This window comes from Diuraphis noxia, unplaced genomic scaffold (genome assembly GCF_037042655.1).
Source record: "Diuraphis noxia isolate RWA-SAM2 unplaced genomic scaffold, SU_Dnox_SAM2 contig0001, whole genome shotgun sequence".
NCBI lineage: Eukaryota > Metazoa > Arthropoda > Insecta > Hemiptera > Aphididae > Diuraphis > Diuraphis noxia.
In genome coordinates this window covers 10,194,050-10,266,138 of record NW_028301711.1, presented here as the reverse complement: position 1 = coordinate 10,266,138, position 72,089 = coordinate 10,194,050, and the positions used below count along the sequence as shown (strand labels likewise).

General features: G+C 29.5%; 2 protein-coding genes and 1 pseudogene across 2 annotated transcripts; 2 read left to right on the top strand and 1 right to left on the bottom strand.

The window, feature by feature from the left end:
- Positions 1–27,565: 27,565 nt before the first annotated feature.
- On the bottom strand, positions 27,566–28,361 carry LOC149059562 (uncharacterized). Its single transcript, XM_089217679.1, has 3 exons — positions 27,971–28,361; positions 27,758–27,901; positions 27,566–27,668 (listed from the first exon to the last, which is right to left on the bottom strand). Exons 1-3 carry the CDS (start codon positions 28,086–28,088, stop codon positions 27,574–27,576), a joined length of 357 nt encoding a protein of 118 aa, XP_089073805.1. The 5' UTR covers positions 28,089–28,361; the 3' UTR covers positions 27,566–27,573.
- Positions 28,362–30,735: 2,374 nt separating this feature from the next.
- On the top strand, positions 30,736–32,321 carry LOC149059561 (uncharacterized). The gene is made up of 2 exons (XM_089224881.1): positions 30,736–32,227; positions 32,311–32,321. The coding sequence occupies exons 1-2, from the start codon at positions 30,736–30,738 to the stop codon at positions 32,319–32,321; spliced, it is 1,503 nt and encodes a 500-aa protein (XP_089081007.1).
- Positions 32,322–34,798: 2,477 nt separating this feature from the next.
- On the top strand, positions 34,799–49,571 carry LOC149059560 (uncharacterized; annotated as a pseudogene).
- Positions 49,572–72,089: the final 22,518 nt, after the last annotated feature.

Sequence of the window (72,089 nt, the reverse complement as noted above, 5' to 3'; positions counted from 1 at the left end):
GTGAATTCGCTAATTAATGGTCTACGTGACTGTGGGAAGTGCGTTGGTCAGCGAATTCATCGTGCGAGGATCCGTACGGTTCCCACGGACGGTTAGGTGTCAGTAGTTGGAGTACGGACTCGAGTTAGACAGAACCTCTATAGTGTAGACAGAAAATTTTAGTTATAAGTTAAATCGTGTTTGAGTAGAAATAATAAATTAGTGTATGTGTAGTAATTAAACTAATGTTTTTATTTATAAATCATTATTTCCTATAATACGGCGTTAGCACACATCTAGGCCGGTGCCGGTGTGGTCGTAGTTGTGAATTGGTGGTTGGTGGTTGTCGTAGACCACAGATATACACGAGATAATACTAGATAGACGTCTCGAATACACCACCGCAAAATAATCTGAAACGCAACGCCATATTATGCAAAGATAACAACTCGATAAACGTTATCAATATTAGACTATTATCAACTCAGATATTAATATATTTTATACTTTTGGGCTACTTTTCACTTACTTAACTTACTTGTCTATGTTTTTAGCCTTTAGACACGTTAATAAACGTTTACGTATAACGGGTATAAAATATTATTAAAAAACTTATAAAATAGTGGATAATAAAAAACAGGTAGGTACTTATATAACATTATTATTAATAAAAAACGGATAAAATTGTACAGTTAACAGTTAGGAAAAATACGTAGAGTAGGTATACAAAATATTGTATCAAAAAATTGATTATAAAAAAGAATAGTTTTCGTTAATTTTTGGCGTTTACTCACAGGGTTCAATATGTCTGATGAAAACTGTTTGCCATAAGAATGTAAGCAAACACTTAAAAATTTTTTTACAAGCAAAGTTATTAAAACTAATTTATGTGGTCTTTCAAAAATGTCAACATTTTCACAACTTAAATCTTTAAATATAGAATGGTCCAAAACAAATTTGTTAACAACATGACTAATAATTTTTTTGTCTAAATTTTTGATATTAATACTTGAAAGATAGTTTGTATGATATATGAAACTAGTTTCAGATTCTTTAATTATTCTATACACACAATTAGATGTTACAACCAAACCACCTTGATTTTTTAGGAGGACAAACTGTTTGTGCCCGAGTGGTAATCTATAATTATGTTCACTTCTATTTTATATAAGTGATGATATGCAGGAATTGCAATCTATGATATAACCTTTTTAACAATGTACCCTTTAATTTAATACAAAATATTTTCTTTTGCTTCAATCATTGTTTTGTTTGAGCTACTTAGTAATGTCGTTCTATTTACAATGTCTTCATCGATTTTATCTTCGTTTTCATCAAAATCATTTAAATTTTCATCTTTTCTGTTCCATTTAAACTCCAACAAATCTCCAAACACATCATTATCAAATGTATTACAATTCCCATTCGTTCTGCAAGTAATAGAATTTTTCATTAATATTTTTTTCAGTGCCGTTTTGAACTGTAATGTATTTGGATTATTGTTCGAACCAAATTTCTGTCTGAATCTTGTGAAAAGTATTCCAATATGATCCTGGGAAAACTTATATGTTAAAACATATTTAAAATGAGGTGTTTCATGAAATAAAGCTTTTGCAATTGACAAAATAGATTTAGTAGCAATCGCAAAACCGATAGCAAAAGATTTTTTATTTTTTGTGTGTACAAATTGCAAATTCTTGGATTGGTTTTGAATTTTTAGACTGAATAAATATTGTACAATTGGATTTAAAACCGATTCTAAAAAGTGTATAGGACTAGTGGGGGGACTAAAGTAGACCACTCCATGTCCACACTGTCAGCGGGGTTTGCGTTCAGTCCTCCCAGCAGTTCTGCCTCCTCTTCCGCTGAAATTTCCATATCGACGGGTTGTGGAGGCAGCGGCTGTTGGTTGTTCCGTGGTCCCGGCTGTTCCAGTAGGTATTGCTACCTCCGGTGCCGCGGCCACAGTGAGGAGCGGGCTCGCGTTCCCCTTCTGTTGTGGGACCGGTATCAGTTCTGGTGGGTCGGTAATGGGGTAGTGGGTGGTGCTTGTTTTTCCAGGTGGTGCTGTTGGGAGGACTGTTGTTTAGCGCGGTGGTCCCGCATCCGCTGCTGGTTCCGGCGTTGATGGGCATTCTGCAGGGCCGGAGCGGATGTTGAAGTTGTGGCGGCGGCATTTGGCGTCCATGTGGCCGTTGTTGGCCTGGTGTTTTTCGACCTTGGTGCCGGTACCGGCGACTGTATCAGTGGCCTAATCGGTCTTGTCGTGGTCGCCGGTCGTGCCGTACCTACCGGTCGGGATGCCTATCTGGGGCTCTGCGACCTGTTCAAGTGGATCGCTGTCATGGGATCGCTGCTCGCCGCCCTTTGGAAGACGGCCGTGCGGTCTTCCCAGCCTCGCGTGTAGATGGCCCACAACACCGGATCGCGCTGCAGCTGTGCCTTCGTCATTCGCCGTGACCATCCCGTCATCAAAGTACGATGTTATCAGGACAACACCGGAACACGCCCAAGATATCAGCGACTGATAACACGCGCGCGCACACACACATGCGTATACAAACACGTCAAACCCCTCGGACCACGGAACGAGGTGCCCCACGACACGCTGAGGTCATTGTAAAAAGCGAAGTGAACACCAGACTAAATAATTAAGCTATAAAGGCATTGTCACACGTCTCTTCTTGGAAAAAAGTCTCTGTTATTAAGAAAGGATGTGAATCGACCAGAATAACCAATTATGCCAGGAGACTCAAACTCTGCCTTGTGCCAGATTTCACCACCACGTACTACCACCTACTCCTACGGATACGAGCATATATAAAGGAGACCACGACAAGAGCTCGTCAGACGGTTAGGGACATTTAAGACGCTTAGAGGCAGGTCGTAGAACCACTCATTGTCATTTAAAACAATATTTCAGAGTAAGGTCGTAACACCGCTCACCAACACCTTAATAGCATATAAACTGTATTTTTGTATCAAGTTCTAATAAATCGTGAAAATAAAGACATTATTACATTTTATACATAAGTATTTCATCTCTACGTTGATGTATGAATCGACGTTCAGCCGGGACGTAACAACCCGAACAGCTAATCTGCACTGCTCACACAGTTAAATTGCTACTAGTGATGTCGCTTAGATTACTGACTTATATTATAATAAAATTGCGAAGTCTGTGTTTGGTAAATCAAATGCATTTTGGAATATTCTTAGGAGAAGTTCGGTTGCTTCGGACAAAATATATGAGATTTGTAATTCAAAGTTTCCTGTACCAATTACCCGTTGGAATTCAACGTATTTTGCAGTAAAATAAAGTGGTCGCCTGTACAGAAAAATTATTAGTCGCATTTGAAGAATTAAAATTAAATAAATTGAAACACTCAGAGTGGACATTTCTAGATGAATATTGTATGATTATGGAGCCTTTAGCGATCTCTCTTCTCCTATTTCAAGGGGAAAAAAATTGTTTTTTAGGATATGTTGCCCCCACTATTAATTCTCTGAGGCTTACATTAATTCAATCAACTCGTTTGGTTTATTGCAAACCATTGGTTTTTTCAATTATTCATAGTCTTGAGGAACGATTTAAATATATTTTTGATTTAACGCTTACTAAAAGTAAGCCATTTATTTTGTCAGCCATCAGTCACCCAAAATTTAAGCTATCCTGGGTGCCAGTCAGATATTTAGCTGTTTGCAAAAAATTATTTATTATTGAATGTAACATACTATATTCAATTTAAAATAGAACTGATGAAAATGGCTCTGATAATAATGAGAACAGTGACCATGAATTTTATCAAATCCTTAGTGGAGATGATAATTCACTTGAAAATCAATTTTCTTTTAAAAAGTCAATTAATACTCCTAAAAATACAAATCTTGCAAATGTTCAAGCACTTTCATATTTAGATACAAAAAAAAAAAAGAATTAGAAATTTTAAATAACCTATAAATTCTTAAAAAAGTTTTTTTTAAATATAATACTTCATTACCAACATCTGCCCCTGTTGAGAGGTTATTTAGTAGTGGTTCACAAATTTTAATTCCCAGGAGAAATCTTCTTAGTGATGACACTTTTGAAATGTTATTATGCAGCAGGTGCTTTGGTAAATAATTTAAACTAAGATTAAAAAATATTATTTAACAATAAATTAGGTAAGTACGAAAGCTTATAATTTTTTTTATTATGTTTATTATTACAAAATTGTATACTTATTTTTGTTATTATTCATTGTTATTTTTGTAATTTAAGCAGAAAAAAATATTCTATGGTTGTCTTTGAATTTAATTTTGAAAAAAAAAAACGTATTAGACATTTTGATATACATGTACATATTATTATTATTATATATCATTTTTTTTTCATTTTTTAATTAAGTATCAAGTATCATTATATTATATAGTAGTAGGTATAACTAGTATATTAAGAATACTGATTAATCCGGGGTTGGTAAGTTGAGTCCCGGAAAAAATAAGGTAGTAGGTAATTTGAGTCCCAGGGAAAAACAATTTATATGCATTTAAAATTTAAAAATATGCACTATACAATTTTTATTTGTGATTTGTGGACATTCATTGACTGCATATATATGATTTTGAATATAGAAACATGCATTTTTATATATTATATAATTATTTTTTATGCAATAAAAATGCATGTTGCTATTTTCAAAATCATATAGGTGACATGCAGTCATTCCACAAATCACAAATAAAAATTTTAAATGCATATTAATCGTTTTTCCCTGGGACTCAAATTACCTACTACTTTATTTTTTCCGGGACTCAACTTACCTACTACTAATTTTTCTCCGGGACTCAATTTACCGTTTTCAAAACGTACCAAACTTATCTCGGACACAATTTACCTAGCCCCGATTAATCGTATAATCGTATACAAAATTATTACAATAAAGACATTTATATTATTGGTTATTATTGAGCCTTCATAGATATTTAATTATTACGAATATAAAATATTGGTACCTACTTCAAACCAACAAATACATTTTTTTTAGATATCTATTTTTATCTAGTTAAAATGTATTCACCTTTTATATTCATCTAGATATTAAAATTTTTTTTTATCTTTTATCTTAATCTAGATAAATTCATTCATATTATCTTTCATCTTTATCTAGATAAATAGTGGAAGTATTTGATCCCAAGGTAAATAGTGTTCAATTGACTTTTTTGTTGCATTATAAAACCTAAAGCACCTCTGATTTCTGGTTCTTCAAATCTAAATGAGGAATAGGGATAATGGTTGTTGCTTGTTAACTAAAATGTATATATTTTAATGTTAATAAAATAAATTAAATGTTCATGTATATATTGTAGTAATCATACAAATTCAATGCAAGGGGTAAATTATGAAGTATAGGTAAGGTAAATTATGTTAGTGTTGGTTTTTTTGTCAGTCAAGCAATTTTATACCAAGTATCTGGAAATGATTAAAATATACAGTTTGGTTATTTTATATTCATAAACATTGATGTAAATAGTAATTAATTATTATTACAAAATAGTAATTAATAGTAATTAACTCATGTTTCAACAAAGGGTAGGTTAGGCTTTTCTTTTTCTTATTTTTGCCTACATAATAGGTATGTAATATATTAGTGTTACGTTTTAATGTGTATTTGTGTACACAATTTTTTTTTAGATACACAGACACAGAGCTCCTTGACCACTCATTGAAGTTTAAAATTTATACGTTTGAACACAATTTTAAAAATGGAAGGTATGTTCATACATAGTTTTAGATTCTGTACATTACGTTTTGAACGTTTGAATGTTTTTTTACTTATCTTAAGAAATACATTTTTTTTAAGTATACATTTTCAATTTCAGAGTTAAATGAATTTATAGTCATGGCATCTAGAGTCACCACTGCTATCCAAGAAGAATGTAGGTGGAGTATACATAATTCCAAGACATTGATAGATTTATATGGTAAATATAGGGAAAAAGTTGGAACAATGAAAATTAGAAGTTTAAAACAAATGTGGGCAATAATTTCCGACGAAATGAGTCAAACATATAAAATGAAAATTAATCCGAATAACTGTGAAAATCGATGGCGCGTTTTGGAAAGAAATTATAAAAAGTATGTCGAAAACAAAAATAGTACAGGACGAGGAAAGAGATATTTTGAATTCAGCGAAGAAATGGACCAGATATTTGCACATAAAAAAAATGTCCACCCTGAAATTTTACTATCCTCTGAGGAGGTTCATGATGTTCTTAATTTTTCCGAACAAGATGTTTGTCCAACTCAAGGACCTTCTGTTCCATCAACCTCAAAAAAGGACACAAATGAAAACATTATTATTTATCAAGAAGAAGTTACTAAAAAAAAAAATTTAAGAAAGAAAATTAGCACAATTGAAAAAATTAGACAAGATAGATTAAATTACCAACAAAAAAGATTAGAAATAGAAAATGAAAAATTACAACTACTTAAAAATAGGAATGAGCTCATTAAGGAAAGGAATGTGATATTGCAATCACAATGTTGTTGCAAAAAAAACAATACTTCATATGACTACTCAATTGTTGGATGCGATAAGACTGCAGTAATGGAAAGCGATGATCACGATATTATTCTTCAGATGTAATCAAAGCATACATTAAAAAGTTGTACAGTGTGTGAATATTTTTATGAAAAAGTTAAGATTTAATTTTGTTATGTTTTAAAATTTAAATCTATTGTACTATACATAAGTAAACACACAACTTTTAACTTACCAACCTCCTCCACTAATTATGGTTTAAAAAATAAAATAAAATATAATATAATAGATAGGTATGTATATTGTATATAAATATATTTACATAACTAAACGTAACTTAAATTTAAACTCTTAACTACTATAATTAAATAAAAGTGCATCTACTATTCTGTCCCTAATCCTTTTGGCATCTTGGTCTTCCTCAATATCCTCTTCCTCCAAAATGCCTTGGTTTTGTGGTACAGCTTGTATTTGTGCGTTTGATGCAGAGAAATCTTCTAAAATTTCTTCGAGGAATTCATCATCAATGGCAATGTTGTGTAACACACAACACGCTCGCATAAAATGAACAATTTTAGTGATGTTTCTGAATTTTATGTGATAAAACTGTCTAAATTTTTGCTTCAAAATTCCAAAGCAGTGTTCAATGCGATATCTGTTTTTGCTCAACTTTAAATTATAATTAAATTGCTTCCTTGTTAACTGCTCTCGGTCCTTGAATGGGGTCATCAATCGCGTTTGTAATGGATACCCACTTTCACCGAGCAAGAAATATGGACCACATTTTTCTTCCAAAGTATTGCAGACTGGTGAATTCCTGAATACCCTGCTATCGTGTACGGATCCAGGATAACCGGCAAAAAAATCAATGATTTTGCGGTTATGGTCACAGACAACCTGCATCTGTATTGAATAATATCCCTTTCTATTTATGCATGAATCTGGATCATTATCAGGTTTATCTCAGAGCATTAGCTCTGAATGAAATCTCTGATTCTCGTTTTTCTTCATCGTTAGGCCATTTGATTATTTGTGGTGAATAGTTGCTCAAAAAGTATGTATTCCGTTCAATAATTCTATGCAGAGAACTTAGTGTAATATTGAAACGGTCTGCAACATCACGGAAGCTTGCAGTTTGGTGCCCAACAAACCACATAAATATAAGAACCTAAAATCAATAAATGGTAAAGTGGTAGATGCATTGTGTGAACTGTTAATATTATATTAAATGCTAGCTAATACCATTGAGTATATCTTTGGTCCCAGGTAAAAAGGGCTTAAGTCAATTTTTCACAAAAATGTTTTTTTCCGTAGATTTAATCTTCCTAACCTAACCGTTCTTATCAAGCCAATTTTGATTAACTGTAACAAAACTTGTCTCTGGCACTTTATACAAGTAATTGAGGTTTGATTTTTACTAAAATAACCATATCATCAGCAAAGTAGATTAATTTGGATTAATTCACTCAGTGTACACTGGTTGAGAATTCCATCGATATACATATGAGGCACCTAGAACACAATGGGTATAAGTGACATTATTTGTATTTCGTAATTATCAGGTTCAAAGTTAACACATTCTCTCAAATCGCAATAAAGGATGTTATTTAGTTTAATGATTAAATTGTTATCTGTACATATATAAAAGTTTATTTTATGTGATATTGTAAAGTTTGAACAAAAAATGTTTGATATAAGGACAATCGGTTGACCTTTGATCTCACTTATACCCCTTTACTACAAATGCACAATTTTGTATTATTCCTTTGAAGTAAAGAGGTATAAGTGAAACAAATATAAAAACTTAAGACTGCAGGTAATTAAATGTATAGAATTATAAAATTTATTAATATTAAATAATTACAATATTAGTATGCCAGTCTTAGACCATAGTTAAGAAATAAACAATTGTTTAAAGTTTAATAATAATAATAGGTAATGTTTTAATAATTACAAAATAAAAAATATAAAAATAACAAATTAATATTATAACACTATTAATCACAATATTAATTGCATGTCAGTCTTTGACCATATTATATTTTTTAAATATTTTCAATTTTCATCAGTGTCATACAAATTGCATAAATCTATCTCAGAAGCCTCAACATTATCTTCTGTTTGATCATCTTCTCTGGGAGCACCATTATTTTTAGTATTTATAGGATTATTAGTCAAGTTTTTAAAAAATTGATGATGAATTGGGGGTATGTACTGAATTTGATCTAGCAGGTCTTTTACCTTTGCTGCTTTTAGTACTGGTTTTACTTTTACAGAAGTTAAGTGTTTTGGAAATGGTTTCTGTCTCCCACGAAAATTTTGTCCCTTCATAGACATCTCACTGAACATCCCTAGCCCGTCAGCAGCACTATGTTTAAAATACAAAAGTAATATAGATGTACCATTCCTGGCGCACTTTTATTTTATCAGTAAAAGATCACAAAGAAAACAATGTGCAAAAAGATCAGACAATTGAAATGCAATATTTAAATATTAGAAAATATTGAAATGTGATATAAATAATAGAAATGGAAAATAATAACGATTGTGCATTTTTTAAACTGTTAGAAAATCAAATCAAAGGACGTGAAATACAATTATTTTAAGTATGTGTAACATTTTAATAATCGTCATTTTTTTAATAGAAATATTTCTATTAAAAATATCTTAATATATTATATTTAAATAAATTTTTTATAATTGTCAATAAATTCTAAACATAAATGTCCACATATAGGAGGATCATTATAGTTTTGAAACTTGTCATTGTTATACCACAGATTATCATCACCTAAATAATTTAAAATTCAGGAGGAGTACTCGAAAATGAATCAAAATAGGTATATTTTATTATTTTTTATTTTTTATTTTTTTCCATGCAACCCAATGAGAACCGTTTTGAGTAGAATTATTTAAATTAAATATCCCAAATTCATTTAACCAAGGTTTTTCAGGTAATTCATTTATCATGAAACAACCTCTAATTTTTTTTATATTATTTCCAAATTTTATTATATCAAAATTACTTAACGGTTCGATATTTATATTTTTAACTTTACTCCAAAAAGTTGTATAACAACCTAGATAATTTTTAATGTTTTTTCTAAATGTTGATATATCGAAATTAATCATTTTTTCGATTTTTTTTTTTTATTTGTCTTCAATCCAGAACCTTTATTTTTTTCCATTTCTTTATTGTGTCAAATTATTTCCTCTTCTATTTTTTTCTTATGTTTACTATCTTTATAACTATCATACAATGCAATTAAAGCTGGAGTAGCTACTGCTGCAGCTTCTAGAAAAGGTAAAATTAATGGTAAAAATCCACCTTTAATTTGCTTCGGTGTAATCTCCAACCTTACTCCAGAATTTTTTTCTTGGCATTTTTTAATTTATCTATTTGATTTTGATCTAAATAATATTTATTTTCTCCTTTATATATTTTATCACTAGCAATATGAATTGTTGCATTAGAATTTTTTTTTATGAGCTTCAGCCAACTTTTTTTTATGGTTTTCAGTTAATTTAAAATGCATTTTATTATACAAAATATTAAATTTTATTCAAATATTAAATTCATTCCTAAATATCTTTTTGTTTTCATTACATTTGCAGTTGTCAAAGCAGCAATTTTTTCATTCAAAGAACTATCAGAAGCATAAAATCTTTCCATTGCTTTTTGTTGTAAATTTTTATCAGCGATATGTCTTGTTTTAGTATCTTTATGATCTTTATAAAAATAATCATGTTCTCTTGCATATTCGTCTAACTTGTTAATCGGGGGAATATTTTCATCTAAATTTGTAAATGGTCCTAGATAATTATATCCAGGCCAATGTATCGGAGGTGATTTTGAACAATTTAAAAAATCATTAAAAAACCCTGAACCTTTTATAATATCCTTTGGTAAATGTGAAATATACGACATTAAGTATTCTACACCTTTAACGGGAATATCAATTATCTTTTCTATTTTTTTAATACAAAAATTAAGAATTTCAAGTTTTTCATCATGATAAGTGTTTTTTCCCGATCTTTCTGCAGATGATATAACATGTATTCTGTCAATTAATTGTTTAATATTATATTCTAACTTATTTGTTGTTTCTTTTGGTAAATTTAACAAAGAGTGTAGTAAATATTCAACACCTTTTTTGGGAGTATCAATCAGTGTTTCCATGTTTCGTTTAAACAAATGAACAATACCAAGTTTTTCATTATGAAAACCATAATTTCCCGCTATTTCTTCTGCTAATATAAAATATAGTCTGTCAATTATTTTTATTATATTATCGATATAAATAAATTCAATAGGATTATTTGTATATTTTATTAAACCTTCTCCTTTGGGTAAACATTGTGATTCTTTCAGTGTTGGTGATTTATCTTTTTTTGATGTTTTTGGTTTACTTTTTTTAGTTTTTGTTGATGTTAGTTTAATTTTTTCCCAAATAGGTTTAATCATTTCATTATATTTAGCACTTCCACTTGATTTAGGTTTTCCTGTGTTAATATCATTATTTTGGTATATTGAATCTGTTTCAATTAATATTTTTTCATAATTTTCAAAATCTTTTGTATAAAATTCTGGTTTTGTAACATCTGTATGAGTTAATAATCTCCACATACCTGGGGTTAGTATATGTTTTTTTCCATTTAAAATTATATCATCAAAGTCAAATATTATAGGGTATTTTCCGATCATGAATTCATCAGTTTTACTTATATGATATATTCCAAATGGATTAACACCTTTTTTAGCTTCATTTGGTAAAGTTTGTAAATATTTTTGCGCATTTTCACCTAATATTATATTTTTAGGCATAGGAGATTTATTTGTTGTTATTCGTGGAGAACTTTTAGGTGTTTGCATAATATCTTGATCATCTGTTAGTCGTAATAATTCTGGATTACGAGGTTTATAAGGAGTTGTATAAGTAGGTTTATAAGGAGTAGGTATTATCATTTTTTGAATATCATTATCAGTTTTAATAGCAACCTCTTTAACATCATTAACAGATGATTCAACATTTGATAAGGCTTTTAATACTGGTTCATAATGTTTTACTTTTTCTTCTGCTGTATATTTATCGTTTAAAACTGTTTTTCTATAGTTATTTTGTAATTTTTTTTTAAGATTAATTATTTTATGTACCTCTGCTGGTTGTTTTTTATTTATTTTTTTTATGTTAATTTCATCTTCATCTTCATCTTTTTCTATAACATTTAACTTTTTTTCAGAATGTTCTAATTCTGATTTTTTAAATCTATTTTCTAAATTTTGTTTAACACGAATTAATTGCTTTATTTTTTCTGTTTTGTTTTCTAAATGGGTTTCTTTCTTAAAAATGTTTTGTGTTTCTGATAGTTCTGTTGATGGTTCTGCAAATACAACTTTTTTAATTTTTAATTTTTTTATAATATCATTTAAATGCTTTCTTGATTGATTAACATTCATTTATTATATAAAAAAATATTAATTTTCCAAATTTATTAATTTTTCAAGTTTATAGTAGAAACGATTATTGATTAGATCGATTGTTATAAAACCATATTTATTTTCCCAACAACTTTCACATAAAGATTTAAAATCATTAAAAGAAATAGTATTACTTAAAAAATCCTCCCAAATTTTTTTAGTATAATGAGTTGATTTAAAAAGAAATTAAATAGATAAATTATTTCTTATATTTTGTAAATTTGCAGTAGTATAACATTGTGTTAAATAAATAACTGAAATATTTTTTGGTCTTGATCTTCTAAACATCTCATAAACTTCAATTAGATCTTTAAGTGGCCAATCATCAATAATAATTGTACTATTACGTTCACATTCATCTATAGATATTATATCTGTATCAGAGAAATGAGCTTCAATGTCAATATCAATATCACCTTTAAATACTTCTATTAGTTCTTTATAACATGGTTGGTCGAGACTTTTTGTAAAAACATATAAAACTTCATAATTAGTCCAGTGGGCTAGAACGAAACACTTAATCAATTCAGATTTACCACTTCCTGATGGACCACAACATGCCCCACGCAAAGGCAAATGAAATAAAGTTTTTATTTTCTCTTTACCTATTTTAGTTGGTTTTATTTTAAGATAATCCATTTTATAGTAAAAAATTTTTTTTTCCTATTATAAATAATGTTGAGTACTATTTTAAAAAAATACGATAATGATATTGAAAGTGTTCAATATAAAACTTTTGGACCTGTGACTAAAGATCAACTTAATATGCCTAATAAAAATACAACTTTTAGAATAGATAGTATGAATGATTTTCTGCTACTTCAAAATTCAAAGTTTCATATTCGTGGTAGATATTTGCAAAAAGATGGAAAAGAATATCCCGAAAATTCAAATATACAACTAAATGATAATTATGTTGCAAATCTTTTTACGGAAGGCGAAGTTAAAATAAAAAATGTCAGAATAGATGAAATTGAAAATATGGGAAGAATGAGTACAATTAAAGGTGTTATAAGTTATTCTGTTGATGAAAACGGACCAACTCAGGATTTGTAACCAATTTTCATGGTGGTGGTTATTTTGAGGCTTATGGTTACTTATCACAACTAGCTTTAGGAATCTTTAAAGACCATCCATATCCTGTTTTCAATGTTAATATGGAAATAAGTTTTACGAGAAATACAGATGATGATGCTTTGCTAAAAAGAATTATTACAAGATCAATAAATGGGAAAGTTATTAAAGGAGATGGAAAAGTTGTTACAGGAGTACAAGATGGAAAAATTATTATTGATGACTTTACAATTAGAATTCCAATTGTAAAATACAATGAATCAAAATTTTTATTATTAAATGAGTTAACTAAATTTTCTCAAGAAAAACAGTATACTATTAAATTTAATTCGTTTCAATGTATTGAAGAAAGAAATATAACAGGAAAGACTTTACATATTGATTTAACAAATCTAAAAAGAAGTTCTAATACACCAACTTTTGCAGGTTTTGGATTACAAACAAACAAATTAAATACTCAAGATCATGATCCTACTGAATTTGATCATTGTAATGTTAAAAATTATTGGTTTGAAATAAACGGAAAACGTTATCCTGAAGAACTTCAAGATTTAGATTTTAAGAATAATAAATACTGTGAAGCTTATGACAATTTGATGGAGTATAAGAGATTATTTCAAAAAATCATAGAGAACAACCATTGATGTATAATAATCCAGTTGATTTTAAACTTTTTAGATCAATATTTCTTGTTAACATGAGTAGACAACCACCAAATATTTCTGCAACTAGAAAAAATATTATTTTACATGTTGATTTTAGTGAAAATTTACCTAGTAATACAATTTGTTATATTTTTTTCATCACACAAGATGAATTTTTATTTGATATTGAAAGAGGTACAATTAATGAACAATTTACTAATTAAATAATGTTTTTATTTTTATGTTTTCAATAGAAATATTTCTATTGAAAAATAATTTTAATATTTATTTTGTTTTTCTTCAATTAGATCAAGATAAACAATAAAATCATCACCAAAATTAACAATATCACCATTTTGATCAAGAATATATATATTTATCTTTTGAATTGTTCTTACATTTACTTGTCTGTACATTATTGGATTACATCTTATAAAAAGATTATTTGAATCATAATAAAAAACAAACAAAAGTTCCTCTTCGATAACTTTTTCATCAATAGATGAAACAGACTTTTCAATTATGTTGCAATGTACTTCTAATAATTGTTTATTTATATTATTATCTAATTTTTCAAAATCTCCTACATGTTTATATAAAAAATTATTATCAATCCCTAAACTTAATTTTAAATTTTCGTCTATCAAACAAGTATTTTTTGAAGTTAATTTTATAAAATTATTATCATTTAGTAATTTGATATTTGAAGCTAATATACTATTCAATTGATCAATTGAATAGTTACCTTCAATTTTAGTTTTATATATTTTATCAGATTTTTTTGTTTGGCTAAATATAACACCGTTTATATTTTTTTTAAAACATTGTGTATAAAAAATTGGTTTGTTTGATCCTGTTATTTTATATTCAATATCAGGACCTAGTTTCCATGAATCAGGCCATACCCTATTTATAGGGATTAAATATCCCATATAATCAAAACCTAAACAATTTGATAAATATTCATCAAAACTTAGACCGATTGAGGCTGTAATATTTAAAAAATCATCAATTAATTAAAGACTTATTTTAGGAAAATCATAACAATTCGTTAAATTTTCAATTTCATTTATTGTGTATATTCCTATTGGAATTTCAATCTTCGGTATTTCACCATTTCTACCTAATCTAATTGTACATTCTTGATCTATATTTATATATTTTTTTTCAGAAGTAGGACAATACATTAAAGTATTACCAACTAATGAAAATTCAAATTCTGTATTTTCAAATCCTAAATTTTTTTTAAATTTTTCATCTAATTTATAATAACAAGGAGATTCAATTTGAATTTTTTTATTATTATAAGATAAGAATACCGGTTCAATTAATTTATTTAAATATGAAATGCTATATATACCTTTTTTTATATATATTTCTCTATGTTCAATTTCTATTTTACAATCTGATTCAATATTAATCAAATTTAAACTTTTTAATTACATTGATTCGAAACCTATTTTAAATTTATTATTATCATTGAATTCTGGTTGTGGTAAATGAATATAACCATTTTTTTTTACTTTTATAAAAGTTTATATATTTTTTTTCTAATTTATTCAAAATCAATCAAATGCATTGATTTTCCTTTGTTTAATTTTTTCATTCCTTTATAAATAAGATTAAATTTTGTTTTCGAATTTTTATATAACGATATATTTTCATCTATCATTTCATCATTATCTAAATATCTATTTGGTAAAAATACTCTAATTTTATTATCTAATACAACAGTTATTGTTTTACCATGCTCTGTATCAAAATATTCGAAAAAAGTCACTTTCATATTTTTTTCCTTGTTCTAATATATCTAATTTTACAAAATCATATTGAGTGTTGCCGCATTTATTTAAAGATGCTTTAAAATTTTCCATTTCTATTATTTATTATAATAAAAAATTAAAATTTTTAAACATCGAAACATTAAAACATACATTTAAGCATAACAACATAACTACGTAAATCAATTAATTATGTTCACGTCGACGTTTAGTGTTTTTACGTTGTCGTTGTTGATTTTCACGTTCACGTCGACGTTTAGTGTTTTTACATTGTCGTTGTTGATTTTCACGTTCACGTTCACATTCACGTTGTTCTATTATCTTTTTTGTCACATTGCGGAAATTTATAAGCATATTCTTAAGTTTCTTGATTTCTTGTTCATATTCTTCACACTGTTTTTTACGTAGTTCGATTTGAGATAATACCAGGTCAAATATATTATATTCATTATAATCACTATTACTATCACAGTATCACTATATCATATTTACCATTTTCACGTAGACATTGTTTATTTTCATGTTTACATTCGATGATCAAATTAGTAGAACTATCACTATAACTTTTAACTTTTTCATTTCCCATTTCTATTATTTATTATAATAAAAATAAAAAGTTTTAAACATATATCAAAGCATAACAACATAACTACGTTGAATAATTACGTATAACTGTATAAGTATAAGCTGAATAATTACGTATAATAATATTTATGTATAATAATAATATATAATATATCAACGTTTGTGTAGCTAGACTGATTATTTTTTTTAACATCCGTTATTGCAGTGTTATCTTATATATAGGGTGACAATAATACTTATTGTATACATTTACAGGGTGTTATCATTTGTCGAATACCAATTATATTATTTAAATAGAGTGTTTTATACTATTACACAATACACATACTTGAGTAGTGTGGCTCAGTGGGTAAGGCGTTAGGCTTTGAATGCATTCATGGTAGGTTAGATACTGGTTGGGGGGAATTTAGTCCTGATAATTACAATGCTACAACATGTATGGTAGTATGGTTGGATTTAAGGCGCTGTGGCTTGTAATATCATTACTAATGTTCTCCTCACTGGTCCCTGGAGTCTACAAATAACGACTTCTCATTGTGTTGTGCTACAATGACGGTGACTACTTTCACAGTAGTCCTTGCTGTACAGACGTTTGAAAAAAAAAATAATAATAATAATAATAATACTAGGTAATAAAAAAGTGGTTCGGATGTCTGTACAGCAGGGACTACTTTTGTAAATTTTTTGCATTTTTTTTTTCAATTGAAAATATTTGTTATTATTATTATTAAATATTTTAAAGTCTGATAATTCATTTAATAATTGATATTATCAAGTCGGAACAGCACAGATATTATTTATATACTTATCTACACTACATATTAAAAGTTTACCCCTCACTTCATATTTTTGATTTAAGTATAACTCTGGTAATATTTATGTTAGAAAGTTCATTTTTGCTTTAAACATTTTTAATTTTAATTCTCTTTAAGTCCCCCTCATAGTCTGATAGTCTAAAATTATTTCCAAAGATTTTTGGAAAAATCAAAAAAAAAAAAATGTTTGCAATATAAAATGAGCGATGAATTATTACAAACTATTCTTACAATACTTGGATGCAAATAATCTTTATGGATGGGCAATGAGTAAATATTTACCTTCTGGAGATTTCAAATAGATTGATAATCTGAATAATTTTGATGTAATGAATATTTCTGATGAATTACCTAAAGGTTATATTTTAGAAGTTGATTTAGCTTATCCTAAAGAACTTCATGATCTACATTCAGATTTCCCTTTAGCGCCAGAAAGACATTTTGATGGTGAACAACTCCCAAAATTGTTAACAACTTTGTATGATAAGGCAAAATATATAATACATCATGAAACGTTAAAATTATATATTAAATTAGGTTTAAAGATAGAGAAAATTCATAGAGTTTTAGAATTTAGTCAATCTCCTTGGTTAAAAGTTTATATTGATTTCAATACTAATCTTAGATCAAAAGCTAAGAATTAGTTTGAAAAAGAATATTTCAAATTAATGAACAATAGTGTTTATGGACGTACTATGATGAATGTTAGAAATCATGTTGATATAAGATTATGTTCTAATGTGTCAAAACTAGACAAATTAATTGTGAGACCAAATTTTGATAGAAAGACAATTTTTACAGAAAATTTAGCTGCAATCCATATGAAAAGAACACAAATAACTTTCAAAAAACCAATTTATATAGGAATGTGTGTTTTAGATTTATCTAAATTATTAATGTATGATTTTTATTATAATATACTAAAGAAAAAATGTGGAAATAGAGTTAGATTGTTATATACTGATACAGACTCATTAATAATAGAAATAAAAACTGATGATTTCTATCAGGATATGAAAATTAATTTAGATCATTTTGATACATCTGATTATCCAAAAGATAATATTTATGATCTACCTTTAATTAACAAAAAAGTTTTAGGTAAGTTTAAAGATGAGTTGAATGGAACAATTATGACAGAATTTATAGGTTTAAGATATAAATTATATTCACATACAATTTTAGATAGTGAAAAAGAAAATAAAAAAGCTAAAGGTGTTAAAAAAAATGTAGTGGAAAATAAAATATGTTTTAATGACTTTAAGAATTGTTTATTTGATAAAACCCCAAAATATGTTAAACAAAATTTATTTAGAACAAAGAAACATGATATTTTTACTGTAGAACAAAACAAAAAAGCTTTAAGTGCTTATGATGATAAAAGATTTGTTTTGGAAAATGGTATTGATACTTTAGCTTGGGGACATCATAAAACAAATATAGATAAGAATAATTTTGTAAACCATCTTAATACATTAATTAAAAATAAAAATAAAAAAGATTGAAAATATAATATAATAAAATATTTTGCGATTATATTTGCATTTTAATTTTTAATTATTAATATTATAAGTTTTGCGAAAAATATTTTAATAATTATTGCATTTCAATTGTCTGATCTTTTTGCACATTGTTTTCTTTGTGATCTTTTACTGATAAAATAAAAGTGCGCCAGGAATGGTACATCTATACTACTTACAGAGTATCTGGGCTACTTTTTTAAAATGTAGCCACTGCATCTGACGGATCCCTGGAACTGATTTCTTAAAGTGAGGTTGAAGAGACTCAAGATCTTTAAAATCCTCATCTTCCATTTTGACTACAATACATTTTTTACTAGTGGAACTCACCAAGTCATACCAATTTTCTGGAATATAGATACTTTCCTTAGTACGCCTTTTTTTCAATTCAATTTGACCAAAGTTTTGGTCACATTCATTGTATGAGTGTCCACAACAAAAAACTGTGATCGACAGTTTCAATATTTGTTGTTCTAACAACATAAAGCCAAAATTTTACTATTATTTGGCTTTTATTTTGACCTCCACAGTTGTCTGTAAAGCATGTGATGTGCTTTACTGTTGAAGGTATGCTACTAATAAATTTTAACAGACATGATGCAATTTCTTTGCATCCACGGGAAGCCTGAGCTTCATGCCACATGTACATGTACCTATACCAGTTTTCAATTCATATATTGCTAAATTATAAGTCCATAATTGACGAAAATAGTAGGCCTTTTGGTTTGTTAAATTTGGTGTTGGCAACGTTTTTTGCAAATCAAAACAGATTGATATAAGAGTATCATCCTCAATATTTTTGGTATTATCTTTGGCCAACCGAGCAGCTTCTGCTCTACGAAGATGGAGTTCTTTTTGGTTTTTTGCCTTTTGTTTTTGCTCAGATGTGCCAAATTCTATTTTCTTGGTCAGCTTGTCACAAATGTCACATGTATCTGTGTTAGGTCTATGAAAGCTTAGGTTGAATTCTGTGTTAAATATATGTCTATAAAAACTTTCTTTTTCCGGCACTGTATTACAAAATTCTTGATAAGCTTTATACATTTCTTTAATTGTCAACCCTGTAGGCAAAACCTTGCGATTGGGATCCGAGAAAATTTTGAAATATACGAAAATGAATCTTATTTAATAGTAGAAAAAAAAATTGATTACAAATGCAAAAGAATAAAAAAAAATGTTGAAGAGAGACAACAAAGTATAAGACAAAATGTAATTACTGATACACATTATGTAATTTGCGATACATTATTGGCAGAAATACAAAAAAGAAGAGAAGTTTATGTTAATGTGGAAAAAAGATTTGGATTTTTATTTAAAGAAAACTTAACCAGAAATTAAATTATGACTAAAATTAAAGCATTAATATTGTTATATGAAAATGAACTTGATATTGACGCCGAAAGCTTCGTAGATGAATTTATTCAATTTCAAAGTCTTATTTCATCTACCAACAATAGTACAACAATAACGCCAACCGATCAATTAAAGTTTATAAGAAATATGCAAATAGCACATACGTTTCCAAATGTAGAAACATGCTTGCATATATTTTTAACAATGCCAATAACTAATTGTTCTAGTGAAAGATCATTTTCATTTCTGAAAAGAATAAAAAATAGATTAAGGTCATCAATGAGTCAAGAAAAATTGGATGCCTTAGGAATACTTTCAATAGAAAGCGATGTCATGGCAAGTATTGATTTTGATAAAATTATAGATGTATTTTCCAAACAAAAGACCAGAAAAAAAATTTTTTAATTTTTTATTTAAAATAATTGTATTTTATAATTTTTAATTGTATTTATTGACGAGCGCTTTAAAGAATTAAGTATAATTTTGATATTCATATTATATTTGTGTATATTTATTCTTTATTTATGTTATAATTTATAGCCTTATAGGCCCAATTTTTTATTTTGTCCTGGGCCATATATTTGGTAAATCAGGCTCTGTATACATGTAATATTATATATATATAGTCAGTTCATATATAATTATTATTTATTTAAAAAATGTAATTGTAATACTTTTATTACATTATTATATCATTGTACCTACTTTTTTTTATATTTTCTTATTTCTTATACCTAAAAAAATATTACGGAAATCCGCTATAGTTTGGTAGGTAGGTCTATGGATCTAATGTTTATCGCAGCCGTACGTCTACAGTTTATCTACCATAATATCATACCTACAATAGCGTTATTACCACGATTATAATATAAATCTAGATAACATTATATTACATAGGTACCAGATCTAATTATTAATTTATATCTGTAAATATATCGTATAGGTACCTTTTTTTTAAATATTATTATTACTGTAGACTAGATTTTTTAAGACGTATAACATTTTTTTTTTTAATATTATCATTTGTTATATTTGGATCAATTTTTGTATTGACAATTTTTTAAAACATATAACTCATTTTAAATTATTATTTTCATTATAATTATTATCGATGTTTTATAATATGTTATCTTAAAAATCATAATCCAGTAGATTTCTGTTGTATTTATGTTCGGTACCTATAAGAAATAATAAGAATAAGAAAATATTAAAAAAAAAATATATATAATATTATCAATATTATAATTACACAATTATGACAAATTAGACAACTTTGTATTTTCGGACTTTTTGTCCGACACCATAGACCTTATACTCATAGACGGAGCATCACTGGTTGGCGGGGTTGGGTGGTGCGGTCATAGCTATCACCTTAGCAGTGTTGTCATTTCTGATAACATAAAATATGTTTATTTATTTATATTATTAAGATATTAATGTTGTAAAATAATTATTAGGGCTCGGGATTATGCATTTGCAAATTTCAAATTTGCAAAACATTTGTCCAGAAAGCAAATAGAATAAATCTGATTCATTATAAATTTGTTTTGGGGTGTCTGGATTTGAAATTTAAAAGTTTTTTGCACATATTTAAGCATACCTACCTATTTCCAACTTTTTCCTATATATGCATATTTTTTTAAATTAACTGGCCAAATTTAAAACAGGAAGTAAAAGATTACATAAAAGGTTGTGCTTCATGTCAGGCGAATAAAACTACTAACAAACATCATAGAAGTCCCATGGTAATCACTACGACAAGTTCTAAACCATTCGAAAAATTATTTATGGACATTGTAGGACCATTAATAGAAACTGAGTCAGGTTTCAAGTACATACTTACTTTTCAAGACGATTTGACAAAATATTCGTTGGGAGTCCCGTTACATGACCACACGGCGAATACGGTAGCGAAAGAATTTGTTACTAAGTTCGTATGCGTGCATGGAATACCTCAAACGATTTTAACAGATCAGGGCACTGATTTTCTTAGCAAAATCTTTTCCGAAGTATGTAAATTACTAAAGATTAACAAAATAAAAACAAGTTCTTATCATCCACAAACCAACGGTAGTTTAGAAAGGTCACATAGAACTTTAGCCGAATATCTAAGACATTACGTAGATAAAGATTTAAATAATTGGGATCAGTTACTGCCTTACGCTCTATTCGTATATAACTCGACAGAACACACCGCAACTAATTACCAACCGTATGCGTTGTTATATGGAAGAGATTTAGATATACCAGTAAAATTAAAATGTAATCCAGAGCCTAGGTATAATTATGACGATTATGTATTCGATCTAAAACAGAAAATGCAAGAGTCGCATAAAATCGCGAGAGAAAGGTTAATACAAAAGAAAATAAAATCTAAAAATCATTATGATAAAAAGGTTCACAGTGAGGACTTAAGGATAAAAGATCTAATATTACTTAAAGATAAAACCCAAAAGAATAAATTGAGCGCGTTATGGAAAGGACCATATGAAATTCTAGAAGTACTAGATAGTGAAAACGTGGTAATAGCGCGAGGTAGACAGCAGGTCACCGTGCATAAGAACGATGTAAAGAAATACTATGAGACCATGGTATAAAGTAAATATAAAAAAAAAATAGATAGTTAAATATTGTATAAAGGAAAAAGTGGTAGACATAAGTAATAATAGAGTAGTACGCAATTAGTGAAATTAGGTATAGATATAAGTATTAAATAAGCGAAGAAATGGAATAATAATAAAAAGTTCGATAAAATAGGGAGATTACTGAACCTCCAAGAAACGCATGATGTAGTTTGTAAAAAGACGCATAATATAACACATGCCCATGATCCTCGGACTGATGTACAATTTACAAAATGTATATTTGACCACGTAATAAGAAAAATGGGGTATGATAATCTAATTAAACATTTTAGATAACTATAGGTAGAGAATAGAAAACTATGGATGGACCGCTACGACTTGAGACCTATGCAAAAGAGTCGTAACGGATATGTCCATAGGTTGGAATAGATAAAGAACACCGGAAAAACCGGATAGTACCTATAGACTAGAATATATATATATATATACACTTAAAACGTATAGAATGTATGGTTAAGGGAATTCAATTAAAGGGATAAGTTAGTTAGAGGAACTTTATTAATATTGTTATAAAAAAAAAAATAATAATGTAAACTATGGTTATGGGAAAATATTATTATTAGTATTATAGGACAATTATGTTAATCAAATAAATAAACAATTAATGGAATATACATGTACTACTAACACAATCATTATTATTATATAAGTACAAAAAAAAAAAAAAAAAAATATATATATTATTAATATAACTATTAACCAAAAATATATCATATTATATAAAACATTATTATTATTGTAATCTAATTATTGTAAATGCGATAAGCATATAGATATATTTATACATTCTAATCATTGCATGTAAAACTATGAAATTGTAAGAACTTGTAAAACATATAACATTTGAATTTGTACACAAGCTAAAGCTTGTAAATGTAAAAATGTAAAGTAACTGTTACAGATACTATTTAAAGATTTCTGTCTTGAGGACAGAAACCTTTTTTTTAGGGGGGAGGTGCTATGTACTGACGTCCCGCTGAGACATCTAAACACGCATATACACGTAGATATGTATAAGTAACCCTGGGGCGTATGATTTCGCCAACCAATTATATTGTGTAGGACCTCAATAGTTATATCGAAGGCCAAACTTCTAGCCTTTCCAAAATATTACCATAATTGGAATTAAATATACGAAATATTAAATATGAAATCGTAGTCTTGGCAGGCGTATCTAGAGATATGATGAATGTCGTCGGGTTATGGAGATTACGTATCGCGAATAACCAGGATGTGGACCGACCGGTCGCATGGGCGTGGGAAGCTGCGATATTAAAATAATACGCTCGTACGCTTTTGCACGACTCGGCCATGGACACATACGTGTCTTATCGATAGGAGAGGAAACGCAGAGAGTAGGACTATCTGGACTATATAGGAGAGCCCCGATTAGACCCAATTCAGACGTGAGCCACCAGAGTCAGAACAAGCACCTTCACGCCAGACACCAGTCCAATTTAATTATTCGGACTTAGAATATTTTACAACCAAATCATTTTGTGCAGTAAAAGTGTTTTATTTACATAGTAATCAAATAAATATCTAATAAATTAATCACAAATTAAGTTGTTATATTTATTACACCCAATCCATCTACCTCAACACCAGTCGTTTGTCCTCCTGTATGCTGGGACGCTACAGGTGTATCATCAATTTGTAAGTCACTTATTACTTCTGGTGTTAAAAAATTGTCTTCGTCATCCTCACAATTTGATTTTTCAGATGCACAATTTAAAAGACTAAAAGAACAAATACTTGCAAAACCACATCTGAATGATTTGCAAGTAGGATTTCTATTGTATCCACAGCGCTGTCTGAAAATTGAAAATAGATTTTCCATGGGATCTTGACACAGTCTATTAGTCAATAGGAAGTATTTTGTTGGTGATGGACTTGTATTTTGTTCATGTTTGTAAAGTTCCAAAACTGCATTCAAAGACCAAACAAATCCAGTGAAGCATGGCGGAATATTGTTTTTGGTATTTGACTGATTTTTAAAACTCTGTTTTCTAATATTTTTAAAAGTATCCAATGCTTCATAAATAACTGTAAAACCTTTTACATTTTTTTCACTGAGTGGTTTTCTATATGGATTTTTGTCTTTTAAATGTTTACTGTTTAGGACATCAAATAGATTGTTTAACTGAAGGAAAAAATTAGCTGTATCTTGTGCTGTGTAAGAAACTAATTCACCTGTTTCCATGGCAGTTTTAATTGCTGCACTCACAGTATTGCTGAAAACTTGTAAAGCTAATTTACAACTCATTTTCTGCCATGGATTCGGATTCAAATGCCGTTGATCAATTTTACACATTGCTCTTGTTGTTTTGCTACATGAGTCAATTTTATATGTTTCACGGAAATCATTGAAACATATTTTTTTCTCTCCGTTATTTACTGTTATTATGATATTTCCTGTAAGCAGATTATTTCTAATGCTTTTTATCAAATGAGGAATGTCATACATTAAAAAAATTTTTTTGCAGTTTATCAATGCAAACGGATTTTCAGGAGTTCCGCCAAGTAAGGAAAACATTTTGCGGTTATTTGTTCCTTGATCACACGTAATTATACTTGGCGAAAATCCAATTTCGTACAGTTTTTCTATGCTACTTCTTACAATGCTGGCCATTTGATCACCAGTGACTCCAGAACTACTAATGAAGTAAGCAAAAGGTAGTTTCCATTTGTTGTAAAGTCCACGGATCATTACTACAAGAACAAGTTTTGCAGACTTTCCTGATCTACCTAAATGCCCTAGATCTTCATAACCTTCAATGAAATCTAAGGATTTATTATACTCTAGACACATTTTTATTGACATTTCATCAATTAACACAACACATTTTTTTTCTTGTTCAGACATTACTTTTGTCATTAATGTCAATTGAGAATTATATTCTGTTACAAACCCTGGCAAATACATTAATGACTTAAGCCATCGTTGTATGGTAGTCACACCTGGTAGAACTATTTTGTTTCTTCTCATAAACCTATATGTTGATGGGGATTTAAAATATATAGATGTAGCAACATTTTTCTCGGCTTGTGTCCATGGTTTTTTTTTGGTATGCAAAAGCTGCATAGTTACAAGGGCTTTTGAATTTTTCGAGCTAAAGACAAAGTTATTAAACAGAGTATTTGGATCTACATTTTTTTTGTTTTTTTTTGGAATACGCTTTTTGCTTAATCAGACGTGATATTTTAAGACGCTTCTGTGCCAATAATTTTTTTTGTTTCATGACTATATCTAAAAGTTTTTCATATTTAATATTTTTTTTTGTTTTTCTTGGACTTGGCAATTGTGTCAACTGTGACACATATTTTTGTGTACTTGGGGAAACAGTTTCAAAATTATGTGTATGCTCATATTCTTCATCAATAATTTCTTTATTTCCTTGCATCTCTATATTTTTTTCATACGTTTTTTTGGGAATTATTAATTTCAGTTCTTTTGGCGAAAAGTCTTGTATTAGTTTATCACCAAAAGGACTCTTATGAAATAAATTGTGTTCTCCTATAAATAACAATAATGTAATTTTTGTTTTATTGGAATTTTTATATATGTACAATACTTAATTACAAGTAATTTGTTTTAATTTTTACATACATTTACTAATATATATTTTGTGTCCTCTGTAGTTAGTAGTGTACTAAATATTAAGCAAGTTACTCATACTTTTGTATCATATTTTGTAAGCAAACTGTAATAAAACTAATATCTCATACATATTCTTTAGTTAAACTTATTATGGACACTCGGTACAAACTACAACAGACTCTAATATTTAACACTAGTAAATATTGTTGGATTCTAATCATAAAAAATTAATAACAACTTTAAGTGGTACTAACATATTATTTTGTTATTAGTGTTCGTATTTTTAAAAAATTTCAATAATAAAAATATGTAGACTTAGAGCAAAATGGTTAAATATACATCAGTACAGTGGCATATTTACAGGAGGGGGGTCCATGGGGTCAATCACACCTTGGTTCTACTGTTATGAAAATTAACTAAATGATAGCCTAAGATAATAAGTAATAACGATGACGGACAGTTTCTCTTATTAATTTATAATGTCTATTCATCGGAATATACCCATCAATGTGGTTGCAGTGAATAGTGAACTAGTGAACAGCTTATATAATTTGTTAGTTAAGTATGGTTATTATTATTATTATTATAAAGTTGATGATATAAATATATTATATTATATGAAAAAATTAAAAAATTAAAAACTCAAAAATGTTAAAATGTCTTATAAATAAATATGGTATAGGTACTGAATAATGAATACAAAGTAATTGTGAGAGAGGTGATTTATCTGATTTTTCTAGACCCTCCCCATGATAAATTCCTAAATATGCCACTGCATAAGTAGCATAATATTTGACTTAGTTGTATGGAGGTGAGACACTAAAATTATTTAACACAAGCTTAAATTCTACCATTAAGTATAGTATAGATACTAGATAGTATACTATCTAAACTCAATGATTCTACCCTATTTATTTTATAATGAACTGTTTTTATTTTTGTGTCAACTAGTAAAAAGTCAATATGATCTTTATTTATATACTGTGCTGTTATGGGAATCATTCAAATCAAATGAAGGTTCCAAAAAGGAAATAAATCAATAGTAATATCTTATTTTAATTTAATTTAATAATGCATAGAAGATGTCCTTATAATAATGAAATGTATCCAGACTGACTGCTGAGTACTTTTAAATTACAATAGATTAACTGAAATCATTATTATTAGTTCATTAAAATATAAACTTTAAACGTCTAATAAATTTTGTATTTATTAATCAGTGTTTAAAATTGATTTAAAAAAAATTGTAAGTAGAGCTTTTAAATACTTTTTTAATAGTTCGAATGAAAAAAAAAAAAAAATTCAGAGACAAGTAAACTAAATTATTTAGTTTAAAATGTCATAATATGATCATTGTGTCATAATATTATGTCAAACCAATAAAGAGACAAATTAATATTTAAAAAAATGATATCAAGTTTAAAGATCACTAATTAGCAAATAACATTTAATTTTAAGTCTATTCAGTTATTTTCTTTTGAATGGTTAGACCCAAAATCATAGTGTATTATGTATTTAGTTATGAAAAATATTAATTGATATAAATGTGTATGCGATATATATTATTATTTATTTACCTACCTGTTTCATAAAATGTAAGACTTCTTTTTACTGGTGTCAGGAAGTCTGTAGTTTGTCTTTGAGACACTTTTGATGTAACTTCATTGTCTAAATATATTATTTTAAATTAAAAATTATAAAAAACTTTGTATAATATATTTGACTAAACACAATTTTAATTGAGTTTTAATACTTACTATGCGCATTAAACTTTTTAGGAATGGCTCCAGACATAAGCCTGTTATGATCTGGTCTTGTGAAATCATGTGCATTAAAATGATCTTCACACAGATACCTATTTTTAATTTTTTTCGGTGACAATTCATCTAATGCCATGTTTCCTATAAAAATAATATCTTATTTACTCTGCATTAATCTTAGTCATTTCAATTAAAATGTATTTAACTTACCAGAATTAAGAATCCATTTTCTACATGTCTCTGTATCTGTAGGAAATCTGTACATTTTTTTTTTACAATTAGATCTATTATTCTTACAGTTAGAATAATTACAGCTTCCGCAAGGCATATTTAGAATTTGTAATTACAAAAAACCAACAATTTAAAAATTTCACAATTACAGCACAAATTAAAAAATTAAAACTAATAACTTAGAAGGTAGTAAAGTTCGTTAAATTATTTTTTAAATACCTACATAGATAGGTATTTAATTCGTCTTTTCTTGTAACATATAATATCCGTGTCCTTTTCAAATAACATTTTTGGCGCTCTATGTAAAATTTATTTTATGGTATTTTAAATATATACAATAAATATGTATCATTAATATGGTCATACTGCATTTGCTATCCGTGACAAATTAAGGAATGCGACATCTATCGGCTGCTATCCCTTTGCGCGTATCACATATTTCAGCTATAGATGGTTTCTCTATACTATCTATACTCAATGATCTATACTATCATTAGATATAGATACTATACAATACCTATAGATCTATACTCAATGCTATTACCTATACACGTTCCCGTGTTGTATCATCTTAGAAGATAGAAGGTATGTATTAATTATTAATGTCATGTTATATTAAAATATTAAATATAATTAAGTACTTGTGTAGGTAAGTTATTTTAACTTCCGAAGTTTAAGATCGTTATTTTATGGCTATCGTCAATAAAATAATCTAATAAATTAATTATTTAGTAACTCCAGAATTATGCTATGTGCCTATGTCATACGTGTGTATGACGGAGACAACACATGCGGGTGCGACGTGTACTTCTTACACACCTGTCCTAGGAAAAAACCATTATACATGGAGATGTAATAAAAAGGATTCTATAACTATCCTTATTATGTTCTTCACACTACACTATTATTATAGCTGACTTCCTGACTTGGGACTCAAAGTTATGACTCATCACTCATCAGCGCCCTGCTCAACAAGCAAAGATTGAAATTGCAAAAGCCTTTAAAACAATATATTAAAGAGACTGCGGAAGTGTTCTGGAACTGTCGCTTAATGTTATACTTACAACCAGTGTCGGACTGGCTCGAAAAGGCCCAGTGCGGGATTTAGAAAAAAGGCCCCCAACAGTAGACAGAAAAAAAAGCTCGCTACGATCGCAATAAAATTTTCATGCACACAATACATTTTTAGATTCTGAGCTGAGCGATGAATGTATTGATTTTACCGTGATGTGTTTTTTTTTTTTGTGTCTGTCATCACGTTTTGGGGCAGTAAAAGTGCTTCGATTTTTGACTTCAGTACCTCGTTCGATCAGAAAGTGAATCTAGTTGGTACTTTGGGGGAGCCAAAGTTAAAATTTCTTAATATTTTTCTAAATAATCGGGATAAACAAACAAAAAATTAAGGGAAAAATGAGAAATTGTACGTACAATCAGTTTTCGACAAAATCGATTTTGGTTTTTGACGTAATTTTAAAACAATATTACCATAGATACATGAAAATTTCACCGAATGTTTATATAAGTATATTCTATCCACCATGCAATTTTCAAAAATTTTCGACTTAAGTTGAACTATTCATAGGCATGAAATTTTCGATCATTATTAGTTTTTTTTTAAATTAATATCAATAAACATTTATTTGTTGGGTAGAAAAGCTTGAAAATTTAACACACGGTTCCTACCATATTGTTACAATAGCAGTTAAAAATAAAATACATTCATAGTCACAATTTTTTTATATAAGCATTCAAAGTTGGAATTTTGACAAAATACGTAAAAATCACGAAAATTCGCAAATTATTTTAAGCTAGAAATTCATAGTTTCAAAATCAAATTTTTAGTCATTAGAAGTTATTTTCAATAAAAAATATATGAATAACAAGAATCGAGAATCTTTTAAATTAGGCTCGTTGAACTGAATTATAGAAGATAATGCCTAGTCCTTATTCCACCACCTAATCGCTACAATCGAGTTAAATTTTTTAAATAATAATTAATGATACCTATTAAAACATGTGTGTAATAATAATAAAAAAAAAAGATAAATATAATATAACTCACTATTTTATAAATTAGCTACAAAATTATTTATACTTATAACCAGGGCTCGTAAGTTCATGCATCCGCATGTTTTTTCTGCTTCACAGGAAAACATGCTAACTGAGAAACAAATCCGTTTCATAACAGTAGTAATAATAATATAAAGTTTAATAGTGCATGTTTTTGCATGTTTTGGGTGTTAGGGCATATTTGGCATATAGTCGATTTTTTAGAGTTGATAGCGCATATTATTTCATAAAAAAATTTTTTAGACAAATATTTGAAAAGTTTCTTGTTTCTTATTTACTTTTCCGTTTACAAAATGATAGTATTTTTTTTTTATTATTATCCTGTGACTACCTAGTATCCTAGCTAGTACATACCTATTTGGATTGCGTTTTACTTAGTACCGCGGAAACAATGTTATCGTACCACTACCATCCTCCGCCGTTTTAAGTCCGTCGTGCGTCGTCAAAACGATACCTGTACAGTCATGTACGCTCGTGCAATGTTTCTCACCAACCCGCATCTATTATATAATTTTGTGCATTGGTACAGAATAGTTTTCTTGCACCCGCCAGTCACCGTCTCGCCGATGAGTTGTTAATTGTATGAGTCTAACGCGTTTTCCGTAGTCCGTTCGCTTTCCTTTTTTCGTGTGAGATATTGGTACCGTACACATAATTCATATTTTATTTAAACAATGCCGAAAGAAAAAAAAACAGTTGCAAGCCGATTGCAAGGTTTTGTGTCGGAATTTGGATCTGATATTTTTTCAACGGACAACAAAGTTTTGATCTGTAAAGTTTGTGAAACAAAAGTATCCAGTGAAAAACGTTTTAGTATTTCACAACACATTGCTTCAGATAAGTATGTACGTGGTGTTCAACGTTTCAAAAGAAAGGAAGGAACCAAAAAAATACAGCTGCTCGTACCTTCCATATCGAAAAAGAGTGAATATAACTTAGATTTATGTAAAGCGATGCTAGCTGCCAATATCCCTCTTAACAAATTATCCAATCCACAATTTAGAAGTTTTCTTGAAAAGTATACTATGAAGGATACCCCCGTAGAATCAACATTACGATTAGGATATGTTGACAAATGTTACATCGATACGGTTAACGAGATTAAAGAAAAAGTTAACGGTAAAAAAATATGGATATCCATGGATGAGACCACAGATGTTGAGGGCAGGTATATAGTGAGCACAATAATTGGAACACTCTTGCATGATTCTCCTGGTGAAATATTTTTATTAAATATTGATCAACTGGAAAAAGCAAATCATAGTACTATATGTAAAGCATTAGATAAATCACTGTTGTTACTATGGCCCGACGGAATACAGTACGATAATGTCCTGTTATTTGTGACTGACGCCGCACCATATATGACAAAGGCCGCTCGTACTTTACAATCTTTTTACACGAAAATGATTCATCTCACTTGTATGGCACATGGTCTACATCGTGTGGCCGAAGAAATTCGTTCACAGTTTGGAAATGTAGACGATTTAGTGGCCAACGTTAAGCAAGTATTTCGAAAATGTCCATATAGAATACAATACTTTAGAAATGAAGCACCTGACTTACCATTACCCCCATCACCTGTTATCACTCGCTGGGGTACATGGTTAACTGCTGCGTCGTACTACTGCACACATTTTGAAACTATAAAACGTATAGTTGAATCATTTGACGAAAGCGATGCTGTGGCTATAAAAAAATCGAAAAATGTTTTCAAACTCCAACAACTACAGGCTAACTTGATTTATATCAAATCAAACTTTGATTGCCTACCAATAGCGATCACGCGTCTACAAGAACAAAGCATTCTATTAAGTGAAGGACTTAAAATAGTCGAAGAAATCCAAGACACATTTACAAAATTAGAAGGACATCACGGAATTGAAATTAAAAAAAAACTAAAATATGTTTTGGACAAAAATATCGGGTACAACATAATTCGTAAAATTTCCAAAGTTTTGAGTGGCGAAGAAGACAATATTGCAAATTTAGATCTACCTGATGATATGACGGCAAACGATTTATTGTACTTCAAATATGCACCCCTTACTTCAGCAGACGTAGAAAGATCTTTTTCTATGCTCAAAAACTTATTGGTAGACAATCGCCGATCTTTTAAGTTGGAAAACATCAAAAAAACGCTAATAATACAGTGTAATTTCTTAAGTAAGTATAATTTTTGTAAATATTATACTAATATATCTCAAAATGAAATACCTAATATTAAATTCCAAATATTTTCATTGTAGGTGCAGAATAATGGTGTTCAAAAATTAGATAACAAAGCCATATTATGAACTTCACAAGTATTCATTTTTTTTTATTTTACTAATTTTGGTTAATAAATGTATAAAAATTAAAATTAATAAAACACTTTTAAATTAATGGATATATTCTTATTATTTTAAAATTTGCCCATGGTTTTTTTACATAATGCATATTTTTAGTGCATAATTTAAAAATTTTAGGGCTTATAAATGCATATTTTCAAACTTTTTAGTGCATATTTTAATGCATATTTTGCTAATTTTTAAGGCATGAATGCATGCTTATTTATGCATTTTTTAGTGCATGAACTTACGAGCCCTGCTTATAACCTATGACTATTTAAATTAAAACATAAACAACCAAATAAAAAAAAATGTATTGTGAAATACTATACGTCTATACAATATTGTATGTATGTCAAAAATAATTGTTGTAGTAACAATATGTATTTGAGTAATAGCTGGACACACACACACAGAGCACATACCTAGTAGTTATTTTTGTATTGTTTTATTCTTGTTAATTGCATCGTGAATTATTATATAATATGTAGATAACCGCCGCATCGGCTGCGCGATTATTATTAGTTAACACAGCCGTCGTTTAATTACAGGCATATATTATTATATTATATTTTATTCACGCCAGTATATTTTTGTGAGTTGCAATAAAACCTCCGGGCTGTTCCGTTTCGTCTTTGACGACGTTTATAATATCGTATTTTTATGTGCGCGAATCGCCACTGTTACCTTACTTATAATATAATATTGTTATTTATTTTGTGGGCGCAAATCGCCACTTATATTTTTAAATAGTGCGGGCGCAAATCGCCACTTATTTTATTTTGTGCGGCGCAAATCGCCACTTTTATATAGTTTATTGTAAGTCGCGAATCGACATCTTTATTTTTGTGCGGCGCTAATCGCCGCTTATATTATATATTTTTTTTGTTTCTGTGTGTGTGTGAGTTTTTATTATATAGCTAGGTAGCGGCTGGCCAGCAGTGCACCGACAACCTGTGAGTTATTTATTTTATATTATTATTATATTCGTTATACTTATTATTATATATTCTATCGTGCCACAAGGGCCGTACACAACTTATATTATTATTTATTGTTATATTCCATTGCGTCAGAAGGGCTGTATATTTTGCATTACTCTGTTGAGCCAGAAGGGCTAGTATTTTTGTATTTTCACGTAGCTCTAATAGCTACCGTGAGTTATACTTTTATTTTTACCATCAATTTTGCTGTGAATTGTATTATATATATTATTTAGTATCATTTATACTTGATAATATACTGAATTATACGGGCTACAGCTCTTATAGCTGCCGTCATATTATTGTCATTTGCCTGGCCAGAAGGGCCGTCATATATTATATACTGTTATAGCCATAAGGGCTTTAATTTATTATACATACCTATTATATTTTTATACATTTGTGTTGCTGTGATTTTATTATTATTATTATTATTATTTGTATTATACAACAACTATATATTTACCAGCAATTGTGTTACCCTTTATTTTTTATTTTAGTTTCATTAATTATACACACATCCACCTATAAACACACTCGTACACAAAAACACACCTTTCGCACAACACGCATTACGTAGTTCTACAGTATTTGCCCGGCAACCCCGACCACTGCTGTTTGAGCTACTACACCACTACACACCCAGCTATCTCCATATTATTTCTCCGCCCTAGGTGTTAGTGGTGCCCTAAAGCATTGGCGTTCGGGCACGCGTAATATTATTTTATGCTTCCGGCGCGTCCAATAATAGTATATTATAGTGTCACAATGTCACAACATTAGTTTAAAATTGAGATAAAATAAATAATTTCAAGGAAGAATTACCTGCAGTAAATAATGTAATACTCTATATACCTATATTAGATGTACATAATCATTGTCATAGACTTATTGTCACTATACTTATAGTATGATAAATAATTACCCAAGTACCAAACATCTATCATACCACCCACCCATACTCACCAAATTTTGTATGTGTTGCTCAAGCAAGTAATTCTTTTTCTAATCCCAGTGGTTGTGGATATCGGAGCCGATGCGGATACTTCCGATATAAGTAGAATAAAAAAGAACAATGGACGGAATTTTCAAATACCTACTACAACAGTGTAAAAGACCTAAGGTTATTTTTCAGCTAAGTAATGCATAATATACCATAGCGACATTGTGATAAGATTGTTAGATTTTACCTAGCTGCTACTTTTAATCCTGGATAGACATTGCGGTCTCTTGAACACCTGACCTTCCAATTTTTATTAAATTAATAAAATGAGATATATTTTTTTCGAATCTCTTTATTTATTCTCTAACTGTCGGTGGTATGAGATCAAACCTTGCTTCCTGCGAAATTTGAGCGGTGCTTATTTGAATTCTAAATTCTAATGTGGAATTAAAACATTTGTGTTTATTTTTATTTTCCTGCAATGGATGGTAAGTTCTAGCAATTTTTATTTAATTATATTAATGGCTATTTATAAATCTTTTTAATGAATATTTTATTATTTTAAACCAAACCAAAATAAGTAGGTAGACTCAGATAAATTGAGTTTTATGTAAATATTTGCACGTAGTAAAAAAGTGTTTTAAATATACCTATTTTGACTATAATTATTATTAATAGTGAATATTTTATATTTAAAATCAATTTATAAAAAAAAAATATTTTTTAAAATAATTTCGTCAATTCAGTACTTATTTTAAAATACAATTTAACATTAAATTATCGTATTGTTAATACGTTAAGTACCTCTATTTATAATGTCGAAATTACAAAGTTAAATCCTTTTAATGATATATGAATTATTTTAATTTATAAATAAACGTCCGCGAGTTTTCACCAAATTTCCATATTAGCAATTAGCATTAACTAATAACTATATAGAGATGAACATTTTTTCAAATTTTCGTAAACGGGCATATATACAGACAATTAATCTTACACATGACCAAAGGTACCTACATGACTCTTTGACTGATTGTTTACATTAGTAATTTCTATACCCCATACACTGTTCAAAATATTTTGATTTTTTTAGTTTCTTTTTAATTAATGTCGATAAAAAATTTACACTCTGTCAATAATCTTAAAAATGTAATACAACTTCCCTCGTAAGTAGGAAGTTGTTAGTGGAAATTAAAAAAAAGTTGAACGTAAATCCACAAAAGTTTTTTACGAGCGTTTGAAGTTAGAATTTTGACAAAATTTATCAAAGTCTTGAAAATTATCAACCATCGTAATTGAAAAATTATAAAATGTTCAGCTTATATAAGTTTATAACTAAGGGCTGAAAATTTAAAAGAAAGATTCTCATAAATAATTCATACTTTAACCAAAAAATCAAACAAATATACAGACATATTATTTATTTTTTACAGACATTTTAATTTCAAATTTAACATAACATATTTAAACCAAGAATAACAAATTTTAGTTATTTTGTTATAATTTAAAAATATAATTTATTGGTATATGAAACTTAGAGTATGTTATATTTGATATACACGCAATGGCATTTTAAAATGTAATTTTTTGGGGAAAAAAGAATTTAACCAACTATAGTAAATACTAATGCCTAATACTAAAATTAATTACTTTATTCACAATATAAAATCACCAAAAATACACTTGGTAAGGTATTATGGACTGACTGACCGTCTTCGCTCAGAATCATTTTTCTTATACAATGATATTACATCATTGGATTCAAATTTAACACAATCAATTACAGTAACTCACTTGTAACCTACTGTACAGCAGAGCGACAACCACTTGACCACCTTTTTTCTAAGAATATCAATAAAATTTTATTTGTTTGGTAAAAATCTTGAAAATTTAATACGAGGCTTCTAATACATTATTACAAAAGAAGTTGAAAAATGTTAAATATATATAGTCACAACTAATTTTTGTAGACATTTGAAGTTCAAGCCACTTTTATATTATGTTATCATGCCATATCATATTCACTTATTATATATAATGTACAGATTGTAAATTTTCAATAAACGCCATTTAATTAAAAAAGAAGAAGATAAAAAAAGTTATTTGAAGTTCAAATTTTGTTGAAATTAGATAATAACAATGAACTATTTTAGACATTTTGATGTAATTTGACATTTTGAAATGATCTAGTAGGTAATTAATATTATTAATTCGTTATATTACGTGATTAGGGACATTTCATTAAGTATCTCGTATGATACAATGACACTTTCAAAATACTTAGATTAATTTTAAGCTATACTTGTTTATTAGTTTATACTTATATTACTATTATGAAATAAATGACTAAAATAGCAATATAAATAAATAATAAAACATAGGATGACAGATTTCCCCCCCCCCCCAATCTTAAAGTGGTACTATTTTCCCTATTTGTTTACAGGAGAGGGGAGATCACATGTACCAGCATCATTAAGACATTTGAATAATTTCAAAAATTTTTTTTTGCTTAATTTATCTATAATAAACTATTCATTCTATAATTACTATTTTGAACTATATTTATTTTGCAAGACTAAATTTTATAATTTCAATTGTGTTCAAGAATTTCGTGAAAGATCACGTTCTAGATCACCACTTTTGCCTCATGGTGGTATAGATGTCATTGGGGAATTTTTAGTAGATGGAGAATCGTCAAGAAGAGTACTTGGTGTTAGAGGTCGAACAATTTTTGCAGACCCCAATGGATATACTTATGTTCAAAATCGTATGTCTACAAACCGAAGGTCAGCTGTAAAATAATATAGTACAATAAATATAGTTTTGAATAACTTGGTTAACTAAATAGTAAATATTATTTATTTATATAAATTGTTAAATTTATTTTATCACTAGACAATTGCGGTGTTCACGATATGAACAAGGTTGTAGAGCAACAGCTTCAATGGCGCTAGTACCTGAAAATGCACATATTGTATTGTACCAATTACACAACCACAGACCGGGTCACGATATTGAGTTAGGTCAGTTTTTACAGAATTTAAGAGATCGAGCTGTGGTGGAAGGTGTGTCTGCGAGAGCAATTTATGAGGAATCAGCTAGAAGGTAAGAATTCCTGATTTTTTTGATCTGTGAAATAGATGATACAACTTTATTAAATGCAATCAAATAGTAATACATTATGCTAGTGATATTCCAAATAAATTTTTTACTATAACAACATTTGTAGATATCCAAATGCGGCAATGGAAGTAAATGTTGAACAAGCTCTAAGAGTTGTACGGCAGGCTCGAAGAACTGTTTCGCCCACAATACCAGCCGATTTGAGGTCAACGGGAGAGACAATAGCCTCTGTTAGGTGGCAACGTCGTCTGTCATTTGTGGTAGATGACATCAACAATGTATCCTTCTACCAAGGTTTCCTTGAATTTATTCAAGACGGACACTCAGTATTTGGAGGTTTATTATTTGAAAACATTGATTTTATACGGCAACACATACCATTCCTCCAAAGAGCTCAAGTTTTAGCCGTTGATGGTACTTTTGGGGTAGTACCACATTTTCCAGGAGATATTGATCACTTAGTGACCATACATGCAGTCCTGGATAAAATTGTAAGATTTGACAAAATAAAATTTTCTGTATTTTTAAAATAATTCCTGATAAACTGCTGTTGATCAAAATTATAGTATTATTATAAATGCAAAAGTACGAGGTGTGGCAATTAAATAACGAGAATTTGTTTCTATCTCCTATAGTGGTAACACTAATACCTTGAAAATTTGTTGACCTTAAGTTCACGAGGTAATACACAAGTCTGCCAAATTTGATAGTGGTCGGTGTTATATTTTGTGCTCTCCGATTTTTTAAAGTTAGTAGTGTAGTGTCGTGACGTACAAAAATGTGTGACGTGAAAAACGAGCAACGAATCGTCACCAAGTTTCTGGTGAAATCTTGTGAAAAAACGGCCAAAATTTTTCGTAAATTACAGCGTGTGTTCGGTAATGACTGCTTATCAAAACCACGTGTGTACGAATGGGCATCACGTTTTGCATCAAGTCGAGAATCAGCGCAAGACGATGCAATGTCAAATCAAAACCATGCTGATCTGTTTCTTCGATATTAGGGGTGTTGTGCACAAAGAATTTGTTCCACAAGGTCAAACAGTGACAAGAGTATTTTATATTGAAGTTCTTAAGCGATTGTGTCATAGAATGTCTCGTGTAAGGCCGGAATTAGCCAAAAATGGTTGGGTCCTTCACCATGACAATGCGTCTGCACACTCATCATTAAAAGTTCAACAGTTTTTGACCAGTAGGAACATAACAACGCTCCCCCCACCAACGGTACAGCCCTGATCTGGCTTTACTGGACTTCTGGCTATTTCCAAAGTTAAAGGAACCAATGAAAGGGCATCGCTATGAGGATTTGGAAGATATTCAACGTGCCGTAACAACGGTTTTGAAGAGTTTAATTTCTGGAGACTTCCAGGAGTGCTTTCAGAAATGGGAAGAACGCTGGACCAAGTGTGTTAGACTTGGAGGAGAGTACTGTGAAGGCATGGGTGTATAAATCATTGTAAATATTAAATAAATGTTATAAAATTAAAAATTCTCGTTATTTAATTGCCACACCTCGTATAGCATAATATATCATTAGTTATTACTTACTCTAATCAGTCATAATTATTTGTTTTTTTTTTCTATCTCGCAGTCCATTCCTCTTGTTTATGCACTTACAAATCAAAGAACAAAGTCGGTATATATAAGATTGTGGCAGTTTTTAACAACGGATCTGCCTTTTGAACTTGTTGAATGGAATAGAATGCAAATTATTGCAGACTTTGAAATGGCTCAACGAAATGCCATTCGAAGAGTAATACTGGACTGTCATAATTATTTGTTTTTTTTTCTATCTCGCAGTCCATTCCTCTTGTTTATGCACTTACAAATCAAAGAACAAAGTCGGTATATATAAGATTGTGGCAGTTTTTAACAACGGATCTGCCTTTTGAACTTGTTGAATGGAATAGAATGCAAATTATTGCAGACTTTGAAATGGCTCAACGAAATGCCATTCGAAGAGTAATACTGGACTGTCGATTAGTTGGTTGCTGGTTCCATTTCAATCAGGTAAACACATTTTCATATAAAATTTTCTCTTACGAAAATGACATATTTTATCATTTAAATTTGTGTATATAGTGTATACTAATAGTATAAAATTTAATAAAATATTTTTGGTAACAGAGCATTGTAAGATATATTCGGACACATGGCATGAATGAAATTATTCGCAACAACTTTAATGTAGCCACCATTATCCGAATGGTAGGCTTATAACACCATATAGTTAGATATTCTATAAAACTTTCAAATATTTATTTATTGTTTTATTTAAGATCACTGCACTACCACATTTACCTCCGGAAAGGGACCCTCAATTGCCAATTGACTTCCATATCACTGGAGGGTTTTTTGTAAGCCAACAATTAGCAAGGCATATGGACATAATGCAATATTTTGATGATATGTTTAATTACATTCAACATTACTGGATCGATACTGTAGGTCTAGTTGGATTTTCTGTGTATGGATTAAATATTCGGACAAATAACTATATGGAGAGTTTTCATAGTATGCTGAAAACCACCATTGGTCAACACCCTCCAGTTTGGACATTCTATGGTAAGTTCTGTGAAATATTCAGTTGAGTTATTATATTATACTACTAAAACATAATAAAAAATTATGAATATTTTTGAATACAGACAGACTTCGTTCAGTAGAATCTCGAGTTAGAAGAGAAACCAGACAAATAATAAATGGACAACAGGTTAGATTTATTTATAACTTAATATTTCTTGATGCTTAATATTTTTTTTCTTTTTAGGTTCGTAGACCAATTATCACAAGTCGGGATAGAAATAATGAGGTCTTACAAAATCCTCTTCGACTAGTTTCCGACTAGTTGTCGACTCTATTCCTTAATGGTCGATATAACATCTCATCCTTCCTTAGAAGAGTCGCACATGTGGCGAGAGAGGATACTTGGACAATGAAATCGGTCCATTACCTAATGGTAAATATTAAGTTGTAGTCTTTTAATGAATATGTCTGTATAAATTATATATTTATTACATTATATTATGTTACTCACATTTGATATAATACATCAGGAAGATGAAATTCAGCAGCTACCACCTGTACAACTTGAACCACTGTTACCGCCTCCTCTTCCGGCAAATAATGGCCGTCAAATAGCACAGTGAAACACAATTTAATATTTTTGTATGATTATTCATTATATATTTAAGTAGGATATTTTACTATCTGCAGAAAAAAATACTACACGATACTGGACATTTATATACCAGGTGTAACAGGAAGAACTGACAAAAAAAAAAGTAAATAGTTTAAAAAATATACTCATGTCAGCAAATTCCTAAAAAAATATTTTGAAAAAGTTATTAAGTTCCAAATTAATTTAATCAAAAAAATATTGATATTTTAAAAAATTTTAAAAATAAACTACTTGACTTAGACAAATGTTTTTACCATAACATTTTTACTTATAATCAGATTCACAAATTGGCTATTTTGAAGTTATCCGAAAAAATTTTAATCAAATTTTAATTTTTAATTTTCAAAACTAAAAAATAAAAATGATTTTTTTTTAATTTTCAGTATTAAAAAATAAAAATCATTTTTTTTTAATTTTCCGTATTAAAAAATAAAAATCATTTAAAAAAAAAATTATATATGTAGCACAAGTGGCTACAAATTATACATAAAAAACAAAATTTAAAAATATTGATTAGAACAAAAGTTATTTCATCTGTCAGATCTTTCTGTTACATCCTGTATAAGTAAAATGCAAGTATCGTGTAACAACCCTGTGACACTTCTCTATACATTCAAAAAACATAAAATTTTTTATGCAATCAGCATCACGTATATTTGTACAACTATTTTCATAATTTTTATAGTTTAAATATTGCTAAAAATCAAAAATTTTGTATTTGGTCTAGGGAAATGTGCAAAAATGGACAACTGATTAGGACGTGCAAATTTTAGGTCCAAATTCCAAATTCGTGCTAAATATTGGCATAGGAATGAATTCCAATATGAATATAATATTATGAATCATATAATTAAAATACATGATAATTGCATAAAAAAATGTTTGAGTATGTGTGTGGTAGGAGGGGGGAGGGCAGAGAGATAATATATTCTATTATTTTATTTACTTGTATTACATCTGATTTTATATTTCATTCAACTATATACTATAAAACATTTTATACCAAATTAAAATATATTGTATTATGATATTATGATATTATGGTATTATTAATTATTCAAAAGAATAAAATTAATTATTTGATAAAAGTATTAAAAATAATTACCTATATTTCAGCTATTTGGGCTACTGAAGTTGAGTTATTTTCTGCAGCTCTTTCGATGAACACAACTATAGTGGTATATACCTTTTCAACAAACAGGACTGGCAAGTGTTCCATAAATCTGGTAGAATTCCAGACACATTTAATATGCATGAGAAATGTGTATATTTAATCAACTCGAATAGTAACCATTTTGATGTTGTTACTTCTGTAGAAGATAACAAATAAAAACTATAATATATCATTAATAGGTAATTAATAGCAACAAAATATTAATAATTAATAGTAATAAAATATTATTTAATATGTATCATCTCATTTATTATAATTTTATTCTTGAAAAATGACAAGGACTAAGCAGTCTATATTGTTAATTTTTATATTCGTCATTAATTAAATTTGTTTATTTTTTAAATTTGTTATGTTTATTGTTTAAAATAATATTAATAATAATAAAATATTATTTAATATCATCTCATTCATTATAATTTTATACTTGATTAGTCGTCTATGTACCTATTGTTATTTTTTTATTTTTTTATATAATACATAAAAATGTTTTTTTTTTTTTTTTTTTTTAATGTTGTTATGCTTATGAAATCTGGCTCAATTAACTACATACTAATAATAGAGGACTTATTGACTACAATACAATATTTTGTTAATTAATAGGATAATATCCTAATATTATATAATAATTAGGCATCATAGTTTTTTATAAATATTATCAAGAATATAAAATTTAAAACGAAGGAAATGGGCTCAACTAATGCATCTAACTTTTACAAAAATAATAACACTACATTTTTAATTTTTTGTAAATTTACCAATTTTATAGATAGTTTTTTTTCTCCTGAAAATTTTTTGAAAATTGAATATTGATTGTTGCACTGGGGCCTCCTTCATTTTAATACTTTAAATTTACCCCAATAAATTTAAAGTATTATTTGCACTTTAAGTTATGTATGATCCCGTGCCTGAGTGGACTGCTGGTCATGTGAGTTGCCAATTGGATAGTTTGCTACCTAGTTCAGTGTGTATACACTATATAGTTGTTTTTAACAGAAAACATAATATTGAATCATAATAAATTGAAATTAAGGAATACAAAAAAATTAGAAAAAGACATAAATTATTATAACTGTACTAGATAATACATAATTAACATTATGAATTGAGTAATAATAACAAATATCAGTTAGTTCCCCTAACCCCCTAACAGGTTGAAAAAAAATGCTAAGATAATCTATGAATTAAAATATTTTCCTGATAAATATCTTCCTCCCGAACAATACAATTTATGGGGGAGTAAAATTTTATAATAGGAAATATTTACTCCCAGAAATACAATTTATGAGGGAGTAAAATTGTATAATAGGAAATATTTACTCCCAGACATACAATTTGTTGTGGAGTAAAATTTTAGAATAAGAAATATTTACTCCCAAACATTACAATTTATGGGGGAGTAAAATTTTAGAATAGGAAATATTTACTCCTAGAAATACAATTTGCTAGGGAGTAAAATTTTAAAGTAGGAAATATTTACTCCCGGAAAATTTTACTCCCCAGATAATGGAGAAAATAACTTATTAATTAATTATTTATTAATAAAATAAATAGTTATTTTCTCCATTATCTGAGGAGTAAAATTTTCCGGGAGTAAATATTTCCTACTTTAAAATTTTACTCCCCCATAAATTGTATGGTTTAGGAGTAAATATTTCCTATTCTATTGTATAAAATGTAAGTTGTAATACATTTTTTTGGGGAAATTAGAAATATACATTATGTAAATCTAATTTAAAGAAAAATGTTGATCGTAAAACATTTAGTTGAGACAAGTAATTACAATTGAAAACTAGTATCAACTTTTATTTATATATAATATATAACAACTTGTAACATATTACATATATGTGACACTGCTATATGTTACTAAATTATAAATAAGAATAATAAGGGAGAAGGCTTATATACACAGTAGGGTTATCCGTACACAAATACACAAACAACTGTTGACATATATAAGAGACACACAATGTTAAGTTCGTTAGTTCTGGGTCCAGTAGAGCTGCCCGCAAGCCAACGAACTCCGGAAGACCATACCTGTGAGTAAGCCTTTCGATATTTTTGTAGTTATTAAGTATTGCGTATTTTATGAATATTGCTTAATGAATATTGTGTATGTATGTAATAAGTATGGTGCTATAATAAAAAACATATCAACTAGAGCTTAATATTTGATCTATCTTTCCTGAAGCTCCCGAGTTACGGTTAAAATATAATTCATAGGGCTCTGAAAACCCTCACTGAATTATCTAAATATAACAGGTTCCAAAACCCCGTTACAAACTTTTAATTGTGAGTACCCATGTTATTATCATTTAATTGACAGTCAGTGTCGGTCTGGTTCATGGTGCGTCGGAGGCCCTTGATAATTTTTATGTATATAAAGAAATCTAAGTTAACTCACGATTCTCACAAATGTTTTAATGTTACAACATTATGACAATATATTATATATGTTACAATATTATGACAACTATACATTCATATATTAATAATATTATTACTGGGGGGTGGAGTGGACGAGCGGACTAAGGCGTCTGTTGCCATGCACGCAGTCGCCGGTTCGAATCTCGGTCACGGGCGGCATCGCTCTTTGGGCATTTCTCGGTGTCCTATGTTTGTCGGTGAGAGAGACCACGGCGGCGGCGGCCTCCCAACCGGGCATGGCAGAAACCTACGGGTGCCCATTCAAAATTCTGCCAAAAGACCCACGTGTTTAAAACCTACAGTACCTTCCCCTACAGTTCCCCCAGGCTAATGACCTCAGTTGTCGAAGCCTTAACCCTAAAAAAAAAAAAAAAAAAAAAAATATTATTACTAATAACCTACTGTTGCCTATCTTTACCAGGGTCTAAAAAAAATTTTAAAAAAAGAGCCATTTTGTAGTTATTCATTTATAATAAGGAGAAAAAAATAATTTTGAAATCCGTTGAATTTTAATTGAACGAAAAGCAACCTATATTTTCAAAAATAATAATACTTAGGTACTAATAATTAATACCATGTTTATGAGATTGGACTCTAGTTATAGTAAGTTATGAATGTTATGATATTGATTGTACATTCTACACAGAAAATTATCTAGGTATAAAGTTTTTTTTTTTTTTTATAGAGGCCCATAGCCATAGGCATAAAGTAAAATTTGATAATAATAATATGAAAGGATCCTTAATTATATTCCCTAAATAATATACTCAATAGTATGAAGTATTAATGTATTATCGTTTATCATTGATAATTAGTAGATTTTAGTACCTATACAATGAGAGTCAACAAAATTTAGATAGTATTAGACATATTATTGTGTATGATACATTAAATTTAAAATCGAATCATTTTCAAAAGACAAATCTGCTTAATATTATAAAGTATTTTAGCGATCTACATAATTTATCAAAGTCAAATGCTTATAATCTAGTCTAAAATGTATTAATATACTTAATAGTTAATAATTCAGTTGCGTGAAGAACGGCCAGAAACCTAAATATACGTGGGACAAAATTAATTTTTTTATACTACCCACCCTCCTTTACAATAGTGGAGTATCTAAGGGAGAGAAAAACATCACTTACCTACCTATTAATTTATTAACTAATTAAAAACTAATTTAATTTACACAATCAATATTGACCATTCTATAAACTTACTACTTAGTTCTATTTATATGTGGTATAGTATAATGAAACATACTGAACGTACCTACTTGCAAATGTTGATCCATATCTTTGTCAGAGCATTTTGAACACCATCAAATAATATTTTACTATCAGTGACCCGAGTCTCTCAGCGGTCGGCGATTAAATGACGATTGACGAATATCGGAATATTTGAAAATAAAACACTGAATAACACTGTACAACACTTTAAAAATATAATATAAATATAATTAGGTAATTATACGAAATTAAACTAACCCAATAAGGGGTATTACCCGTAATTAAATAGTACACATTGCACTCGACAGTTTGTTAATAGACAACATAAGGTGTGTTTTGGCGATGCAGTTTTTAGCAACCTAGTAACTAATTTAACAAACAAATTGTTTTGGCGATAATGTTATGAGAATTTTTTTTTCAACAGACAAAGGTTGATTTCCTCCAGAGTATTTTTTAGTTAAATTACATTCTTTTAAGCAGATCTGTACAAGTTTAAAAAATGTTTGACGCATCATTCGAAAATGAGAATGGAAATCACTGTCTCCATAATCTTTTATAATCGTATCTATAGGATTCTGCAACCTTATATGACTTTGACGACTCAACAACAACTTTAGTATTCTTAAATTTGTTTTTCTTTTATATTGTAATACATTCCAACATAACTGTCTATATTTTAGAACAGTTGATTGCGACTCCATAATATAGCTTAGCATTACTAGTACTAATTCACTTTCATCATTCATAATGAATAAGGTATAAGGTTTAGATATTTAAATTAAAAAATAAAATAAGTATAGGTACATTTTTATTTAATTACCATTTTATAGTTATCACACTATCATTTATCAGTTATCACCACAAACTTAAAAAAAGATACTGTACAGTAAACAAAACGTTTTGGCGATATAGCAACCAAGTGGTTATTTGAGCAAACGATTCTAAATCAGGTTGCTCAAAACTGCGTCGCCAAAACACGCCTATAGTCAGTAGTCACGGATACGAACATTATTATAACTTGTCCCCACGATTCGTTGTTGATAGCACAGAATAATTATATTAGAACACAGACATCTATACTAACTTTATTATAGAAGTCTGTGTATTAGAATAATAATATTCTGTGGTTGGTAGTGTTGATACTAGCTTGATAGTTTAATATTATATTAATACCCATGATATAACATAATATTATAAACAACAAGGTATGAACACAGAATAGATTAAATGGTATGAATGTATTCATGATCGTGAGCCATAACTTTTTGACGGTCAGATGCCGCCCAAATCCTTCGGTCTACCTATTGTTCATCATTTAATTAACTGAACTGTTAATCCGTTTTTATATTTGAGAATATATACCTTATACCTATTTACCTTTAATGTCTATTATTTAAGAGAAATATACTTGGCACATTCTCAGATTATAATATAGGTAGGTAATCGATTACCACGCACTAAGATATACTAAGGTCTAAGAATCTAAAATATAAGGTACATCTTATAGTCCGTGTTGGTTACGCACTATGTGGTAAATAGACTGGCCGAAATTATTAACTACAAATTTAATGTATAATGTATTAATATGAATGTTGTTACATAGAGTATAGTTTTAACTTTTAATATTAAATACCTACATGAGAAATACCACCAATAATTGTATGATAAATACCACTGTCTTAGAATATATCTTCTAAGGGCCGGTTTTTCAATTGGCATAATAACTGCCAGTTAGTTAACCATCAGTTTAATTTAACTATCGTTCAAAATGCCAGTTAAATAGTGCACTGTTTATCAAATGAAATTGATGTGCCAGTTAATTAACTAGAGGTTAATCGTAAAATCAATATATCTTATTAATGGTCATACTGTAAAAAGTGTATTATCTTATTTTGCTTTTGCTATTATCAGTGATTGTGTTTTGAAAGTGCCGGTTGCGGGTTGATTTTACATAATACGTTTGTAGACTTGTACTTTGTAGTTGTGTAAAAATCTTTAATCCGTCTTTTAGTGAAGAATATAAAATGAGTGAGTTAAGTAAAAGGAAACGTTCCAATAATTTCAGTTTTTCCGAAAAGGAACTTTTATTAAAAATTGCTCTTTCCAGGAAAACAGTGTTGGAAAATAAATCATCCAATGCTGTTACCTGGAAAGACAAAGAAAAGACTTGGGGAGAAATTGCTGAACAATATAACAGCCAATCACCAGGATCTGTAAGAATACATCATATTTTTGTACAATTGGTAATTAGTAAGTAAGTATTTAATTTATTTTACTTTAATAGCCAAGAACTGCAAGTTGTTTAAAACAAAAATATGACAACATAAAAAAAAATTTAAGAGGTATCAAATCTCAGCTTTTTGTTACTGGTGGTGGTCCTTTTAAAAATGTATCTGAACCTTCTACAGAACTTGAATCAGAACTATACAGAACTATTCAAGTATCTGTTGAAGGAATTTACTGTGCGTTTGATTCTAACGTCATAAGAAGTTAATTTACATTTTAATTTATTTAATTAGTTACTTTTTTCTCAGTTCGATCATATCATGACTATATGTTATAATACTTAATTATTTGAGAAAACAATAATTATAATTGTAAATATTTAGCAAATTATGTATTATACTAAACAGCAGATAATTCAAATGGAATCATTGATCCAGTGTATGATCAATTTGAAATAGAAGTTTGGCCAACTGATGAAAATAATAAAAGCGAAGACCTTATCACAGAAGACATTTTGCAATCAAATACTAATGTCATACAAAGTGAGTTATATAAAATCAAAAGAAAAGAAATTACAACTTTACTATAAACAGAATTAACTTAGCTCTTCTTTTATTATAGTACCAAGTGTATCAACATGGACTTCTTCTGATTCTGTAAAATTATTAAGATCAAAACCAATAGCTACTGAGTTAAGTTTCAGTGTATCACCATCTAAAAAAAAAACAGGTAAATTATTTCTGCTCTGGTAAGTTGGTTTCAGATATGAGTTGAACTTGTTTCAGGTAATATGTTACAAAAATTTGGTTATTTGAATCTATATTGTGAATATATTTTTAATAGTTTATTATAGGTTAAACAAATAGGTATGAAGAAAAAAAAATAAGCACATTTTCTCCCCCTCAAGAAAAAATGGATCATGGATGTATTATTATTATTTATTATTATTGTTATGGGGTTAGTCAAAGTTAATGATGATTTAAATTTAATGTCAAGAAATCCTATAATATTATAATATTATCTTTTGAGTGTCCCATTCAATTGAACATTTGAGAATCCTAACTGTTACTTCTTCAAAATTGAATTAATACGAACCTGATATAAGTTATTAATATATAGAATTTAAAAATAATAGTAGGTATACTGTTTCTTTCAAATATTACTGCAATCAAAATTAATAATAATTTATAACTCAATGCATACTAAAGATTTTTGCACTAACTTTATACTCATATAGTAGCTAAGCAACCAATATTATACTGACTCTTATATTATTTACTATTTGAACAAATTATGTAAATTATTAAAAAATCTTTATGCTAATTTCCCTTATCCTCATCCTTTTCACTATTCTTTTCTTTTTCCTTCTTTCCTAGAACAACCATTTAAAAAGAAAAAAATGTGTTATGCATCGGCAAGTGAAAAAATTGCAAACTTGGCAGAAGAAAAAGAAAGTTTAGTGTGTTTGCAAAAAGAGTTGGTCAAGCAAGAACTTGAACAAAGCAGAGAACTGCACCAATTAAAAATAAAACATATGAACGAAGAGCATGAACTAAAAATGTTGGCTCTTCAATATGAATGCAACATTAAAAAAAATATATTTTCTTCATAAAATTAAAAATTCAAACTAAAAAATTTAATTAAATCAAATTATAAGTATTATTATTTTTATTAACTGTTTTAAAACTAACATTATTTAGTAATATCAATTAAAATGTACTGTTTATTATTTTTTACTATTAAAATTATTACTTATGTTTAAAAGTGATTATTATTATATTTAAGTTATTTATAAAAGTTATGAGTTATTTATTAATTTTAGAGATGTGAAAAATATTAATTTACTAATCTTGTTCTAGCATTATTTTGCCGATTTTCTATTATGGGTGTATTGATTATTTCTATCAGTTCATCAGGTAATATTATATATTAATATCATACAATTATGAATATCATCCATTGGCATTTCTTCATTACAGTCAATTGCAATATTGTGAAGAACCGAACAAGCAATTATAACAGTTTGTATATTAGAGATTTGCAATCTCATCCCGAGTGACAAAACTGGAAATCGTCGTTTCCAAACACCATAAGAACGTTCCACGGGATTTCTAGTACGAATTTGAGATTCGTTGTATAAGTTTTCTGGCCCTGCACGGGGGTTCAGGAATGGTGTGACAATATGCATAGTATTGGCATAACCAGAATCTGCCACTATTAAGCTATTTCCCCAGCTTTGAGTAATATGTAAATCATTATTTATTTTTGAATGTGAAAATATTGTAGAGTCATGTGTTGAACCTGGCCAGCGAACAACAATATCCATAATTTTCAATTTAGGAGAAACTACAGTCTGGACATTAAGTGAAAACCATCCTTTTCGGTTATGGAAATATTCTGCATTAGGTCCACCTTGAATTAAGTTTTTAATTTCAATTTTTGTTATTAAATTTAAGTTTGTAAAAAAATAAACATTAAAACAATGAATAGCAATATTAACTAGTAATTTTTTTGTAATTACAAATAACTTTTGGTGGGAACTTGAAACTTTAATTTTAATTAAATTAATTTTTATTTTTATTTTAGATACAGAACGTCATTTTCCAAACATTGAGATTAATTTTAATCAAAAAAGTTTAAAGTCATTATAAATACAATAAATGCAATGTTTTATTATAGACTAGTTGCCAGTGGTATATCCAGGGTAAAATTGTTAAATAATAAACAAAAATTGTTAAACACTATGTTTTTATTTCATTTTTTTACCCCCCCCCCCCTTCAAGTTAGGTTAGCTAACCCCCCCCCCCCCTTCGAAAAAAATCTAGATATCCCACTATTATCTGCTATGCCAATGCTATATTATTATACTACTTTATAAATATAAATCTACATAATTTATAATATTACAATTTACATAGGTTTTTAACTACTGTAAATCATAAACTAAGTAAGTACATCATTTTGTACAAAAATTCTATAAGACTCACCTGGGCTTTGAATTTTAATATGAGTACAGTCAATCGCCCCAATAACCAACGGAAATTTGGCTATACCATAAAATTGTTTATGCAACTCTTTTACTTCGTCATTTGTTTCTGGCATTTTAATTATTTGAGGACAAAGTTTTGCCAAAGCTACACTTACATCATGTACTATGACACATGCAGCAGATTTACTAACACCCATTACATCTCCAGCACTAATTAAAAAAGATCCATAAGCATAAAATCTCAGAGCTAATAATAGTTTTTGTGTAGGTGTTATGGCATGATTTCTGTAGATACATAAAAAAAAAATTAACGAGTATTTTATTTGGACTAATTTTTGAATAATGTAAATACTACTATATTACCTGTCTGTATTTGATGATATAGTAGGGCCTATCATATTTAATATAATCAGAACCGTTTCTTTAGATAATCTAAAGCGATTTTTAAAATCTAGTTCATCCCAAGTACTAAAATGATCATCCCTAGTTCGTACAGTATACGGTCTGCGCTGATAATTTAAATATTCTTGAAATTCATCGTCATCATCATAAAAAAGTATTTCATTTTCGAAATTCATAGTAAGTAAGTATATTAGTAACTTAATTCAAATTATGAAGAAAAATAGAAGTGAAACGTAGTAATATTAATATAAAATATACGTAATATAAAATGTACTTGCTAAAATAGTAAAATTATTATTATCACAAGAATAATCAATGATAATTATTAAATTAACTGACAGTTAAAAAGTTAATCGGAAGAAATAGTAGTGGTTAGTTTAACTATCGGTTAAACCTGATGGTTAGCTTAACTGGAGTTCCAAAAACAGTTTAACTGGGACAAAGTATTAACCGGCAGTTAAATTCTACTAACTGCCAGTTAAATTCTACTAACTGCCAGTTAAAGTCAATTGAAAAACCGACCCTAAGACCGTGATAAATACCAATCAGTTTATTAACCTAACCTATGATATAGCCTATAGGACATTGGTTGGTAGCTGAATCATATAAATTGCGGGATTATCGAGATACACCGATAACATACGCGTTGCACCACATTTTAGGCGTGTTCATTTTTTCCCGGGCGAAGTCGGGAGTTACAAACATAATACACTAAATTATTTAAATACATTAATTTTAAAAATCATATAATAATAATTAATAAGTTAATTAGGTTAGTGAACAGTGTTGATGTGTATCTACTGGCTACTCAACTAGCAGTACTAGCTATACTAAAAAAACAGTTGTATTCTGAAGATTTTACAAGTGCACTTTACCACCCCATGCAAATTTTTCGCTTTTTTTTTTTTTGGAATTTACTTATATTAACTATTTAAGAATAATGGTGAAATCAGAATCTGTCGGCCAGACTTAGTTTCGAAGTTATGGCCTCCTATGGAAGTTCTAAAATTTGCGGGTTTTACGCATTCACAATACGCTATAAATTACCCTGCTTTTCATATTTTTTTTTTTATGTTTTGGTAGGTACTTACGTATTCTAACCTGTTTAAAACGATTATGCAATCAGAATTTGTCGATCAAACTTAGTTTTAAAGTTATAGCATACCTATTCTAACCTGTTTGATCTAAGTATGATTAAAAAATTTGAAATTCTGTCCCAGTAATTCCAAATTCTTTTGAACTATTTAGTAAAATGTAGAATAAGATATACCGACAAAGACTTTTCTTATGTCCAGAAAAGTGCCTATACCTAATATTTTTGTGTGCGTCCAGGTTAGGTATTGTATATTTCATTAGTAAGATGTGCCAAGGTATCTTCAGTACCTAGTACCTACCTAAACCCTTTCCCGTACCTATAACTATATTATGAAGCAGGTAGTAAGTAGTTAGTTTTCTTCTAAGCAGTTAAAAATACTTGTTTTAATTGCCTTTTCAAATATCTTATAAAATACATTTATCTATAGTCTATACTCTATACATTGGTCTGTATAGGTATAGTTAGTTAAATTCGTTTGAGAAGAAGCTTCGTAGTTATAACTTACTAGTTATACCTAAACTTAAGCTTATAAATTATAATACCTCAAGTTAACAGCTGAGGTCATAGTATAATATCATATTTTCACCATAATTAAAAGCAGTACGTATCCTGTGTGTTTTTTTTTTTTTTTTGTCGCGTATTTCATGGTGACATAGCCTAACCACTGAAATAGTTATTTTATTTAATATATTAATATTGTATTATTGTAGGTACGTACCTAGATTTTTTTGTTTTATTTTCTGTAAATACTCCATACATATTTTTTCCAGTCAACACCTTTTCTCCTCAAAACTTTACCGACTGTTAATAGTGTTAATAGTAGATATTGAAATCATAACCACATATTCGTTTATTTTGTGCTCGCAATTGGTTCACGTAAGAAAAAAAAGTTAACGAGACGTACTGTCCATCTCTGTGTCATTTATCCCCGGGCTAAACATTATTTTGTTATACTTATACGTTTTTTCTATTTTATTCTTCTATAGAGGGAGTAACAATCGCCGGCTACCTTAAGAAAATAATTACTCCCTAGATAAAGAGGAGTTAAACTATAGAGGGAGTAATAATCGCCGACTAGCTTAAGAAATAATTACTCCCGGCGATTTTTACTCCCTGGATAAAGAGGAGTTAAAATATAGTGGGAGTTAAAATCGCCGATTAGTATAGGACATATTTACTCCCGGCGATTATTACTCCCCGTGATTTGGGGAGTTAAAATATAGTGGGAGTTAAAATCGCCGGTTAGCATAGGAAATAATTACTCCCGGCGATTTTAACTGGGGGAGTAAAAATCGCCGGTAGTCAATTTCGCCGGTCACACCGGCCCACTGTGTTATCTGACTGTGCCAGTCCGCTACTGCACAGAGTAATAATATTTAAGATATAATATATATAATAGTAACAAGACCAGGTACCTAAGTACCATAATAGGTGAGTACTAACATTTTTGTATGTTGTACGAAATGCGGTTTTTTTTTAATCGTAATATGATATTAGTTTAAAAACTAAAATTATTAACTCAGACTTTGTAGTAATATTTTATTTTTTATGCATTTTATTTTTTATAATAAAGAATTAGTTTCATCTATTACCATCTCATCCATATAGCTTGACAGTTCGGCTTCCTAAAACATAATTAAATAGTAATTGTATTAGTTTGAATTTAAAGGACAAAATAATTTACAAGTTATGCTAGGTTTCTGAACATGTTAAGTACCTACATCAGGGCCGGATTTAGGGGAGGGCTGAGTGGGCTGCAGCCCAGGGGCCCCCACAAATTCAGGCCCCACCAATGTTATGATATTTAAATTAGGATACAGAAAAAATATTATATTTATATATTAAATACTCATATTTACACATAAGTAATTAAATAATATTGAACATTATTTGGACAGTTAAAAAATTTAATTTTACAAACTATAATAATAGATGTATTCGCATTTGTTGACAATGAACGGTGTCTAAGAATCTAGACAAGATAGGTTTTTATGCCATCCGTAATCAGTGTTAATTTTCAAAACGTTATTGATAAGTTTGTACAAATGAAATTTAAAAAAGGTCCAGGCAATTTTAATTACCTGACATTATTATTTTTATTATTCTTTATTTAATTACTTACACCTAATATTATGATGATATTACCTATACTATATTTATATATACTAACCTACTAGATTTAATTGTTTTTATAATTATTTATTATTAAATAAGTAGTTAAATTGATACTTTTATAATATTAGTATACTAATTATGATAATAAATGTTATTTAATAAGTAAAAAAATATATTTTCTTATTTATATGTAAGGGGTTCCCAAAATGCATTCCGCCTAGGGGCCACCACATACTTAAATTCGCCCCTGATCTATATCCCAATATGGTCTAGGATTTGTTTTAAATACATTTTGGTTAATAAAATAGAGTAATAAGTAAAATAAGTTTTAACAAATTTACTAAATAAATTTTCAACTTCATACGCTCATGACTGTAGACGAATATTGAACAAGATGCCCTGTCGCATACTGCTTTTCCAATCTAGCAGATGAGACGATTTTCAAATTATTCTTCAGCCAAATTAAATCAAAGGTGGGAGTAATTCAACCTGAAGTCTTCATGTCTGATGATGCACCTGCGTAGTATTACAATGCTTGGAGTATCGTCATGGGAGATGTTCCACACAGACTTTTGTGTACATGGCACGTAGACCGAAACTGGCGAAAAAATTTGTGTAAAATTAAAGGTGGGCCCGAGAAAAAATCCCTCGTATATAAGACATTACGAGTTTTATTACAAATAACATCAGTTGATGAATTTAAAGCATGTCAAGAGCAAGTTATATATATGACTTATTAAAGGATGAAGATACTCATGCATTTGGAATATATTTTAAAGACAGTTACTCAAAACGATCTGAGGTTTGGGCTTACTACTATCGATTAAGAAAAGGTATCAACACAAATATGTATCTTGAAGCTTTTCATAAAGTTTTAAAGCATATTTATTTAGAAGGGAAAAAATGTCAACGCTTGGATAAGATAATAAATGCTGTTATGAAGATAAATAGAGACTTGATCTTTAAAAGATTAATTAAAATATCGAAAAATGTTATGACATCTAAAGAGAAAAAAATTTGTGAAAGTCATACGCGAGGTGAGTCAATTACATTAAGTTCAATTCGAGTTCTTGAAAATAAAAAACCATGGATTGTTGAATCAGTATCGGATAAATCTCAAGAATATTATGTTGCCAAAGTTGGAGAGATGTGTAATAGTTCTTGCTTGAAATGTCCAGTGTGTAGAATTTGTGTACATACTTTCACATGTACTTGCATAGATAATATTATAAAAATGAATATTTGTAAACACATACATGCTTGCGCATTAGAATTTTGTAAAGCAGTCAACAATATATGCAATAATATTAGTAATAATAACGATGAAACTAATGTTAATAATAATAATAAAATGCATTTAGAAGATAATATTAGAGAAGAGAAAGAAGATTTACTGTCATTTATACAAGTCTCTCAAGAGTCCAAACCTGATACAAACGAAAACATTATTTCCAAACTAGGACTCATCCAAAGACTGTGTGTTACTAGACAGATTAGTAAAGAAGATGAACATTTAGTTGAAAAGAAAATGGATGATATATTAAAAATTTTGAATAAAACTGATGAAATCCATTTTAAGACTAAAGAAAAAGTAAATATAAGAAAAAATATTGATCCTCGACTCAGGTTTTATTCAACAAAGAAAAGAAGAATTGAAAAAAATCAACTCCAAAAGCCCTTACTCCATGAAGTAAATGCAATCTGAGAAAGGCTCGATGATGACAATCATGCACAAAACGTGAAAAAGCGAAGGATACCGTCTTATAGTAGTCTTTGTCAAAATGTATCTACTAAAAAGAGAACATTGAATTCTACATCATATAAAAGAAGAGAACAACAAAAATTAAAAGAAACGAGACGGAGAAAAGATGTTTTGATTTCTGAATATATTTTGAAAAGGGCAAAATTTTTATCTGAAAAGTGTTATTCGTGCCATCGCTTACGTTTTCTGTCCAGTGTCAATAAGTGCAACTCAGATCTCCTCGGGCAATTAGGGATGTCAATTCCAAGTGATGCTAAAAGCAATATACAAATATGCACAACTTGTCATCCGCATATAAAGAAATCAAAGATTCCTCCATTGTACATAGGCAATGGTTTTGAGTTAAACAGTGTTCTACCTTCAGTTACTCAACTAAATCAAATTGAAAAGCAAATGGTCTCACTTAGATTACCATTTATGAAAATATTCAAATGTCTTCGCAGTGATGGACAGCCAAAAACCAAAGGCAATATTATTAATGTTACAATAGATCTCACTAAGACAAAATCTATTCTGCCCAGACGTGCCGAAAATTTAGCTGCAGTTAAGATGATGAAAGTGAAATTGAAAAGAAAATCATGTTTTAAATAACATTATCTTTATTAAAATGTTAGACCAACATAGTGGTAGAAGCATTAAATGATTTGATTAAAAAGCCACTTTATAAAGATGCAGAAATAGACAGATTGGTTAGCTCATGTCACTGAAACTACCAATGGCATGGAAAATGCCTCAGATCTCAAAAGTCAAGGAACTGATGATGAAGATACAAACATTGAGCCGATCTATCCAGAAACAATGGACACGATGATTGAAAAATGTGATTTCGTGTCTTTTGCTCTAGGTGAAGGCATGGAACCATTGTCTATTCTTATAGATGATCACGTGGAAGTAAAAGCTTTTCCTGATTTATTTGGAGAGCATCCACGCACTAACAAATCGCCTTTAAAGAATTATTCAAAAGTAGTAAGATCTGAACTGTTAAATGTAGATCGAAGATTTGCATCGGACTCTTCGAACTTATTTTTTAAATGCAAAGTATTAGTTCAAAAATTAATTGCTAGCAATGTGCAAATTGTTATGTGAAAAAACAAAAAAGGAAACACCACTGCTAACGAGGTAGCTAATCCAGGGGTCTTAAATAAAATGATAGATAATCATCAAGGGTACCGAATGCTACACAACGTACAAAATTCACCTGCATATCTAGCTTCAATGAGAAAAAATGTTTTTGCCATGGTACGTCAAGAAGGTCAGCCGACTTTATTTTTTAACATTTAGCCCTCAACTTGGGCAGATTTATTAAAAATTCTATACAAGCTACGTTACTCAAAAACATTATCTGATGATATTGTTCTGACTTATGCTCAAAAATCAGATTTAATTCGACAAGACCCTGTTGTTTGTGCTACTTATTTTTATCATAGGTTTAGAGCCCTTTTCAAATTGATTAAATCAAAAAATGTTTTTTTTTTCAATGAACACAAGGTAAAACATTTCTTTTATCGGGTTGAATACCAACATAGTGGAAGTCCACATGTACATATAATATTGTGGTTAGAAAATGCACCTGTTTTTGACCCAGCCAAACCGGAAACATTTAGTGCATGTGTTACGCTAATTAATAAATACATTACATGTATGGTGGACAATAGCAGTCCTGCCTATCAGTATTTACATAAAAATACTCATTATCATAAACACACTTGTTACAGGACTGACAAAGATAAACAAATGGAAAAGTGTCGCTTCAACATACCATATCCACCAATGAATGAAACGTGCATATTAACTCCCCTTACAGCTGACAACAGTAATACAATCACAAGACGAATTCGTATACAATAATCTGAAAAAGTTCTGTAATACTTAAGGGACTTCAAGGACAGTGACTTATCTTCAGATCCGTTATTAGAAGATATTTTATAAAAATTATCAATACTGGATGTTAATGAATATAATCTATTATTCGGACTGTTATTAAAAGACCGACAGTTTTTCTAAAACGAACAATAAAACAGCGAATGATTTCTGAATTCAACGAAGAATTATTCCCGCTGTGGCAAACTAACATGGATATACAGTTTATATTAGATGTTTATTCTCGTGTTAGATATGTAATTGAGTATATTGGAAAAAGCCAAGTGGAATTTCAAAATTAATGAGAGACATTATCGAGAATCTCAAAACGTCTACTGATATGCCCGTCAAAGAACAATTGAAAAAGATAGCTTTGACGTTTTCAGGGAGTCAAGAAATTTCTGCTCACGAAGCAGTGTACACTTGTTTAGGTATGAAGCAAGCCAATACATCAACTGGGTATATATTTATAAACACTAGCCATCCGGATAAAAGAACTCGAATGTTGAAACCAATAGCAATAAGAGGTGAAATGGATCCACAATCCGGCGAAGTTTCGGCCAATAAGGCCAAAAATAATGCTACTCACCCGTCATGTATAAAATTCCAATCGATGCTTTTATTTCTTTGTAGTCGGTATCAGATGCATCACGTTCGCGACTATAACTTGCACGTGCCTTTGATATATATATTGGTGCAATTTACTATTGTATCTATCATGGGTTTTGTAAAAAACGCTTGCCAGCATTTAAGAATATTTGTTTTGTTTCTAATAGTTGTAGAAACAACTGATTTTTCCGTAACATAATTTTTTTTAGACGTGCGAACTCTAATTCTGATTTGGCGTACGTTTATTCCACCTAGTTCCATCTTTATCAATGTAGTATGGCAACATTCTCATGCTAAGTGGTAACTCATCATCTGAATATCTGATTCATGGTAATTATCATCGTTTATAATCACATTATCTACGAAATTATATTCTGCCAGATCTGAGTTTTCTTCATCAGAAATATCGGATTGTTCAGTATCAGTGTTATGATCTTTTTGTAAAATTTCAACATTATCCTCTTCTTCGTCACTTGAGTTTCCTCCCCAAATATCTTCATTATCATCGAAATCGTCAATGAACGCTTCAATTCGTCGACGTTCTAATTCATCCCTTTCTAAATATTATAATGAATATAATAGTACGGAAAAAAAATACTTATTTCGTCGCGCGGGATAAAAATTTGCCAAACTCAAACACACACACTTCGAACGCTGGTATTGAATGTATTAACTGATAAAACGTTAAACAAACTTAATATTATCTACTAATGACTTATAAATATAAGCTAGATAAAATCCTAACACTCTCATACCAACTTAAATAATATTAAAATATAGTTTAAAATTACTCGGGTAATAAATTACCCCGCGCGACCTACTGAAGGTTAAAAATTTGAATGGTATCATTAATTTGTGCATCGCTTGTGCTCATTTGTGCCGAAATTCCCGACAATTGTGCTTTAGAACTTCCCGATATACGAACGTTTTTCATAGGGGGTGCCTTGGAAATTATTTGACCAACTTTTAACCCTTATAACAAGTATCTTAAGGCCATATTAAGGCTATAATAACCCTTAGTGGGAAATAGTATTATTAACTATTAGTTTTTTAAATGCATTTTTATGTTAACTTTTTATGATTAATAAAATTGTTGTTATATTATATGTGTTAAAAAACCTATATCGATTTATATACCAAATGTCTAAAATACATGATCAATAACATAATTATTACTATATAATATAATATTAATAATGATTGTATGATTTGAATTCCATTTATTTAATACAACATTTATCATAATAAATTATAATATGATGTGTCAACTAGGTAGAATATTATATGTGTTTAAAGATGGTTTTCTTAGGCATAATTAAAGAAAAAGTATAACGGTTACATAATTATAACTATTATCTTTTGTTAATTAAATATAAAAGTTATTACAAACTTAAAAATATAAAACAGTTTAATAAAAATCTAAATAAAATTTTTTTTAAATACTTAACAACTCATTGGGGTAAACAGTTTATTTTATTATAACGTCAAAACAAATAAATTAATACAATCGTGTAGGTAATAGGTATACGTACATTATAAAATACATATAAATGAATAGACATCTTTTTTTTTATAATATATAATAATATTATATTATTTTATTATAATATATATATTATAATAAAATAAATAAATATAATCTTATATAATAAATGGTCAAACTCTATGCAATGTACATGAACTATAATAAAACATAATGGAAATAGATTTGAAACAATAAAATAATAAAAAGGTATTAAATAGGTTATTCAATTGTATTTATCTCCATATATATAAAAAAAAAACAAAACAAATTTAAATATTGAAAAATTAAAATGAATAATTTTCCATATAAATAACACACGTATTATATCTAGGTTTTATTTTTGATAAATTATTTAGTATATATTAAATATTGACAATTTTGTGTCTCGGTTGTTGGTCTCACAGTTTTTGTTTTCGGTTGAAAATCATCGTATTTTTCCCAAGTATTATTTACCTCTCTATAACAGTACGCAATATGATGACCAATTGCATTTATAGTACTTGATATTGGTGAAATAAAGTTAGCAAGACCTCTAAGATAATAAAGCTCATTTCTTATTTTGAGTATGTTTGGGATATCCCACGGTCTTATATACAGGTCGGGCATCTAACAAATGATTGTGGTTCGCTTAATGATGAACATTCGTAGTCAAAAATACATGGAACGCCATCTACCGGATTATTTTTACATAATCCTATTTATATTTTTCGTTCATAATGGACTATTATACTATTATAGCACACTGCACACTAGTATACTAATATAACTATTTAAATAGGTACTTTTCTATGATATAAGATAATCACTTTATCGCTATATCTATGATATTGTAACTAGTGTGTACTGTGGTTTTTTGTTTTTTTCTAATATATTATAGACAAAAGGAAATAATACCAAGGTCTTTAGCCTTATATATATTACAATGCCGATGAAAAAGTGTTTATTTTACCAAAAATATTAACAGTGCTGATGTATATTCTGAAACGATCGAAGATATCTTACAAAATGAAGACTTGAATTTTCCATGTAATATTCATAAAGATGATATTCTTGCGTATACTATCAGGTACTATATTAATATGAGAATGAGACAATATACAAGACAATTAAATAAAGAGAAATTAAAAGAAAATTCTAAAAACAAAAAGGTTTCTAAATTTTGTCGTACTTAATAATAACAATATTATATAGTATGAATAAATGTAAATGAAATTATTATTAAATAAAATAAATTATTAAATTATGATAGTATTTTGTACTGTGATAATAGATAGCGTTGCAGATCATTTTCATTATTCCTTTCATCAATAAGCGATCCAACCGTATGCGTATAGATAGTACCGAGTGTCCCGACCTGTATATAAGACCATGGGATATCCTTTAATTGAATATTTATATCAAGATGTTTTTCAACTTTTCGCTATTTCGTAAGAGGTACAACTGGCTCAATAATTAAATGTTCTTTAAACTCCAGAGATTGAGTCATATTTATGTTACAATTTTCACTATTCGATGGTGAAAAATTATAATTTTCCATTATATCTTGTAAGAAAATCAGGTCAACAGTTGGGAAATTTATTATTAAAATTATTTCTTCCCTGATGCTTGTATTTAAACAAACATGGCATACCATTGTTCCGACAATTGAAGGAAAGTTATTAAACAATTTGTTTAATATAAATTGATCTGTACAGGATGTGTCTAATACAGTGCTTCTCAATCTGTTTAGTACTGCGACCCAAATTTCCCCCGAAAAATTTTTCGCGACCCACATTGTTTCACTTTTCAAAAAGTAGGTAATAAAAAACAAAATTTGTATTATATAAATATGTATACATTTTTATTAGGTATTTCGTAATAAATATATGACGAATTATTAGTAATCATTATTACTCACAATTCAACCAATTTCTTGGAATCTATATAATTTGAAAACATGAATTATTATTTGTTACCCACGTAAAAATTGTTCGCGACCCACACTTTGAGAAACGCTGGTCTAATGCTACAGATCCATCAGGCTGTAACTTAAATGCATTTTCATCAACAATTTGTTTTAATAACGTACCTCGTAGCTAACGTAGCTCGTTTTCTGTATGATTGAGCATTAACACCATCACGTACTCCATTGATACTAATGCCATAATATATTTTTTGAATTTTTTCCCACATATTCTGCACATGTATGCGCACAGCCATACTTGTGTAATATAATCAAAAGCACACGTATTTACAACTGATACGTTATCGAGGTAAATAGATTTTAATTCAGCAATAATTCCATTCTTTAAAATGCCTAAAACTGAGCTCTTTGTCCGACTATTATCATTATAATATATTATTGTAGGATCTTTGTCAATGTAGGTTAGGTTAGGTTCTATCATTCCGTTGTCAACAAAAACTGTTATTTTTTTCTAGAATATGCAAATAGGAATTCATAATAACTAAATAGTATATTAATCTATAGTTTAACCCATGTGCACGACTAGGGAGGACTAGGGGAGTGCAAAGCACTCCCAATATCAAAATCAGCACCCCCAAATTTTCTGTACAGGTTTTTATAATATTGGTAATAGTAAAACTTCTGATTTTTTAAATCATAATTCAATGACTGGTAATTTATTGATAAATTATCAAAATATTGTTTTTCTAAGTTAATTTAATCTCTGATGTTCAATGGAAACAACAAACGCGTTTATTACCTTTTAAAATTTACAGTGACACAATACGTAGGATCAGTAGGTTTTATTTTAAAACATTTTTCCTAGATTCCCTAATTTTATTTTTTTGTCTAGTATTCATATATTTAATTGTATATAAAAATTTATAAAAATAATATAAAAATAAATAAAAGTTACATTCTTGAGGTACCTTATATGATTTGTTTAGGATCAAAGCGTAAACGAATTCATCCAAATATATTGAATGATTTTGCTTTATTACCAATACTAGTGCTCAATATGAAACAGTCCGGACATGCCTTGTTTTTGTAGCTAATATTATATTGGTCATACTGTACGATTGTTATCATATATTTTGAATTATTTTCTGCTTTCAAATCTATATATATATATATAAAAATGGAGACAAAAAATTCGAAATTGCATCAGTTGAGAACGGCTGGGCCAATTTGGCTCAAATTTTTTTTAAATAATAGAGAATGTCTGGGAGCGGGTTTATAGCATAAATTATGGACCTAACTCCTGTGAGTTAGAGATTTAGAGACAAAAACTTAGTTACACCGGTGGCGCCCTCTAGCAGATACAAATATAAATAAAAATATAGTATAAATAATAATACAAATATCGATAATAGCAGGGCTTGAAATCGATTAATATCGATAAAAATCGAAAAAAAAAATATTTATTTTTATATTCTGGTTGATATACATTTTTTATAATAGACACTTAGAACTTTAAGGTGCGTCCACATTTGAGCAAATTTGTGTGTGCGTTGTATTTTGAATTTTGACGAACACGCATGCGTCAAAAATTAGACATGTTTGGACCCGCCGAGACATGCTTGTGCGTTGCGTATGTGTTCGCGGCGTACAACACACACGATCCGAACGGTTGTCGGTCTCCAGGTCAAGATCAAACGAATTTGTGTTGTGCGGCGCGGCGCTCAATTTGGACGACTTTATTTTATCACGCACATTTTGTTACGCACGCGGCGCGCTCATACTGAAAAGTACATCTAACTTTGATATTTTTTCAATTATAAATTCAATTTTATTTACAATGGAGTGGTGCCAAGATGATTGTCTCTTGCTTATACAGGAGTACGAAAAACGTACTCTGCTATGGGACTCAAAAGACCCATATCATTTTTCAAAAACAAAAAAGTATGATGCATGGTGTGAAATAGCGAAGGAATTGAACACAAACCATGATGAGGTTAAAAAAAAAATGTCAAGTTTGTTAGGAAGTTTTAGGAGAGAGAAGTCTAAAGGAAAAAAATCAATTGGAACAGGGAAAGGTACGTACTATTTTAAATAATTATTATGGTAAGGTTATGAATATAATAATAGTATAATAATAATAGTATAGTAGTAATAAGTGATAATAGTATATAATATAACATAATAGTGCTTTCATACACAACTACATTTATTAATATTTTGTTTTTATTTAAAAGTATTAACCATCAAACATTGTTTTTTATTTTATTACATTTTTGTTCATTGAATTAAACATAATATTTATTGTTATAGGCGCTAGAGAAGTGTATATTACAAAATGGTTTGCTTTCAAAAATATGTTATTTTTAGAAGATAAGGATCAGCCTAGACCAACTTTAAGTACAGAAGTTGTAAGTACAATAATAAACTTCATACTAATTTAAAATATAAATTTATAAAGATAAACACTTTTATTGAAACTTCACTTTTACTCAATTTTTATAATAATACCTATACTATACTTATAATTTAAGGACTTTTCAATCAATCGTAGATATACAAGTGCTCTTATCAGACATATTAATTTGCTTATTGTATATTATTTACATATTTTGTTGAAACTTATTTTTATGGTTCTATAAGACATATACTTATTCGTTCTATTTATAACTTAATTATAATACTTTAAATTAATTCATCTGAGACAAATATTAAAAAATACTCTATGCATGTTTGAACTGCCACGAAATCGCCCCATTTGTTATAAAGTAATCAGAAAAATCATCTCGTATTTCTTTAGCTAATTCTGTAGATCTGCGTGGAACATTTTTAATGGGATGTAGCGAAGAAAGATCTCCCGAATCATTTCTCCAACTTCCAGAAACTATATCACCATTAAGCTCTTTATCCAATGTTGTAGGTGCCACATACGTATTTTTCGATAATGTGCTATTTCTTAAAAAATTGTGCAAATGTACTACTGCCATAACAATAATTTCAGCTTTATTTGGTTCAAGTAATAGAGGTTTTCTTAACACTCGAAATGTAGCGGACATTATCCCAAATACGTTTTCCACTACTCTTCGGGATCGACTGAGGCGATAGTTAAAAATCCTTTGTCTTGATCCAACTGGGTGTAGTCCTGAATATGGCTTCATTAAGTTTTGTGTTAAAGGAAAAGCCTCATCCCCTAAGAATACATAAGGTATTTTTTTACTTTTTCCTGGTAAAGTGGAATGTGCAGGTAAATTCAAACTATTGTTTTCGAGTTTTTTGAATAAATCACTATTACGCAAAACTCCTCCATCCGAGATTCTCCCTTGACATCCTATATTAGCATATAGAAAATTATACTCAGCATCTACTAAAGCAAATAATACTATACTGAAGAAAGATTTATAATTATGAAATTAACTTCCACTATTAATAGGAGCTTGAAGCACAATGTGTTTTCCATCCATAGCTGCTAAGCAGTGTGGAAAATCCCATAGAGTTTCAAATTTTTCAGATACTGTTAACCATTCATCCGGATTATCCGGCAACTGAAAATTAAAAAGCTTTGATTTTTATTTTAAACTTAAAGAAAATTGAAATTTTATGTATTTTGTTTAATTTGTAGTTATTTCTTGTCATTTAAAATGTTTATTTTTTTTTAGTTTGTATTTAAATAAAGTTTGGTAGTGATTATTATTATTTTAGAATTTTAATTACAAATTTTGCTTAACACAATTCTAATAAATAAAAATAAAAATACATTTTGATGTTGTTATAAAATAATATTAATATGAGTATAAAAGCATGCCACTATATTTTCCACTATTTTTATATGCCACCTTAAGTATGTCCTGTGGTGATACAAACATTTGTTTTTCAAATGGAACACTATATTTATTACGCAAAATATTATTCAATTTATGTTATAATGAATTGTATCGTAATATTAGGTATTATAATAAATCTAAATTTAGCACTTTTACTGCAAAAAATATGTCTTAAAAATTAGCCTGTATAATTATACAATTTAAATTAATTTAAATTTTTGTAAATTTAAATGTTTATAGTGTGGTCATGACAATAATTTTGAAAACTCTACAGATTTGTTTGACGAGAGTATTCCTGATTCAGTTACGAATATTGAAGAATCATTATGTTCAGATGAAGCTGTTAAAGAACCGAGTTTGACCCAACAAAAAAGTGACTTTGTTGTACCTACGCCACGAGATCAGCTCAAACCAAAAACTAAGCGTTTTAAGAAAGCACCCCCTGAAGAAGATCCTAGATTACAGGAAGCATTTGATTTTTTGAAGGCACCTATACAAACTCCCAGTCCTTCTTTGGTTTACGCCCAATATATTGCAAATAAATTGGACACGTACCAGGGACAGACACGTGCACTAGTTGAACATGCAATTCATAATGTATTTTTTGAGGCCGATATGGGCAAGTTTAATCACTCTTCTTCCAGTCATAGTATTTCTTCAAATTCCCTGTACTACTCACAACAATCCCAAATTCCACAGTATTCCATGCCAACTTATCCCAATATTTTAGTAACAGAGCACCAAACTACTCCTGCATCTCCTTATATAAATGTAACGTCGCCTGCTTCTGTATCATCTGATAGATCTTTTACTGACTCCTCTACTGTACCGGAAACAAGTCATTCCAATTATCAAGAACTTTTTAACGAGTTCTCTAATTAATAATTTAATCTTTATTTTATTCCTATAATATTTTAAATATACCCTTTATGTTCAATTAAAAATTCAAGGCTGAATTCTACTATTATTCTTTAATTTTTTTTTTTAAATTAATTTATAAATAATATACTATTTGTTTATACTATGGTAAGTGTAATTTTATTTTTCAAATTATATTAATGAAAGTTGTTATTTATTTTTTTTATTTGTGCATAAACTTAATAATAATAAAAAATCATTTAATTATGATGTTTTTTACCTTTACGTTATCTTGAAGTCCTTCAATAAGTGCTTTGCAAACTTCTGGAATAATAAGCGATATGATTTGTTTGGACATCCCAAAAAAGTACTTGTGAACGAATCTCCTGTTGCAAGAAAACGTAGTGTGACAGCTAATCTTTCTTCGACTGTAATTGCTCTCCGAAAATGAGTATCGTTTTTTTGTATTTTAGGCCCCACCAAATTTATTAAAAATTCAAAGTCTTCTGATGACATCCGAAGAAAATTTTTATATTGTCCAGTGCTTTCATCAAATTTTAAGTTGGATAAGAGACTTGGGCTATGGTTGTTCATTTTATTTTGGTACAGCTTTGTAATCCACCAACGTCTTTGCCGAGGTTTCTTTTTGTTTTTTGTATTTAACAACTTGTGAATAACTATGAATGCTGCGGCTTTTTTCTTTCTTAATATAATCTCATTCATAATGACTGAGATTTTTAAAAATAAATATTAAAATAAACTAAAAAATATACAAAAACCGCGAATACAATAAACTATACAGTTAGTAGGTACACTAAGTACAGAATGTTACTACAACACAATGTTTTGTAATTTTGCACCGCACCGTCTGAGCGTCAAAATACGACGCATGACGCACGACGCATAGTTACAAAATTAAGGCGAACAAGTGTGCGTCGAAAATAAAATACAACGCACACACAAAATTGCTCAAATGTGGACGCACCTTTAGAGTAAAATAATAATAATAATAATAATAGTTGGCACATTATTCATTTTATTTTGAAACATTATCGTTTTATGTTATTTATGAATTTTTTCAATCAAAAACGACTATTGTTTTTTAGAGAGAATTTTTATGCTTGAATCATGCCTCCTATGAGAAGAACAAACATTGGACGGCGTACACGTAATGCAAGAAACATTAATGAATTTAGACTTGCTCATAATACACAGGCCCGCGCTGCATAAACACCGCCTCAAATTCGACAACATGTTAATATAAGAAGAAGAAGTTCAGATGTAGCCTTGAATCGCGCTGCTTTCGAATACGATTCCGCAGTCGCTTACAAAAATCTTTTGTGTGTTGATATCGGCTCATTATATATCGTATGCCAGCATTGCAAGGCATTGAAGTTTCGATTGGAAACCCCCGGTTTATGCTGCGCTGGTGGCAAGGTTAAATTACCAGTTTTAGCTCAACCACCAGAGCTATTGTATTCGTTTCTCTATGGAAATACAATCCAATCAAAACATTTCCTGGCGAAAAATAAAATAAAAAATCTGACAGAATTTTTGAACTCGCTAGATGTGCCAGGAACTCCACCGCATAATTTACAGGTAAAAGTAGGATCGATCACAATTATGTTGCGGAATCTAAATCCTCCTAAATTGTGTAATGGTACACGATTGTCCGTCAAGAAACTGATGAACAATGTAATACAATCAACAATCATCAAGGGCAATTTCAAAGGGGAGGAAGTCCTTATTCCACGAATTCCGATAATTCCAACAGATCTTCCATTTCAGTTTAAGCGGATTCAGTTTCCCCTTAGATTAGGTTTTGCGATGACAATCAATAAATCGCAAGGCCAATCGTTGGAAGTCTGTGGGATCAATTTGGAATTTCCATGTTTTTCGTACGGGCAGCTGTACGTTGCCAGTTCGCGTGTTGGAAAACCGTCATCGTTGTTTATTTTTGCACCAGAAAACAAAACGAAAAACATTGTTTATCAAAATGCAATATATTGATTTCTGTAACAATTCATTACAATGGAATACTTGAATTTTATTATCAATCTAGACTTTATTTGAAGGCGTTAAGTTCACCGGGTCAACTTAATTTAAAAAAAAAAATTAGGCACAACAACGTTTGCCGGGTCAGCTAGTAATATTTATATTTTCTAATAATATTTTACACTATTGTTTTGTTATTTAGTATTTTATTAGTTACCTACTACTTACTAGTTAGAACTTGGGAGTTACTTAGTACGTTGTTAATTGTTATGACGTTATTACTAAAATACATTCATAAAATTTAATAAATTATTGACTAGTAGGTTTTTAGTTTAGTAGTTGAGTGTATATAAATATAATGGATCCTTCTAAAATTGTGAAGGGTCTCGAGTACGATACAGACTTTTCTTCTGAAGTTGATGACGATTTTCTAGACCCAGATTTTCGTATTAGTGATCAGGAAAATTACGAACTGTATGGAATCTTAGTATTTGACACAGATTCAGATTGTAATGAAAATAACAAATTAGATTTTTTACTGCCAGAAATAAATGTTATAGATGAAACCAGTGATGATGAACATACACCACCTTTGCCTAAAGGTAAAATAAGAAATCTTAAGTTATCGAAGTGGGAACGGAATATGTCAAAAGAAAAAAAAGGTAAAGGCATTTGACATCTTTCACTGCGTAAGAAAGTTGTTCCACCTAGATTGACTGGACCAGATTGTCTTTGTAGCAAGAAATGTTTTGTGAATGTTCCAGATGAAGATAAAATGTCTTAAAGATACCTTCTTAGGTGGGTTGATTCACTTAAAACCAATTAGTCGTCAGAGAAGTAGGAATGGAAGTCGATCAAATAAGACTTGTTCTGTACAGTATGAATTAAGACTTGGCATTAATGTTATTTCGGTATGCAACAAAGCATTTTGTTCGATTTTTGGTGTGGGCAAATCTGCAGTAGACCGAATAGTAAAAAAAAAAATACAAAATAACATCTCTAGCCCTACAGATAACCGTGGGAAACACCATAATCGTCCTAATAAATTACTAGCAGACATACATTTTCAAATAAATACACATATAAATAGTTTTCCCAAAATTGGATAATAGTAACACTAGATATTTATCCCCTGCAGATCTTTCTGTGAAAAACTATACAGGTTATTTCTACAAAAATATGAACTAGATTTTTGGTGAAGACAGAGAAACAGTTACTGTGTCAGACTTGTGATCAGTTACTAAAGTCTATACAGAATGAAACAGATGCTGAAGAAAAAGCATCCCTTAATTTAGAAAAAGAGGTCCATTTAAGTAAAGCTCAAATTGTTTATACATATTTAAAACTGTTGAGTGCTGAAGCAAAAGAAAATAACTCAATAATTGATGTTTGAGCTTTGGCTTCCAACAAAATATGGCTCTTCCTCATATTACATCTGGAGTTGTATATTATAAAAGAAAACTGTGGTCGTACCATTTTTTCATACATTCAGCTAGTACTGGGAAATCCTATTATTTTATGTGTAACGAATTTCGAGTTGTTTGTAGTACAATTCAATTCATTAACTTTATTTTCAAGTACAAATATTACATTTATTAGTTTACAAGGTGTTGAACAGATATATATTTATACTCAAAGAGTTTACACTGACACTAGATATATGGGATTTACATAAAAGGGTGGGAATAGTTACATAGAACTCACGGTTGTCTTCGGTAGTTTTGGTGGGACCGTTCCCGACGTTGCAACAAAGTGTGCGCGGTGGTACTTGGCGGCGTACAAATCCCATCTGTTAACGTATGTAGAATGGTTTAGCTCCTTTGGACGGTAGTGGCTCCTGGTGGGTAGTCTCACTGTCCCGATCGTCGGTGGCGGTAGTGGCTCCTGGTAGGTAGTCTCACTGTCCCGATCGTCGGTGGCGGTAGTGGCTCCTGGTGGGTAGTCTCACTGTCCCGATCGTCGGTGGCGGTAGTGGCTGCTGGTGTGTAGTCTCACTGTCCCGATCGTTGGTGGCGGTAGTGGAATACACTGGCCTGTGGCACACCCGTGGATAACGGCAGTTTATTACCGTCCGGCTGTGCAGGCTAGGATAAGTGCTGTTTGATGTTTGGTGAGTGTGTCCGTGTATAACGGCAGTTTATTACCGTCCGGCTCACAACATTCACCGCACTCAGCGGGGACGAAGGTTGTTTGTGCCGTGTCTACGGCCTATAATCTTGCTGTTGTAGGTATTCATTCCGTTTGCAGCAGTGATGTTTTGGTTTCCGCGTGTTCGGCAAGTTCAGCGGTACTTTCGGCTACTTGGTAGTTGCAAGCTGGTAGATATAAAGGCGCTGATGCCGAATCTGAAAACCGTATGTTGCCAGATGTCCGGGTTTCTTGGGGAAATGCGTTTTCCGGCGGGTCGTGGCCTTTTCTGTAGCCTGTTGCTTGGCTGCGCCCTCTATGTTGCGCCTCACAAACCTACTGTACGCTCTCGGCCGTTGTATCCCACGTGATGTGCATAAGAGCGCGCTGTGGTGTCGTAGCATATCGGTATTATGTCAGACCGGTTGGGTAACGGACAAACAGAGTGCGCCACCTAAATTGGCACTCCGTTTTATCCCATTACATAGTCCCCTTTTTTATTATCGCATGAATAATGAGTTATGAAATATTCTGCGAGAATGAAAACTAATTGGTGGCATCCGGAGTTTATTGTTGGTGTTGACGCTTTAAGGCTTTGATATGTCTAGTTTTCTCCTGGTAGGCTTGCCGTTTCATCTGCGTTTTGGACATTCCTTCAAATGATTTTAGGAAAGTCTGTGCTGTGGATAAGTTCTTTTTCAGGTTGACATAGGATCCTTGATTCGTCGTTAACAATTTATTGACCAGTTTCCCCACTATGTCTGGTTCTTGCTCATTATCCGTTCCGCTTTCACTGCCTGTTTCTGGTCGCTGAGAGGTGGATATTCCGATTTCGTTGATGTAGTTGGTTTCGGGGCCGTTGACTATAGCATTGTTGGAGACCTTCGGGGATGGTGGTGCCTTTACCATGGGAGGATTTATTCTACCTTCATGTGCATCCTTTAGGTCACTCTCCTTGTTTGGTTGAATCTTGACAACTTTCATCGAGTCTGGTGGAGTCCATAGTGGTTCAACCTTATACTTGGTCCTTTTTGCAGCCTCTTCTCTGAAGAATCGAGGTATTCTTTTTTTCTGATTTGTTGTCAGATGCGAGTCAATGTGTGTGAGTTCAATCTTGTTGATGGGATTACTCTGGCGTAGTCTTCCTAAGGGTATCTGAACTGGAATGTTCATTTTTTCTGATATCTAAGGGTTGGTTGATAAGTCGATTATAGTTTATGATAAGTGTTATTATTTACAATATTCAGAGGTATGGAATTGATGTTAGTTACATATTTACATATTATGATTATTAGATTTTTTTTTTTCAGGTAAGTCAAGGTTCTGGGTTGACTGGTACCCCCGCTGGTGGTTC

Coding starts and splice junctions, on each gene's coding strand:
- LOC149059562 (XM_089217679.1), bottom strand. CDS start 28,088: ATGCCTTGCGGAAGCTGTAATTATTCTAACTGTAAGAATAATAGATCT. Junction 27,902..27,970: donor AAAATGGATTCTTAATTCTG/GTAAGTTAAATA, acceptor TTATTTTTATAG/GAAACATGGCATTAGATGAA. Junction 27,669..27,757: donor TAAAAAGTTTAATGCGCATA/GTAAGTATTAAA, acceptor TAATATATTTAG/ACAATGAAGTTACATCAAAA.
- LOC149059561 (XM_089224881.1), top strand. CDS start 30,736: ATGCCGAAAGAAAAAAAAACAGTTGCAAGCCGATTGCAAGGTTTTGTG.